Source organism: Lactuca saligna, chromosome 8 (genome assembly GCF_052625555.1).
Source record: "Lactuca saligna cultivar CGN05327 chromosome 8, ASM5262555v1, whole genome shotgun sequence".
NCBI classification, from domain to species: domain Eukaryota; kingdom Viridiplantae; phylum Streptophyta; class Magnoliopsida; order Asterales; family Asteraceae; genus Lactuca; species Lactuca saligna.
This window is the reverse complement of record NC_136424.1, coordinates 33788290-33860378: the sequence shown is the minus strand read 5'-3', so window position 1 is coordinate 33860378 and position 72089 is coordinate 33788290. Positions and strand designations below refer to the sequence as shown.

At 36.2% G+C, this 72089-nt stretch overlaps 4 protein-coding genes, 5 long non-coding RNA genes and 1 pseudogene across 11 annotated transcripts; 6 read left to right on the top strand and 4 right to left on the bottom strand.

Annotated features, from left to right (window-relative positions):
- The first annotated feature begins 19892 nt into the window (after positions 1 to 19892).
- Positions 19893 to 20795, top strand: LOC145012005 (uncharacterized). Its single transcript, XR_013664354.1, has 2 exons — positions 19893 to 20084; positions 20442 to 20795. It is a non-coding gene; the product is annotated as an uncharacterized LOC145012005 (long non-coding RNA).
- Positions 20796 to 21558: 763 nt separating this feature from the next.
- On the bottom strand, positions 21559 to 29773 carry LOC145009023 (cytochrome P450 CYP72A219-like; annotated as a pseudogene). The gene is made up of 7 exons (XR_013663720.1): positions 29512 to 29773; positions 29177 to 29397; positions 28870 to 29114; positions 28670 to 28779; positions 23853 to 24132; positions 23722 to 23771; positions 21559 to 21925 (listed from the first exon to the last, which is right to left on the bottom strand). The product of XR_013663720.1 is annotated as a cytochrome P450 CYP72A219-like (transcript).
- Positions 25827 to 26726, top strand: LOC145009024 (uncharacterized). Its single transcript, XR_013663721.1, has 2 exons — positions 25827 to 26128; positions 26439 to 26726. It is a non-coding gene; the product is annotated as an uncharacterized LOC145009024 (long non-coding RNA).
- A 17026-nt stretch (positions 29774 to 46799) lies between the features above and the next one.
- LOC145008600 (uncharacterized) lies at positions 46800 to 47705 on the top strand. Its single transcript, XR_013663562.1, has 2 exons — positions 46800 to 47074; positions 47439 to 47705. It is a non-coding gene; the product is annotated as an uncharacterized LOC145008600 (long non-coding RNA).
- Positions 47706 to 47978: 273 nt separating this feature from the next.
- Positions 47979 to 49938, top strand: LOC145008601 (uncharacterized). Its single transcript, XR_013663563.1, has 4 exons — positions 47979 to 48462; positions 48559 to 48624; positions 48802 to 48973; positions 49064 to 49938. It is a non-coding gene; the product is annotated as an uncharacterized LOC145008601 (long non-coding RNA).
- A 429-nt stretch (positions 49939 to 50367) lies between these two features.
- On the bottom strand, positions 50368 to 51252 carry LOC145009543 (uncharacterized). The gene has a single exon (XM_078968222.1). The coding sequence runs from the start codon at positions 51250 to 51252 to the stop codon at positions 50368 to 50370; it is 885 nt and encodes a 294-aa protein (XP_078824348.1).
- Positions 51253 to 51276: 24 nt separating this feature from the next.
- Positions 51277 to 54693, bottom strand: LOC145009542 (uncharacterized). The gene is made up of 4 exons (XM_078968221.1): positions 54512 to 54693; positions 54026 to 54423; positions 52162 to 53379; positions 51277 to 52031 (listed from the first exon to the last, which is right to left on the bottom strand). The coding sequence occupies exons 1-4, from the start codon at positions 54691 to 54693 to the stop codon at positions 51277 to 51279; spliced, it is 2553 nt and encodes an 850-aa protein (XP_078824347.1).
- Positions 54694 to 57585: 2892 nt separating this feature from the next.
- Positions 57586 to 59995, top strand: LOC145009541 (zinc finger BED domain-containing protein RICESLEEPER 2-like). The gene is made up of 6 exons (XM_078968220.1): positions 57586 to 58132; positions 58220 to 58354; positions 58463 to 59262; positions 59364 to 59673; positions 59750 to 59787; positions 59945 to 59995. The coding sequence occupies exons 1-6, from the start codon at positions 57586 to 57588 to the stop codon at positions 59993 to 59995; spliced, it is 1881 nt and encodes a 626-aa protein (XP_078824346.1).
- A 922-nt stretch (positions 59996 to 60917) lies between these two features.
- On the top strand, positions 60918 to 66921 carry LOC145011641 (uncharacterized). Of its 2 annotated transcripts, none has more exons than XR_013664200.1 (4): positions 60918 to 61220; positions 61306 to 61388; positions 66411 to 66478; positions 66700 to 66921. It is a non-coding gene; the product is annotated as an uncharacterized LOC145011641 (long non-coding RNA). The 2 variants fall into 2 exon arrangements; XR_013664199.1 differs by having other exon boundaries at positions 60921 to 61220; positions 66411 to 66469.
- On the bottom strand, positions 63627 to 64240 carry LOC145008296 (uncharacterized). Its single transcript, XM_078966914.1, has 3 exons — positions 64103 to 64240; positions 63891 to 64011; positions 63627 to 63804 (listed from the first exon to the last, which is right to left on the bottom strand). Exons 1-3 carry the CDS (start codon positions 64171 to 64173, stop codon positions 63679 to 63681), a joined length of 318 nt encoding a protein of 105 aa, XP_078823040.1. The 5' UTR covers positions 64174 to 64240; the 3' UTR covers positions 63627 to 63678.
- Positions 66922 to 72089: the final 5168 nt, after the last annotated feature.

Here is a 72089-nt window from a genome sequence, read left to right as displayed (position 1 = left end):
GTCGCTATAATCATACTATGACTATGTGAACCTGCCACAACGTTTCTCAGGCGTCGCGAAAATGAAATGACATTTGTCACACGTAGACCTGCAGGTCCTACTGTAGCTAGCAGCAAGGTGTGGGGTGTCAAACCCAATATAGATCTATATACAAGTATCACGTTCTCCCTCCAGGAGACTCTGATTATAACTACCAGGAATTATATTCCGCACTCGGACGTACGGAAAGAGAGAATGTCTCACAATTTAGGGTAACAAGTTTACGTATAATGTGTATGTGTGTAAACCTTTTTCTGTATGAATGTACTCTTTTAGTACGAGTGTGTTATGCAATATATCATAAACTATACCTATTATAGTTTATCTAAAACATTTGTAATATGTAAAAACTCTTTTATGGAAATGTATTAGTGTTATGAATTTATTAAACTATACTTTTTATAGTTTAATATACGTGTTCTAAAATGAATGAATAATATTTATTATGAATGACTTAATTTCAGTTCATGATGATAAACTAACAAAGAAACACATTCAATAATTAGAACTTATGATTATACACTTTGCTCAACATAATACAAAGTGTTACGATATTTACATGCTGTTGGCTAACTTTAGCCATTCTGCACTGTTTTGGAAAAATCATAGAAAAATCATACGAAGTAAAAAACTAGATCCGTAAATTCTGAGAGTTCAGAAAGTGTGTCTAGTTTACTCATAATTTTTAGCACGATTTTTAATGACCTCCAACTTGGGTGAATAAGTCCATAATCACAGACTGGTCCGGATTGTTGTTTGAAATGATAGGCAGTTTTGTAAAAATCACCATAAATTGTAAAAAACTCGTATGGAGATGTGCAAGTAGTCATTTTAAAGCTAAGAACTTGAACTATTTGCACCTTGTACAATTTTGAAAACAAAAATGTTTAAATTTCCCAAAACAGTCCGTGAATGGAGTTGAACGTTTCTGATGAAGGCTGTTAGAAAATTTTAGATATGTTCTTGGTGTTTTAACTTGTATTCCCCCCCCCCCCCCCCCCTAAAAACTTGAGAAAACATGAAAATTTAGGGGTATGAACTCACCTTAAGTGATTTCAGTAGATGATGGTTGAAGAAGAGAAGTGTTCAACCCAAGAACACTTGAAGAATCACTTGAAGATTCGAAGCTCTAACACAAATATGATGGAGTTTGTGTAAGATATCCATGATTTGAGTGGAAATAAGTGAGATAATCATAAGGAGAATGGATTATGCTTACCAAATGTGGAAGAACACTTGATAATCAGCCTTGAATCTCGAGTTTGGCGGAGAAAAAGTTTGAGAGAAAAGTGGTGTTTGATACTTAGTGAAATGAGAGCAAATGAGAGAAATGAGGAGAGATGGTGTTTTGTTCCAGCTCTAAAATCGTGGGAATGAGTGTAAATTGAGTGTAAGGAACATTGAAGTGACCTAGGTAAGGTGGGGAGGTATGGCTGGTCATAGAGTGGGTGTAGGGTGGTTGCTTGTGACATAAGTTAAGGCAAGGTCAACACTCCATCTTAAATAAATCCCCCATTGAATCTTTATTATTTAGATAATGATTTTCATCAAAATATGTTTAAATTATGAATATTTAGGGTTTATTATGTTAAAATATAATTTATGGAGAAAATCCCGCTTTAAAATCACGAAAAACGGGCTTAAAATGTTAAAAATATCAAAAAGGGGCTAAAAGTGACAATATTCCGAATTCTGGCCGAGGTTCGGCCTTCTGATGCTAGAACCGAGAGGAGAGAGGGCAGAAACCGAGAGGGGAGAAGAGAGAGAGCAGAAACCGAGAGGGGAAGAAGAGAGAGAGCAGAAACCGAGAGGGGAAGAGAGAGAGAGCAGAAACCGAGAGGGGAAGAGAGATCGAGAGAAGAGAAGAGAGGGAGCAGAGACCGAGAGGAGGCAGAGAGGCGGGAGGCGAACAGAAGCAGAGAGGCGACAGAGAGCGAGAAGCGATAGAGAGCGAGAAGCGACAGAGACCGAGACTCGGTCTCAGCTACAGGGGTTCGGTCCTCCGGGTTCAGCCAACAGAGGCTCGGTTCGGTCCTTGCTACTTTCGGTTCCTAGGTCTCGGCCTTAAGGAGCTTCGGCTCCTTGAGAAGGGTTTCGGTTCCTAAGGTACATTTTTCTTGTTTTTACCCCGTTTTAAGCCGTTTTTGACCTGGTTAAGGGTCGGAATGAACCGAATGATTCTAAAAAGCTACGGGAAACTTTGGAGAGAGATTTGGGAGAGATTTCACATACTTGGAGAGATTTCTCATACAAAGAGATATTTGAGAGAGGTTTCATATACTTGGAGAGATTTGGGAGAGATTTGACATTCTTGGAGAGATTTTTCATACAGAGAGATATTTGAGAGAGGTTTCACATACTTGGAGAGATTTGGGAGAGATTTGACATTCTTGGAGAGATTTCTCATACAAAGAGATATTTGAGAGAGATTTGACATACTTGGAGAGATTTGGGAGAGATTTGACATTCTTGGAGAGATTTCTCATACAAAGAGATATTTGAGAGAGATTTCACATACTTGGAGAGATTTGGGAGAGATTTGACATAGAGAGAGATAGAGTGAAGACGATTGAGAGAGGTTCCATGTGTGACAATTGTGAGTGTTTGGCTCCGCAATGCAAGGTTCTTGAGCCCCGTTAAGTGATGATTAAGGATCCTACACACTCCCGATGAGTATGCAACATGGTTTTTATCAGTTTAGTTCATTGATTAGCACTAAGGCTCAGGAAATTTTAACACAAGACTTTTCCCAAGTGATGTTTTCCCACTAATATAGCAAGTTATACAGTATCTACATAACACAAACCCTGATACACAAGGTTTAATCGAGTTGACCGGTTTGACTTGATGACTTGACTTGACTCTAGATTGACGATTGTCACATCATCCCCCCGTTAGAGGGAATTTCATCCCGAAATTTAAATTCGGCTGGGACTTCAAGGGTTTGGGAAAAGATGCGGATACTTTTGCTTCATTTGATCTTCGCGTTCCCAGGTAAACTCAGGCCCTTGTTTCGCGTTCCAACGAACCTTCACTATGGGAATGCGACTATGTTTCGTTCTCTTGATCTCTCGATCCATGATTTCGACGGGTTCCTCCACAAAGTGGAGATTTTCATTAACTTCGATTTCGTCGAGCGGTATTACGAGTGTTTCGTCAGACAGACACTTCTTTAAGTTGGATACGTGGAAGGTAGGGTGTACGTTACTAAGTTCTTTCGGTAGTCGGAGTTTGTACGCCACAGGACCAATCCTAGCAAGGATTTCGAACGGTCCGATGTACCTTGGGTTTAGTTTCCCACGTTTACCGAAACGTATCATCCCTTTCCAGGGGGAAACTTTTAGTAGTACTCGGTCTCCGACCTGGAATTCTAAGGGTTTGCGTCGTTTGTCAGCGTAACTCTTCTGTCGATCACGAGACACCTTCAGTCTTTCCTGAATTTGAATGATCTTTTCTGTGGTTTCCCTTATGATTTCAGGCCCAGTAAGGGTGCTATCAGGGATTTACCCTCTGGCTAGCTGAGTATCCCCGACTTCGGCCCAACACAGAGGTGATCTACACTTGCGACCATAGAGAGCTTCGAATGGAGTGACTCCAATGCTAGTGTGATAGCTGTTATTATAAGAGAATTCGATAAGCGGCAGATGGGTATCCCATGCCTTACCAAAATCTATCACACAGGCTCTCAGCATGTCTTCCAATGTCTGGATGGTTCTCTCGCTTTGCCCGTCGGTTTGTGCCGTACTCATGTCAAGCCTAGTTCCTAGAGACTTCTGTAGGGACTGCCAGAACTGCGAGGTGAATCTATTATCTCGGTCGGAGATACTGGATATAGGTACACCATGCAGTCGCACGATCTCTTTAATGTACGTCCTGGTTAACTTCTCCATCTTGTCTGTTTCCTTCATTGGTAGAAAGTGCGCGGACTTGGTCAATCTGTCTACAATAACCCATATGGTATCCAGCCCACTTGATGTATTAGGCAGTTTGGTTATGAAGTCCATGGTTATTCGTTCCCACTTCCACTCAGGTATATCCAGTTGTTAAAGTAGTCTTGATGGCTTCTGATATTCTACCTTGACCTTGGTGCAAGTAAGACACTTGCTCACATAAGCAACAATTTCATCCTTCATGTTTGGCCACCAATATAACCTTTTGAGGTGTAGATACATCTTATCTGACCCTGGATGAATGGAGTATCGAGTCTTGTGGGCCTCGTTCATTACAACGTCTCGGTACCCACCTAACTTCGGTGTCCATATTCGATTCATGAGATAACGAGTTCCATCCTCTTTGACTTCCAAGTTCTTGTCCATCCCTCTTAGTGCTTCGTTTGCTACGTTTTCGGGTTTCAAGGCTTCTAATTGGGCATCCTTAATCTGCGTGGCCAGTTGGGAGTGGATGGCCATGGCTAGGGATTTTACTCGGCGACCCGAGTATTCTTTCCTGCTTAAGGCATCGGCCACTACATTGGCCTTGCCCGGGTGGTAGCGAATTTCACATTCGTAGTCATTCAGCAATTCCACCCATCTTCTTTGGCGCATGTTAAGTTCTTTCTGATTGAGAATGTGCTGAAGACTTTTGTGATCAGTGAAGATGGTGCACTTGGTGCCGTAGAGATAGTGCCTCCAGATCTTCCGGGCGAACACCACTGCTCCCAGTTCAAGGTCGTGGGTGGTGTAACTAACTTCGTGTGTCTTAAGTTGCCTTGATGCGTAAGCGATGACTTTTCCCCTTTACATGAGCACACAGCCGAGGCCTTGATTCGAAGCATCGCAGTACACCACAAAATTATCGGTTCCTTCTGGAAGAGACAAGACTGGTGCGCTGCATAGGGCTTGCTTTAGTGTCTGGAAGGCGACTTCTTGTTTATCTTCCCATTTGAACACCACGCATTTCTGAGTCAAGGTGGTGAGGGGCTTAGCGATCTTGGAGAAGTTTTGTATGAATCTTCGATAATAGCCTGTGAGTCCCAAAAGTTGTCGGATTTTTGTTGGCGTTGAAGGTGCTGACCAATCTTCGATTGCTTTGGTCTTTGAGGGATCCACATGTATTCCTTCCTTGCTTACCATGTGGCCAAGAAATCCTACTTCACGGAGCCAAAATTCACACTTTGAGAACTTGGCGTAAAGCTTCTCAGTTCTTAAAATCTCCAAAACTAGTCGTAGGTGTTGTCTGTTCTCTTCTTCGCTTCTCGAATAGACCAAGATATCGTCGATGAATACGATGACAAATTTATCCAAGAAGGGTCGACACACTCGGTTCATCAAATCCATGAACACCGCAGGCACGTTTGTTAATCCGAATGGCATCACTACAAATTCATAGTGTCCATAGCGAGTTCTGAATGCCGTCTTGGGGATATCCTCTTCTTGAACTCGTAGTTGGTGATAACCCGACCTCAGGTCGATTTTTGAAAAGTAGCTGGCTCCTTGGAGCTAGTCGAAGAGGTCATCGATTCGGGGTAGGGGATAACGGTTCTTGATAATGAGTTTGTTTAGTTCTCGGTAGTCTATGCACATGCAAAAGGATCCATCCTTCTTCTTTACGAACAGGAGCGGTGCTCCCCAGGGTGAGAAGCTTGGCCTGATGAATCCTTTGCTCAACAGTTCATTCAACTGGCTGGACAGTTCTTGCATTTCTGCTGGTGCTAAGCGGTATGGAGCCCTGGCGACGGGGGTAGCTCCTGGGATTAAGTCGATCCGAAATTCGACTTGTCGTGCAAGTGGTACACCTGGCAGATCGTCTGGGAATACATCAAGGAAGTTGCATACTTCTGGAATTTCTTTGATGTCCTTCACCTCTTGTTTCTTGTCTACGACGTGGGCTAAGAATGCATGGTATTGCTTTCGGAGGTACTTTTAGGTTTTAACATAAGAGATGATTTGTAGGTTCGCACTAGGTTTATTGCCATAAACGGTGAGGATGCTGCCATTCGGCAGATTGAGGCAAACGGCCCTTTCGTAACATAGAATGTCGGCACGATGAAGGCTTAACCAATCCATACCAATGATTATGTCGAAACTGTTTATGGTGACCGGCATAAGGTCAATTTTGAACAAATGATTGTCTAGAGTGAGAGTACACCCTATGTAAATATCATTAGCGCGTTCAACCTTTCCATTTGCCATTTCTACGACGTAAGAATCTTCTAGTGGCTGGGAATTTTGCTTAAGTATATGTTTGAATTGGTGACTTACGAAACTTCTTTCTGCCCCACTATCGAAAAGTACGCATGCATAAGAGTTATTGAGGAGGAACGTACCAGTAACCACAGAGGGATCCTTGACTGCTTCTCCATGCCCTAAAGTTAGGACTCTTCCTACACCCCCAGCATTAGGGGCTCGTGCCTTGGGGCAGTTCCTCCCGAAGTGTCCCGTTTCACCGCATCTATAGTAGGTTTGGCTTGCTCCGGTGTTGGCGGTCGTAGTGGCTTGAGCGGCGGGTTGGGTAGTCGTTCTACAGAATCGTGCAGTCTGTCCCTTCTTGTTGCAGTTATTGCAGTGTAACTCTCGACAAGCACCGTTATGGTGGTAGTTACACTTGTTGCACTTGGGAAGAGTTCCCGTGTACTGTTTCGGCGGCGCTGGAGTGACAGCAGTAGTGGTGGCACGGACAGCAACAATTTGTTTCTTTTTGGCGGGGTCCTACATCGATTGTGTCTTTCTATTGCCCCAGAACTTCCTCTTGTTGTTCCCTCCTTTTTTTCGGTCGGTGGTGGTTATCACGGTACCGCAGCTAGCCCTGTGATCTATGAGTTGTTGTGCTAAATCCTTGGCACTTTCAAAAGTAGTGAGCTTCGAGGCCAATACGCTATCTTGAATCTGAGATGACATCCCCCAGAGGTATCGTTCCACCTTTTTCTCCTCTGGAGTGACCATTGTAGGACAGAGGAGTGCTAGGTCATTGAAACGGGCAGTGTAAGTTTCAAGATCAGTGCCTGACATTCTGAGGTTCCAAAGTTCCTCTTCAAGTTTTTGTATTTCGCCCCTCGGGCAATATTCCTTTACCATTAAAGCTTTCAAATCCTCCCAGCTTATAGCGTTAGCTACTGCAGGAGTAAGTGATTTAACTCGGCCATTCCACTAAGTAAGTGCTTTTCTAGTGAAAGTGAATGTTGCATACTTGACCTTGCTCTCTTCGGGACAAGCGCAGATTTCGAAAACTGCCTCGGTCCTTTCGAACCATTGCACCAGCGTAATGATGCCCCCGCTTCCATTGAAAGGGTCGGGCTTGCCATTCATGAAGTCTTTGTAAGAGCACTCCCTCGTACGTCCTGTGTTGTCCCCATGAATGGAATTGGTAGCTCCGGATCCAGAACCGCCAGAACCATTGGTACCCATTTGCGACATTGTTGCCGTTACTGCAGCCTGAAACATTGCAGGATCAAACTGCGGAGGTGGTGGTGGAGGCGGCACTGCGTTGCCGGAAGGTCTTAATCTTCTCCTTGGTGGCATGGTTCTGTCATAATAAAAAAAATGACAAGTCGGTAAGACTTCAATAGTGATAACGAGTCGAGTGTTACTGGTTTCATTTCTCTTGTATTTTATCAAAACTTTATTATCCGTAAACTGTTTGTGTGATCAGGTTATGATGTCTAGTGACAAACATTCAATAAATAAAACGCATGCCAAATTTCATTGATAACTTTTAGTACATAACGTTTAGAGGGAAAAGTTTGACCACATAAGGGTCTACATTACATTGTTACAAAAGATAGCTTTGACATTACAAAAGCCCTTTGAATAGTGTAATCACTTAGTCGCAGGGTCGACCTACATACAAAGAGTACCACCAACGCGTACTCATAAAATTTTACCACTAAGACGTGAGAATAGTAACGAGTTCTAATCACTACGACCCTTCTTTGACGGAGTCTGTGATGATGTCGATGCGCCTTGTAGTTCTGCCAATCTCTGTTCGGCTGCAACCATTCTCTCTTTGAGTGCCATGTATCTGTTCCGATACTCTCTTGTTTCTGCTAGAGCAGCGAGAAGGTCTTGAATGAGTTGGTTTCTGTGGTGGGAGTCTCGTTCCAGGTCTCTGGTACGATCAGTGGTAGACTGTACGATGGCGCTTAGTTCCCTGACCTGATCGGTCGTCGTCCTACCATGATCATCCATTCTTGCCATTCAATGTATCGTGACGGGGAGAGCTCTGTCAGCCGGTCCACCATGAGTGAGATCATAATAATCTCGTTGGTAACCATATGGTGACCGCTGGCGTTGTTGTCGGCTCCACCTTTCGATCGTCGTTACCCAAGGGGGTTCAGGTCTGTTGTATCCAAAACGGTGTGCGGGTACCCTCGCGATGTAAGGAGGGTTGAATACTTCCGGTTGTTCCTCCATTTCATTCCCAAACATGACTATATCATCATCTTCATCTTCTTCTTCTTCGTCTTCCCCCTCCTCTTCTTGTTCGTCTTCCTCTTCTTCTTCTTGTTCGTCTTCCTCTTCGGGTTCCTCTTCAGGATCCTCTTCGGGATCCTCTTCGATTTTTTGATCTGGCTCATCATCGATCCACCCCGCGTTTCCCTGATTAGGAAAGTACGGGTCCCCGGGTACATGGAATCCTGCCATGTCGTCTGTACGAGAAACGGGGGGGGGGGGGGGGGGGGGGGGTTAAGAAGCACATATCGGAAAATAATAACATGGCACTATAGAAACGTACAAATACTCCCATAGTATTTTTAAATTTTTATATTTGGTTCTTAGCGTGTTCTTTGTAGAGTGTAGTTAGGTTATCAGATTTGTCGCCCATTACGACTATTCCTTAGTCTGCGTAAGTTACTTCTCGGACGGATATAGTTGATCAGGCTATATCCTTCCCAGAACTGATTACACATGATAACGTGTACTAATAATGTTCGACTCCTCCTCTTTCAATTTATGTTCTCCTTAGTTATGACACCACTCGAGTATATAATACATGCAAGTATACTTTAAAACAAGAAACTATTTGTTTTCTAAAAGTACAAATCGTTAAAATGTTTTGAGAATCAGAGACTTTTAGTCCCAAATGTGTTTATAGTTTGTATATCTTATGTGGTTTGACATACTTAATTCACTATAAACTGTGCTCTGATACCAATCTGTCACACCCCTAAACCAAGGATGGCGGAAACGTCCGGCGGTGGAGGACTTCATGTATAGTATCATAACCACAATTTCAATAGTAATTTAAGCAAACACAACCAACATATATATAATTGAAAAAGTTACATCACTTGTATGAATTACATTTTTCAAAATCAATTACAATATGTTGACAAAAATGTGAAAAGTTGACGCCTTAACGTCCCATCCTCAAAAAGCACTTGATTACCTGTTTAGTGATTTCCTGAGAATACAAGTTGTTTGAAAAGTGTCAACACAAAGGTTGGTGAGTTCATAAGTTTTTGCTATAAAACCTAATAGAAGTCTTTCTCGTGTAAATGTCGCGTTTGTTTCAAAAAAATCTGATATTTTCCTTAAAATCCATATAATGTAGCCTTATGACCAAAGACCAAAAAGTATAAGAAATCATTCTTACTTAGTAGAAATGCTATGAGTTTGAACTGATATAAAAAGTGAATTTAAATCAACATAAAACCTACTTAGGTTTTGTAAAATCCCGTAAACTTTATGATTTGTTATCTCCCTATGTGAGTCGCTATAATCATACTATGACTATGTGAACCTGCCACAACGTTTCTCAGGCGTCGCGAAAATGAAATGACATTTGTCACACGTAGACCTGCAGGTCCTACTGTAGCTAGCAGCAAGGTGTGGGGTGTCAAACCCAATATAGATCTATATACAAGTATCACGTTCTCCCTCCAGGAGACTCTGATTATAACTACCAGGAATTATATTCCGCACTCGGACGTACGGAAAGAGAGAATGTCTCACAATTTAGGGTAACAAGTTTACGTATAATGTGTATGTGTGTAAACCTTTTTCTGTATGAATGTACTCTTTTAGTACGAGTGTGTTATGCAATATATCATAAACTATACCTATTATAGTTTATCTAAAACATTTGTAATATGTAAAAACTCTTTTATGGAAATGTATTAGTGTTATGAATTTATTAAACTATACTTTTTATAGTTTAATATACGTGTTCTAAAATGAATGAATAATATTTATTATGAATGACTTAATTTCAGTTCATGATGATAAACTAACAAAGAAACACATTCAATAATTAGAACTTATGATTATACACTTTGCTTAACATAATACAAAGTGTTACGATATTTACATGCTGTTGGCTAACTTTAGCCATTCTGCACTGTTTTGGAAAAATCATCGAAAAATCATACGAAGTCAAAAACTAGATCCGTAAATTCTGAGAGTTTAGAAAATGTGTCTAGTTTACTCATAATTTTTAGCACGATTTTTAATGACCTCCAACTTGGGTGAATAAGTCCATAATCACAGACTGGTCCGGATTGTTGTTTGAAATGATAGACAGTTTTGTAAAAATCACCATAAATTGTAAAAAAACTCGTATGGAGATGTGCAAGTAGTCATTTTAAAGCTAAGAACTTGAACTATTTGCACCTTGTACAGTTTTGAAAACAAAAATGTTTAAATTTCCCAAAACAATCCGTGAATGGAGTTGAACGTTTCTGATGAAGGCTGTTAGAAAATTTTAGATATGTTCTTGGTGTTTTAACTTGTATTCCCCCCCCCCCCCCCTAAAAACTTGAGAAAACATGAAAATTTAGGGGTATGAACTCACCTTAAGTGATTTCAGTAGATGATGGTTGAAGAAGAGAAGTGTTCAACCCAAGAACACTTGAAGAATCACTTGAAGATTCGAAGCTCTAACACAAATATGATGGAGTTTGTGTAAGATATCCATGATTTGAGTGGAAATAAGTGAGATAATCATAAGGAGAATGGATTATGCTTACCAAATGTGGAAGAACACTTGATAATCAGCCTTGAATCTCGAGTTTGGCGGAGAAAAAGTTTGAGAGAAAAGTGGTGTTTGATACTTAGTGAAATGAGAGCAAATGAGAGAAATGAGGAGAGATGGTGTTTTGTTCCAGCTCTAAAATTGTGGGAATGAGTGTAAATTGAGTGTAAGGAACATTGAAGTGACCTAGGTAAGGTGGGGAGGTATGGCTGGTCATAGAGTGGGTGTAGGGTGGTTGCTTGTGACATAAGTTAAGGCAAGGTCAACACTCCATCTTAAATAAATCTCCCATTGAATCTTTATTATTTAGATAATGATTTTCATCAAAATATGTTTAAATTATGAATATTTAGGGTTTATTATGTTAAAATATAATTTATGGAGAAAATCCCGCTTTAAAATCACGAAAAACGGGCTTAAAATGTTAAAAATATCAAAAAGGGGCTAAAAGTGACAATATTCCGAATTCTGGCCGAGGTTCGGCCTTCTGATGCTAGAACCGAGAGGAGAGAGGGCAGAAACCGAGAGGGGGGAAGAGAGAGAGCAGAAACCGAGAGGGGAAGAAGAGAGAGAGCAGAAACCGAGAGGGGAAGAGAGAGAGAGCAGAAACCGAGAGGGGAAGAGAGATCGAGAGAAGAGAAGAGAGGGAGCAGAGACCGAGAGGAGGCAGAGAGGCGGGAGGCGAACAGAAGCAGAGAGGCGACAGAGAGCGAGAAGCGATAGAGAGCGAGAAGCGACAGAGACCGAGACTCGGTCTCAGCTACAGGGGTTTGGTCCTCCGGGTTCAGCCAACAGAGGCTCGGGTCGGTCCTTGCTACTTTCGGTTCCTAGGTCTCGGCCTTAAGGAGCTTCGGCTCCTTGAGAAGGGTTTCGGTTCCTAAGGTCCATTTTTCTTGTTTTTACCCCGTTTTAAGCCGTTTTTGACCCGGTTAAGGGTCGGAATGAACCGAATGATTCTAAAAAGATACGGGAAAGTTTGGAGAGAGATTTGGGAGAGATTTCACATACTTGGAGAGATTTCTCATACAAAGAGATATTTGAGAGAGGTTTCACATACTTGGAGAGATTTGACATTCTTGGAGAGATTTTTCATACAGAGAGATATTTGAGAGAGGTTTCACATACTTGGAGAGATTTGGGAGAGATTTGACATTCTTGGAGAGATTTCTCATACAAAGAGATATTTGAGAGAGATTTCACATACTTGGAGAGATTTGGGAGAGATTTGACATTCTTGGAGAGATTTCTCATACAAAGAGATATTTAAGAGAGATTTCACATACTTGGAGATATTTGGGAGAGATTTGACATAGAGAGAGATAGAGTGAAGACGATTGAGAGAGGTTCCATGTGTGAAAATTGTGAGTGTTTGGCTCCGCAATGCAAGGTTCTTGAGCCCCATTAAGTCATGATTAAGGATCCTACACACTCCCGATGAGTATGCAACATGGTTTTTATCAGTTTAGTTCATTGATTAGCACTAAGGCTTAGGAAATTTTAACACAAGACTTTTCCCAAGTGATGTTTTCCCATTAATATAGCAAGTTATACAGTATGTACATAACACAAACCCTGATACACAAGGTTTAATCGAGTTGACCGGTTTGACTTAATGATTTGACTTGACTCTAGATTGACGATTGTCACAATGACAAAGGGAATTTACGTCATTTTATCATGAAAAGCTTTCAAATTGGTTGCAGTTTTTAGGGTGTTGCCGAAGTATATTATCTCTGAATGGTCATTTGCTCGGTTTCATTTACCAGAATGCATGCATTACATGAAAGCATTTAGATCACAAAACATAGTCATTATTGCATGCATGGATGGAAGGAATTGGCTTTATTTAAAAATGGTTTAGTGCAAGAAACAACAATGTCCTTTCAAAAATCAGCTCAATTTACCTTCAGTTTAACTTATTTTTTCCTTTTTAGTCCTGATTTGAGGGTTTTTTAGACAATTATGGTTATTATATTAAAGAATCCTAATAATTTTGGTCTATGTTCCAAGTAAATTTACCTTGTGCATATTCAAATTGTTCCTACTCCATTAATATCAGGTTTAATATTCTTACTTGCTACAAGTGAAGTTTTTATACAAATTCTTATAAATGTTAAGTTTTTTATACAAAATGCTACCATTTTTTAATAATAATTGTTTTTTTTCATGTCATAGTGCTAGAAAACGTTTTGTTGTAAAAATCTTGATGTTACCTCAAGTACTGTTAACAAGAAAAATGACTTTTTTTTTTGTTCTTTCTTTTGTCAATTTTTGCATAGAAGTTCCAATATTTGCACATCTTATTTGTTGAGAGTTGTATGTGTTTACATTCGAGAACTTCATTATGTTTATGTGTTTGTTTCAGGACCACTCATAATAAAGCAAGGTTGATTGGAACAACAATGATACATGGAAATTAGGAGACAATTTCATAACAAGTGAGATTCACCACACTAATAATGAGAATGAAGAATATTTCAAGAATAACATTGTATTTTTATGGAAGGAAGATTCTTTGAAGAATGACTTACTATAAAATATTCTATTCTTATTGAATGAAGATTCTTTCAAAATGACTTCCTATAAAACATTGTATGCTTGTAGAATGCGACAAATATTCCAAGAATGTCATTCTATTTTTATAGAATGTAACAATAAATTTGTTTTATTTGTTTATTTTTGGACATTAGTTTCTTGAATAGTGTTAATAATAGATGATTATTCTTTAAGAATGTTCTTATTCTTCAAACTCATGGTTTAAAACTTTGATATTCTTCGTTATGTTCATTCAACCAGATATGTATTCTATCAGAATATCAATTCTGTTATAATTTGTATTTTATCAGAATATGCATTCTAACAAAATTAAAATTGAATTAATTAAAAAAACATAATTCAAAATTAAAATAATAAAAAATCCCTTAAAATCCAAAAATTCATTTTTCAAAGTTTATACTTCTTATTTGAAAGTAATGGGAATGTACAATTTCACTTTTTTTTTAATTAAATGTTATTATTCATTTTTTTAATTTAATAATATGGATAAATGACTTCCTTAAAATAACAAATGATTGGCCCACAATCATTTCTAAATCCACACAATAATTAGTTAGAATACAATAACGGAAAGCCTATATATATATATATACACACACACACACACAACACACATACACGTAACATGTTAGTACTTAAAATTAGATGTTAAAGATTCGCTATATGGATTTGAACATGTGGCTTTTCAAAAACCTAACAAGAGTCTCCATCATCTCACTTACAACCAGTATTTTAAAATTTATTTTTTTTGTTGATCGTCTGGTGATCAGTTTTTGGTTCAACCGGTTTTACCATCGATCCAATCATATTTTTGCCGTATATGGCGATGGTGTGCATCAACTTCCAAATTGTGTAGACCATGAGGTACACATAAAAACTGGATCCTCAAAATGAAATCGATCCAATCTGAAAGCAGGTTTTGATAAAAACCGATTTTGACCAAACCAGATCAGATTAAACTGGTGATCGGATTCAAACCAGTTTAACTTTTCAGACACAAATCGGATTTACCCCTTGATTACAAACCAGATTCTCTAAAATTGGTTCCTAAACTGTCGAAAAATCTTGTAAAAGCTAGCAAAATCCGGATCAAAATCGATTTCAAATCAGATTTGGATTGTTGATGAGATTTGGATCGGGTTTTCACTAGATCTGGATCGGATTGTTGACTGGATCAGATCGGATCGGATCTTGGGTTTGTACATCTGTATATACTCTTTGAAAATGTTCAGTTTTCGTTGGAAATATGTAGATTTTTTAAAATGACTAAGTGTAATCGAACTAGAAATGTCCAATAAATTGGTTCTATAACACCATTTCAACTAAGTTATTAAAGATACTGTCCAGTTTGATCTGGTCTAGAAATTGGCATAAAGCGGATTGTTATTGGTATAAAGTTGTTCTGGTCTTGAAATTGGCATGAAGTTTCCACTTATCCCATTAATTATCATTCCATGAGACAATTGCTTATAAAGTTCTTTTTCTACGTGGGAGTAATATAGAACTTTAATAGCTAAAGAACCATTAGCTAAATACACCATAGTTTGGAACTTGCAAGTTTTTCCACTATTGTTGAATCTGCTCAATAGTTGATCAGAAACTAATAAAACACATACAGATGCATTCATGTATGATAATCAAGTATGGGCTTGATTAATATTCCTCGATATATTATGAATATAAAGATAAGTGAGTTTTCAAATAAGAAAATCTATGTGAATGAAAATCCTTCCAGATTTAAGCTAACATCTCGAAGTAAGAATCTTCTTTCTTATAAGATAATCACATAGTGTAATTTAATTATAATTCAATATAAATCTTGTGTTTTCTACAAAGCTAGTGGAAGCATAATAACATTCTCGGTCCTATATGTAGCCGACACACTAATACCTAGAATAAAGATCTATATAGATAGACCATGGAGACATAAAGGATTAAGTAAAATTGCATTAATTCCAAGGATCTTAAAGAGCTTAAAATAAAAGACGTTGAGAGAGTTATCTTGTCACATACAACATGACATGATTTTTGAGCAAAATCCTAGTGAAAATGTTTTGAACTAGATAACATCATTGTATTCCATATGCTGCTGCAATTGGAGTAATCATATATCTCATAATTATGCATGAAATCCAAATAAATTGTATGCTTAGAGCATGCCGAATGATACCAGTATAATCCGAGAACAAGCATCGTGTGGCCTATAGGAACACTCTAAAGTACATGCGAGTACTATAGAAATATTCATAATCTGCAGAGTATTCTAAAGAAATATATGCTTAAGGTTTATACACATATGCTAAACTTCCAAATAGATTGAGATGATTCTTAATGACAATCGGGCGTGTACTCATTTTGAATGAAGAGAAAGTTACATGGATAGTGTTTCCATGTAGATTTTAATTATAGTTACACAGCAAAGTTCAGGTACATTGGTATCTAAGTCATATTTAAGCATCTAATACATTCTCCCTAGTTTTCATATTATATATATATATATATATATATATATATATATATATATATAAAACCGAAAGTGTTTGTGTTCGCAAAGTTTATACAAATCAAGTTTGTCAAATCTACTTAAAAAAGATCCTTCATTAGCTAAAACATGAAAGTTAAGTTGGTGCTATAAGGCCTTGTTGATATAAGTAGATGTATTTGATTGAAATTTAGTATTTGGATATTGTAACAGTACAAACAACATATATTGTAATGAATTGATATATTGGAGATGAGTCTTTCATTGGATGATTGTTGTATTATATATTAGCATGTTTAAATCCTTGAATAACAGGTTATCCTAAATGTCCATAGTAGTTCATAGTTATGGAAACATCTATGAGGTAAGATTAATATGAGTGGATTGGTTGATTTTAATGGAGATGAAAATAGCAAGAGCTACTACCAACTTCGTAGGTACATGATTAAGAGAATAAATCCCAAACTTGACCCACATCAAAATCACTTTATAGATCGTAGTCAAGAGTGATATTTTGATCAAGGTTGCATCTTTGTATTCTTAGATCTACGATTCATATTTGCGACTTGAAGTGTAGGAATTATTGTGCATTGACATGGTTTAATGATGTTCCATAAAAGGAAGTCATAAGGGCCATCATTGGTTATAACATTAACTACACTAATGGGCATATGTAGTCAAGATGAGATTTATTCCTCTTATTTATTGAGAGTTAGACATCTAAGGCTTTACTCAAATTTGAACACTAAATGAGATTGATCGCGATCCATATCTCATATTCAACATGATGTATGAGAAAAAGGAATAATTGATACCACACATTTAGTGACAATTATAGCTTAGAGCTCCTAGAATTGGTTGTTGATAAGATGACACCCTTCATATGTTGTTAAGGGCATTACCCTGTTGCTAGATGTCAACTACTGTCTATGTCATTCTGTAATGAATCATGTGCAAGTGGTAGATTGTTGAATCTATATGCCCAGGAATCATTATTGAGTGACATTGCTAATAATATATGATCATATAGGGTCACATCTTTATCAAGTTGGCACATTTTGTATATTTATTATTAATATGATTATTAATAAATAATATCAATTCTTGTGTTTAATCAGTAAATAATTATCGTTTTGTGAAAATAATAATTATAAGATAGTATAACTAGTTATTCTTTCATATGGTATGAATTAATAAGTCATGCACAATATTTTGGACTAGTTGGATTCTTTTGTCTTTTACCAAAAGACAAAGTTTATATTTTATAAACCTAGGGTTTATAAAAATTAAAGAATCCTCCTCTTTTCAGAGGTATGGCCGAATTTATTATTAAATGTCTCTCATGCTTTTTATGCTAGCCATTACATTAATGTATTTTAAAGGTGATCCTTACCTGACACAGACTATATAAGAAATGCATGAGGCTTGCATTTTTTGCTAGTGAAACACTCTATTCTTCCTCTTTATTCTTCACTAAATTCGTAGCTTGCTTCTTCCATCCTCTCTCCATGACTTTTGAAGTCAAGTGAATAATTAAAGCTTTCTTGAGTTGTCTCCTTTAATGCTTATTTGAGTTAAGCGCTTAAAGGCTTGAGACACTCAAGAATACAAGAATGAACTAGCATTCCAAGTGTCTTACTCTTGAGTTGTCTCCTTTAATGCTTATTTGGGTCGGTTGGAGGTATTTTCATTTGAGTGGTGACCGTTGGTGATGGATATAAGAAATCTTTGTAGCTGAAGGTCAACAAAGACCGGTGATTGTGGTCGGAGAGAAGACAAGGTGAAGGGGTATAAAGGAAGAGATAGAGAGAAAGAAGACGGAGGGGTCGGTAAAAGAAAAGAGGATGATGCATGGGAGTGGGATTGAGTTACTTTAGACGTGTATTAATTTAAAATTAATATATATTTAAAGTATAAATAGTCATTTCAAGTTTAATCCTATGGTATCAGATGTTGTCTTCCTTTTTTGAGGTCGAGGGCTCAAGATCGGTCGTGAATATAAGTAGATTTAAGTGATAGGTTAAAAGTAGATTATATTTGTGGTTCAAAAACATCCAAAAATATTAAAAATTAACCTCTTAAAGGTACTAATGCTTGAACTAAAATCAAACAAAAATAATAGACACAATAACCATTTTTGCAATTTTACCATAATAAAGTGCAAAAATAATGTTAAAATTAAATGAATAAGAAGAAAATTAAAAAATATAAATCGAATGGGAGTCACAATATAGTCTTATCACTTTTGGGCATAGTTTTCCACACTTTCAAATTGTTTATTAACATTACATAAACAAATCTCTTTAACAAAAAAAATATAATAACAATAATAATAATAATAATAATTGTTAGCAATACCCATATCTGACACATGCGCGAAGATGAGTAGATGACAACGCCAATATATTAGATCAAACATTTATTGGAAGTCAAGACAGGGCCGGGCCAAGATAATTGGAGGCACGGGGTAAAATAAAAAATGGAACCCTTTCGAAAATTTTATGTATTCGTATATTACATTACTTTATACATACATAACAATACATTTAAATTTGTATACAATATAATGGGAAAAACTAAAAATACAATGATATTAGAAGTATAAAAATACTAAAGTCTCATCCCCTTTATTTCTTCATTAACTTGTTCAGTTCTGTTCCTATACATAAGTTGTTGACCTCCAACTGAAGTAGATTTATCATCGACAAAAAGTTGTTAACTGAATTGCTTAAATCCAGAATACTTGTTGTTGTTAATAACCTGGAAGTAGTTGAAGAAACTATTCAACAACAGAAAATTATATACATATAAAAAACATAGAAATAGAAATAAAAAGGAGTACCATTCATCAATAAAAAATAAGAATATTAACATTACAAATCGAAATTAAGCAATAAAGTTCAAGAACTGTATCTAATTAAAAAAATATTAACATTTGATTATGTCTCTAACTTGAACAGCCTCATAAAAATCGAATATAAAAAAAGAATAAGAAATTTCAAGAGCGATAGAACATACAGAGATTCACAATCATATTATCAGAAATCAATTTCACCTCTAACAGTCGATTCTGAAAACTGAACCTTCAAATTTCTAGAAATTGAGAAAGAAATTTAATTTGAGGCAGTGACTGGAACTCTCGATTAAAACCACTAGGCCAGATTCCTAAAATAAATCAAATAACCTGATTAACTTTCCATTGGTGCTATATCAGAAAAAGGAAATCGACAACAAGAAGGGAAACAATAGAGTTTTTCGTTTTTTTGAAATCGTGAAAAGAATGAGACACAATCAGTCTCTCAATTCTAAAATAACATTCGATTCACTAACGGTTGTTGTGGACGAATTCAGAAAATCAGAAAAGAATGAAAGAAAACAATTAACTTGAAATCTTGAATAAGAAATAGAAGAATGATCGTTAACTCTTGCTTTTGGAGAGGACGTCGTTTGGATTTTCCATGGAAATGTTTGGATTTTCTATAGAAATCTGACTGTTGAAGAGCTACGACACCTTGGAATTAGGACGCATGTCAGGTAAGTCGTTCTCTCCCGCACTCCATCTTTTGGATTAATTCTTGATCAGAGTATTGGGGTTTGAAATAGTCCAATAGGTTAAAAAGTAATGGATTGTTAATATATAACCAAAATAACAAATTAAAAATTAGGGCCCTATAACATTTGGGGGCCTGGGGCGGTCGCCCAGCTTGCCCATGCCCACGGGCCGACCCTGAGTCAAGACAAAACTGCATAGACAAAGTTCAGGAAACGAGCAAGAAGGTAGGATTTAGGCGGCTATAGCTAACAACTGCGCGCCACGCTCTTTTCTTACCAATTTCCTTTATGCTGACTATATCGTTGACCAAAATAATTGGACACTGTTTGAACAAACCAGTGGGGAATGATCGTGTATAAATAGATCCTTCGTAAATGGTTACTCACACATTCATATTCATTCAATCATTGAAAAAAATGGCCTTAATCTTAAAAGGAGGAAGACTCACCTTGGCTCTTATCATCCTCATCGTCATTAGTTCATCATCTCACATCATTACAACCACCGCCACTGCTCGGACTCCAGACAACCATGTCCGCCAACTAGGTTCGGTTTTCTCTAAACATCTCACAGTTAATAATAAAAAAACGCTAATAGAAGCTGCTCCAGTATTTCTTATAAATTAACTAAGGTTGCATTGTAAATACGTGTAGTTAAACTTTTTTTTAGGAAAGCAGTTTCATTTTACCATCCTTTTGGAGTTGTAGGGTTATAGTCTTCTGATTTTGTTTACTATAATTATTTCATTCGTGTATTTACTGTGAATGTCTATCGCTAATTTGTAATCCATTCATCACCAATTTCCAGATTTTCTGATCAAACTACATTAATTATAATACATAGAGTGCATACGACCTGTACCCTTCCCTAACGATTAAGAATATTTGAAACTGATGTATGCAGCTACAAATTGCGATTATGACCCTATACAACAAGCAGATGGACCCGGTGGGTGTGGTAGTGGAAGTGGAAGTGGAAGTGGATCACCAAAACCAAAACGAATACCATGCGGTTCAACACCGGGTGGGAGCCTTTGTAGGAAGGGTTGCTGTGGAAAGACTAAAATGGGAAGGGCCGAATGTTGCTAGCTAGTAGTACCGGAGGTTGTACTACATCAAATAATGTATCTTATTAATCCCTTGTTTAGATCAGAAAATAATATTTCAAATCATTTCCACCCTTTTTGACTGCTTTTACCTAAAGTCGTATATGTATGAGTATGTCCACAATAATTTTATATACAGATGTTGTTCGAAATGCTGTTTTAATCTCGAGGAAAAGATTCTATCATTATATTTGTCAAGATGGTTCTCAAGTTTAGTAGAAGAAAAAAAAATCAAACATGGCTGGCTATCGTCAACTTTCAAAAGCGGCATGAGCTTCATCCACATAACTTTGTACCACATGGAATGTGTACCATATCGATGGTCACTTCTTTGTGTTGTGTTTTAGATCCCATAATGTTGGTTAATTTTAATTTTGATTCAAAATGGAAATAGGATGTGTGTATAGAAAGGCCAATATTCTAAGACTCTGACTAAGCCTTAAAGGTCTCAGGTCTGCACCACCGATGGGCCTCTCTCTCTCTCTCTCTCTCTCATGTGTAGAGTACACAGGATTTAATGTGACGGTGGTTTTGGTTGAGGTGGAAGAAACCCACGCCCTTTTCGCCTGGGAAGTATCCAAAGTGCTACGTCAACATTTAATGCAACTATGGTTAACCGGTTAAATGGTCAGAATTACAATAAATCAGTAAAATAAGTGTCCAATTTGAAAAAAGATCTTTCTCAAAATCAGATTTTATGAAAACTTAATTATGATAATTTGCAATTTTTAAAATTTTAAGAACCTAAACATAAATATCAAAGGTTGCGTAGAAACCATATTTATGATGTAAACCAAAAATTTGACTTAATTTCGATTTTACTTGACTTAATGTCTATTTGACCAAGTAATTAAAGTTGCATTGCAACATAAACCAAGCACACTAATAGAAACATGTGCTCAAAATACACATCATTTAAAGTTTACGCAAAATCAAATGAGCCCCAAACTGAGGTTGAAGAGTGGCAATGGTATGTGGAGCATGCAAATAGGATGGAGAGAGATCAAAGCAAAAGTGTTGTGGAATCATGACAAGTGCCATTTTGGCTTCTAACAAGGCAAAATTCAGTCCAACAAATATACGTGGACCACCACCAAAAGGGAGATATGATGTTTGTCCCTTGGTCACCTTCGAGACACCTTTAGAAAATCTTTCAGGCTTGAACTCGCTCACATCATCACTCCATATATCACGATCATGGTGCATAAGCATAATTTGCAATCGGTGGAAAGTTCCATCTGGTAATTTTATATCCCCTAATTTGGTTTCCTCATGTAACACCGTAAAATTTAAAACTATTTTTTGCTTTTTAAAACCATACAAATTCATTCATAATTACTTTCAAGAAAACATTGTATCAACATTATCTCATTACAAATCCCAAGACCAAATCATAATAAACTTCGTGAGTGTGTGTACAGATCATGTCAGCGCCTTCCCGCGATCATCGATGGTACCTGAGACACGTAACACAAAACACTGTAAGCACGAAGCTTAGTGAGTTCCCCAAAATACCTCTCTAACACATATTAGCCACTCAAGGCTATAAGTCTGCTGACTCTCTGGTCAGTGTGTCTCGTGGAACCCTCCAGTCCCACTCTCTGTGGGCCCTCTAGCCCTAACTCTATGGACCCACTAGTCCTATCTCTGGAAACTCTAAATCATGCATATAACATATCACAATAACACATAAATAGCATACAGATACACTGGCACATAACTCAATAGTACACTAGCACATAACTCTGTTACCACTCTAGGTAAAGTATAGTGATAAGACTCACCTCAGATGTCTCGGTAAATCTCTGACTCGGTAGAAGTATGATCTAGGCTCCGCCTAGTAACATAAAGTAAATACTCTCATAAATATAACTCTTAAGACTAGACTCAACCCTCTCTTGGCACCCTCAGAAGGGTAAAAGACCATTTTACCCCTCACTTGACACAAAGACCCCATTGTTGACCAAACCCTCAAAGTCAACAAAGTCAACGACCAAAATTTGACCTAACTCGCCGAGTGCACTTGGGCGACTCGGCTAGTCTACGCGTGTCCACTATCCCTCTAGTCTCGCATGACACGTCGAGTCTTTCCCCTGCTCGACGGGTTACACCTAGCATGAATCGCGGGGGCCACCCCGACTCAACTCGCCGAGTCCTATTATGAACTCGGCGAGTTCCGCCTTGAACTCCGCTCCTCTATTTCTCTCTGACTCACCGAGTCATTCCCCCAACTCGGCAAGTTACTCACTGAGTGAACTATAGGAAAACCCTAGCCCTACTCGTCGAGTCTGCTCTTGGGACTCGGCGAGTTCATGTCATGCTCAAGCTCAAATGACCTCCTGAGGTCAGATTCGTTCCTCTAATCCATAGATTTGGCCTCCTTAAGCAATATAAACACGTAAAGTTAGGATCTTGATGCCCATGCGAAGACCCAATAGCTCTATTTGAAGAAATGGCCTCAATATGTCCCCCTAAGCTCATATTACCCAATGTCACCCCATAAAGATCAGGGAGATAAGGTCTCTGGACCTCTTTGGATCCTGATCCGAAGCCTCAACACAAGAAGGGACCAATTGCACCATCAATCACACTCAAAATGGTCTAGAAACCCTAACTCTCAAGGATTAACACCCAAAACTTAAGAAGGATCGAATATAAACCTCAATATGAAGTTCTTAGGCTCTGAAATCCATAGAATAGCACCCTCATCAGCTCCCTCTTGCCTTAGCCACCTTCTTCTTGCAGAAACACTCACACAAGGATAAAAAAATGGCCTCTCCTTCCTTACAAACGCTTTAGATCGCTTAGGGTTTCACTCAGGGGTCTGGTGGTCGCAAATGGTGGCTATAAGCCCCTTTAAATAGGTCTCAAACCCCGGGGATTAGGGTTTCATTAAACAGCGCGGACTCGCCGAATCCACTAGTCGACTCACCGAGTCCAGTCATTAATCCGGATAGAAATTGCGATCCTACTTGGCGAGTCTAAGCATCAACTCACCGAGTCCTTCCATAATCTCCAAAATAAATGAATAAATAATGTACCTGGAAATCTAGATGTTACACCTCATGTTTCATTCATCTTATTGTTGGTGAGTATAGTCTAAGAACCTCATGCAGAATCATGTTAACCTGGAAAACATAATTGGAGAGAAACGAATATATGGCATCATAGGAGGATGTATGGTTTTATAAACGTATTAAAAGGCTCACAATTTTTAAACGATTCAACCCATCGCTTTCTGGTTTTTCATGCCCAAATACTTGTGAAACTTCTTCTCTGGCACGTTCTTGCCAATTGTGTGCTACGCCAAGAAAACCAAAGTCCAAACTAGTAAGATTCCAGTAGTCTCTTGTCCAGCAAAGTAGAAAAGCTTACACTCATCGATTACTTCATCAATGGTTAATCCAGAATTCTTATATCCATTTTTAATTTCTCTGTAATTTGATTCCAAGAGTATGCCCAACAAGTCATCTTTACTCCTTTCTCCAGCTTTCATTGCGATTATTCGTTTGTCAATGATACTCCTTTTGGTAGCCCTCACTTCTCGGTCAATTTTCTTTATCATGTTATTGTTTTTTTTCGCAAAAACCTGGTATTTGTGTGTGATTTATATTTGATCGTCTCTTGATCAAGAGAAAAACGATGTAATAAAATATTTTTCGGAAAGATAAACACCTCGATCCAGGAATGTAAAGTGATTGTATAGCGTCTATAACTAACACTGCTAGTTCCCGTTGTAGTTCAAATATTTTCTTCCCTTCTTCAATGTTACTACCAAATGTTGTACCTGAAATAACATCACCGAATAACATTTCAGTACAAGGATCGAGCACTATGCAGACGAATGATAATAATAACAATAATAAAAGGTTCCTACCTTTCATATAGTATATACAAGTTTTCAGCATTAGAGACATCAAATAAAGTTAGTGTAATGGTAAAGGTGTTGCCCTTGTCACCCAAAGGTCGCACCTACGAATATAGTGTGTTTTTCAAACAAGCTTAAAAAGTTGGCTTGTCTAGACGTGGTTTGCCATGTATGTAAGCAACTTGTTTTTTTTTTTTTTTTTGAACGACCATGTTAGTATTTGTCTGGGATTGAACTCAAGACCTCCTACTTAGAAACCCTAGTTAGACACCTTGTATATAAGTAACTTGTAACCGACAAAACCTGCTAAAAAGCTATAAACGAAAAAATTAAACAAAACTTCTGTAAGCAACTTGTAATCGAGAAAACCTGCTAAAAAGCTATAAATGAAAAAATTAAACAAAAATTTCGATATTACTGAACCTGAAATAGGTCAAAGGGTAAAACCAAAGATTTTATAAAAACTTAATGACTTTTATTTCATTAGCCCAATTAGCCAAAAGCTTGTTCTTTAAACAAGCTTAAAAAGCTACCATGTCCGGCTCAACGCCGTGTCCGCTGATTGAGCCTAGTCCGCGTCGACGTGGTTTGCCACGTCTTTAAGCAACTTGTTGTAATCGGAAAAACTTGCATGCTAAAACGGTATAAACAAAAAAAATTAAACGAAACTTGCAATTTCACTAGACTGAAAATACATCAAAAGGTAAGACCAAACATTTCCTGAAAACTTGAAAACTTTAAAGCGTATTTATTAACATATAACCCAAATATAAAAGCAAGAACCAAAAGGTTGTATGTGCCCATTATTATGCCAATCTATGAATATGAGGAAAAAAAATAATATTAAACCTAAAACAAAATCGGAGTTAATAAAATAATAATGTAAAAGATTTGAACCGTTTACTAAAAAAATTAAAACAAAATATTTAAATATTAAATATATATATATATATATATATATATATATATATATATATATATATATATATATATATATATATATATATAAATTGCAACTAATAATATAATGATTAATAAATAATAATCATTGAAGTAATAATTAAAATAAAATATGTATATATAATGTTAATCTATTAAGAAAAGTAAAATTAACTATTAATTATTAATAATTACTTTTACAAACTACAATTAATTAATTATTAGTATTTAATTTTGCAATCTGCTAATAAAATAATTATTAAAAAGATATGATAAGTAAAAATGCCATCGGATATATTGGAAGCCAAGACAAAACTGCATAGACAAAGTTCAGGAAATGAGCAAGAAGGTAGGATTTCTTAGGCGGCTATAGCTAACAACTGCGCGCCACTCTCTTTTCTTACCAGTTTCCTTTATGCTGACTATATCGTTGACCAAAATAATTGGACACTGATTGAACAAACCATTGGGGAATGAATGATCGTGTATAAATAGATCCTTCATAAATGGTTACTCACACATTCATATTCATTCAATCATTGAAAAAAATGGCCTTAATCTTAAAAGGACGAAGACTTACCTTGGCTCTTATCATCCTCATCGTCATTAGTTCATCATCTCACATCATTACAACCACCGCCACTGCTCGGACTCCAGACAACCATGTCCGCCACCTAGGTTCGGTTTTCTCTAAACCTCTCACAGTTAATAATAAAAAAACGCTAATAGAAGCTGCTACAGTATTAATTTCTTATAAAGTAACTAAAGTTGCATTGTAAATACGTGTAGTTAATTTTTTTTTTTTAAGGAAACAGTTTGATTTTATCTTACTTTTGGAGTTGTAGCGTTATATTCGTCTGATTTTGTTTTCTATATTTATTTCATTCGTGTATTTAGTATCAATAGTCTATAGCTAGCTAATCTGTTTTCCATTCATCACGGATTTCCAGATTTTGTGATTAAAAGTATTTGAAACTGATGTATGCAGCTACAAATTGCGATTATGACCCTATAGAACAAGGAGATGGACCCGACGGGTGTGGTAGTGGAAGTGGAAGCGGAAGTGGAAGTGGATCACCAAAACCAAAACGAATACCATGCGGTTCAATGCCAGGTAGGAGCCTTTGTAGGAAGGGTTGCTGTGGAAAGACTAAAATGGGAAGGGCCGAATGTTGCTAGCTAGTGGTACCGGAGGTTCTACTACATCAAATAATGTATCTGATTAATCCCTTGTTTAGATCAGAAAATAATATTTCAAATCATTAATTTCCACCCACTGCTTTTCTTTAAACGTTCTATATGTCTGTCCACAAAAATTTTATATCCAGATAATGTTATTCGAATTAATCTCGAAGAAAAGATTCTATCATTATATTTGGCAATGAGCTATAGGAAGGAATGACTATGCACACATCTTGAAGGTTGATCGGTTATTTGGTCAGAAGTTTAACAAACTGAGTGTCTAATTTAAGATAAAAAATTCAGTCTCAAAATTGGATTTTTATGAAAACTTAATTACCATAACTTGCAATATTCAAAATTTGGAGAACATAAATATCGAGTGTTGGGTTGAAAGTTGAAACTATATTTAATTATGATATAAACGATAAATATGACTTAATTAATGTCTATTTGAATGAGTAATTAAAGTTGCAATATGCAACATAAACAGAGGACAATAGTAGAAACATGTGCTCAAATACACATCATTTACAGTTTACGCAAAATCAAATGAGCCCCAAACTGAGGTTGAAGAGTGACAATGGTATGCGGAGCATGCGAATAGGATGGAGAGAGATGAAAGCAAAAACGTTGCAGAATCATGACAAGTGCCATTTTTGCTTCTAACAAAGCAAAATTCAGTCCAACACATATTCGTGGACCCCCACCAAATGGGAGATATGATGTTTGTCCTTTGGTCACCTTCGAGACACCTTCAGAAAATCTTTCAGGCTTGAACTCGCTTACATCATCACCCCATACATCACGATCATGGTGCATAAGCATAATCTGCAACTGGAGGAAAGTTCCAGCTGGTAATGTCATATCCCCTAATTTCGTTTCCTCATGTGTCATTCGTCCTAGTCCTACTGCTGGTGGGTATAGTCTAAGAACCTCATGCAGAACCATGTTAACCTGAAAAACATAATTGGAGAGAATCGAATGTATAGCATCATAAGACTATATGGAGTGGTCACTACAAACTCACCGGAAAAGTGGTGCCACATATGCGCCACGTCACCTTCACCACCAACCCACTCCACTATGGAAATGGTCACCACTAACAACATTTACTTTTATTATTATTATTATTATTTTAACGTTTTGGTAAGTAAATAACATAATTTTTAAAATAGGTAAATTTTTATATTTTTTGTAACACTATATGAAATAAAAAAACATAATTTATAAGATAAATAAATTTTTTGAAAATACAAAAAAAAAAAAAAAAAAAAAAAAAAAACAAAACAAAAAAAAACTTTTCATTAATTAAAAACATAGAAATTTAAAACCTAAAATTAGTAAAACACACATAAAACCTAACAAATCAACTAAACTGTAGAACAGTACTACTCGTTGTCATCATCATCATCCGCCTCGTCGTCACTGTCTGCATTCTCGTCGTAATCATCGCCCTCATCCTCTTCGTCTTCATCGTCATTTCCCCCTTGGTGTTATCTCCCCCATATGTGCTCGGTCAAATCGTGTCGTAGATTGTGATGCGTTTCACGATTTTGTATTTCCAAAACCCTAGAGAAGTATGTCGGGCTGCCAACTTGTATTACTGCAGGTGGGTTAAGTGCATCGTTGTCGGTATATGAACAAATAGCTTTGCCCTCTTCTTCTATTATCATGTTATGTAAAATCACACAGGCAGTCAACACTGTCGTTAGTTTTGCCCTATCCCATGTTCTTGCTGGATGCTTGATTATGTGCCATCTTTGTTTTAGGACTCCAAATGCTCTTTCAACGTCCTTTTGTGCAGATTCCTGAGCTAACTTGAACAATTTTCGTTTCTCATCGGCTGGAAAAGAAAAAGACTTAACAAATGTAGCATACTCTGGGTATATCCCATCACCTAGGTAATATCCATACTTGTATTCATTTCCATTCACAACGTATGACATATCTGGTGCTTTACCCTGCAAAATATCGTTGCGATTATTCATTGCGATTAATTTGAATCCAAGAGTATGCCCAACAAGTCATCTTTACTACTTTCTCCAGCTTTCATTGCGATTATTCTTTTGTCAATGATACTCCTTATCGTAGCCCTCACTTCTCGGTCAATTTTCTTTATCCTGTTATTCTTTTTTGTTGGCAAAAACCTAATATTTGTGTTCGAATTATATTAGATCGTCTCTTGATCAATAGAAAAACGATGTAATAAAATATTTTTCGCAAAGATAATTAAGCACCTCGATCCAGGAATGTAGAGTGATTGTATAGCGTCTATAACTAACACTGCTAGTTCACGTTGTAGTTCAAAGATTCTCTTCCCTTCTTCAATGTTACTACCAAATGCTGTACGTGAAATAACATCACTGGATAACGTTTGAAGATAAGGCCAAACATCCACTTCACATGACCTTTCCTTTTTTAACCTTTCCTCCCATTTGTTGATCATCTCAGCACAACTTACATAGATTGCAGGCACCATATGCTATAAAAAATTCTGTTATTCATGGTGCAATGGGAAAAAGACATAAGTAAAGGAAAACCAACCTTGAGCTTTTCGACATGAAAAGCAGGATTGACTATTTTTCTGTGTTTGCTCCATCGATCACCATCTGCATCTGTCAAACCTGCTCCTAGCGTCCTTATTAATGGGTTTCCTCCTCTTGGCTTTTGAAACTGATAGTTATTTGCCAAGACCTCCCTTACCATAGACGGATCAGTTATTTGCACCTTAGGTGTCGTCCCCATCCATGTGAAACAAATCTTGCCTGATTATACGATTAACCCAATAATCGGTTTCTATCACTTGGAAGAATCAAAATTCACAACTATGATATGTAAACAGTTAGATAGAGGAAAGAAAAGGGAAAACACTTAATTACCATAAGCAGTGTACGATTTGTGGTCAAAGGGCAAGACTCGGGGGACAATTTCATTATTTAGATTTATGGGTGTAGATTTCGCTTCTCTTAACATGTTAACCACCTCTTTCAAGTCTCCGAACAAGAATTTATAGGAGCTTCCGTTCAGGCCTTGGTCTCTTAGACATTTTTCGTTCTTCTTTGGTTTCAGCCATACCCAATTCAGAAATCTCCAAGCATACCACACCATACTGCACTTACTTCCATGATGAGGGAGAGTAGTTTGAATCTTGTGACATTGAGATGGAGGAGGTAAAGGATAATTATTAATGGAAGAATTTCACTTTAACTCCCCTATACTTTTCAGTAACGTATGGTTATGCCTATATGTTTGGTATTTTTTTCGTTTGACCCCCAATATATTTAAAGACTAATGAGATACTCTTCACACCTCACCATTATATGGGAGACTGTATGATATTGGAAGGTGGTGTCAATTGCATGAACACACTAGTCACTATATATCCCAAATATGGACCAGGAAACTAATGAACGCATGCGACTCGAAGCTATCATTAGTACAAAAATGCGTTTCGCCGATGCAAAAAAATTATTGTCACTATGACGGTTCTTTTTTTTTTATTCAATACTTAAGGAAACTTTACATCATTGATGATTAGTTATGGTGACTTGTAATTGTGGTGACTATAACCCATTAAAACTCATTATTGTATGTCAAACTTGTCACGATATGATAGAGAGCTTTTGAAGTTGTACCTATTTTATTTTGGTAACCATCACATAATACACTTAATATATATATATATATATATATATATATATATATATATATATATATATATATATATATATATATATATATATATATATATATATATATATATATCAAAATATATTTTTCAAAACACATATTACATATTACTAACTTAATATATATTCATCTTAAATAAATAACCAGAGGGACCAAAATCTATTTTTTATATTAAGTTTGTCGTCTTTTGACATGCCTTATATTCAAGATTATTTCAAAATTCAAAAGCGTTCCACAATTAGTTACATGATATGGGAAGACGAACTTTTGGTATTCTCCACAGAGGGTGTTTTGTAATGAATCGCCTTGGTCACCTTCCCATATTATAATATTATAACTATTTTTTACTTTGTTACAAGTTTTTTCATGTGGCAAATTTCAATATAAGAATTAATCACTTAAAATTAAACTTTGTCACCTTATATATCTTTACATCTTACTTAACAAATGTCACAAGGCAAAGATACATATCAAATAAAAAAATCCGTTATTAAAGATGATATTTTGCTACCGTTTTTTTACTGTGATACAATTTTTCACTATTCTTATGTAAACTGATGTTACTATGTGAAGTCTTATTTGCAATTGTAACAACGTGAATTCCTAAAACAATTTTTCATTTTTTAAAACATACTTTTATTCATAAAATAATATCAAAACATAATGTATCCAATCTTATCATAACAAAACATATTCCAGAATCATGTTGGCGCCTTCCCGCGATCCTCGCTAGTACCTGAAACACATAATACAACAACTGTAAACATAAATGCTTAGTGGGTTCCCAAAATACCACATACAACACATACGCCACTCAAGGCCATAACTCTGTGGGACCTTCCGGTCCAAGTGTCTCAGGGGACTTCCATCCCGAAATCCTGATAGACCTTCCGGTCCTACCCGTATCGACCTTCTGGTCCATATCATCTTGACCTTCTGGTCCTTATCATTCATAGCATACATAACACATACATATCATATACAGCATACAACACATACATCTCATAGCATATAATACCTTCCGGTCACACATAGTTACCACTCTAGGTACAATATAGTGATAAGACTTATCTCGTACGAAGTCGGATAAACTCTCGTGCTTGACGTCCCAACCTAGCCTCCTCCTATCATTCGAATAACATTCCTGATAAATACCCTCTCATAGTCCCATCTCTAAAGATTGGGTAGAAGGCTATTCTACCCCTCCCTGAACCCTCTTGAATCAGCTTGACCAAAACCCTAAGTTCAACTGAAGTCAACAGTCAAACTTTGACCCGACTCGTCGAGTGCACATGGGCGACTCGGCGAGTCCATGCGGGTCCTCTGAATCCTTCTAAACTCACTTGGCATGTCGATTCATCACTTCACTCGACGGGTTACTCCTGTCACGAATCACGGGGCAACCCGACTCGACTCGTCGAGTCCACTTATGAACTCGACGAGTTGCTTCTATGGCAACACTCAAATGACCTTCTGAGATCAGATCTACTTCTCTAACCTATAGATCTGCCCTTCCTATACACAATAATCATGTAAAGGTCCGACTTTTACATTCATGCAACACCCATAGGGCTCTCTTTGGTGAAATCATCTCTAAAAGGGCAACCTAAGGTCATTTCTTCCATGGAACAACATAAAGCAGGTTGGATAAGGCTCTTTGGACCTCTAAAGGTCCAGATCTAGAGTTTAACACTCAAAGGGACAATATACTCATCATTTCAAGCCATAAAAAAGGTATAGAAAACCCTAGATTCAAGGATCTCATACTAAACAGAAGAAGGGATCGATTTACTACCTCAAAGTTGCAGATCCAAGCTGGAAACCCACATAATAGCAATCCCCTTGACCTCCTCTTGCTGGAAACACCTTCTCCTTTGCAAAATCACACTAACAAGGATCAAAAAGGATCTCTCTCTCACACACAACTCGTTCAAGCTCTCTATGGTTTCTCTCTCTGGACTGGTAGCCGCAATTGAGGTCTATAAGGACCCTTAAATAGGGCACATGCCCAAAGATTTAGGGTTTCTGCCGCCAGCACGGACTCGTCGAGTCACCCTGCCGACTCGTCGAGTCCATTCATTAATTCAGTCAGCAAATCGTGATCCTACTCGACGAGTCTAGGTGTCGACACGCCGAGTCCTTCTCTCTAACTCAAAATAATGAATAACATAGAATACCCGGGAATCCGGATGTTACAGCAATGTTGACGTGTTTTGAGTAAAATGTTATGGAAACAATCCTGTAAATTAATTTATTGCCTTTAGTAATGAGAAATATGAAAATCGACACATCCTTGTTTTTAGAAACTGTTGCTAAAAGACAGTTTGTATTAGTGTGTGAGAAAACTGTATACATCTAACGAGGGAATGCCAATGAAAACTTAAATTTATTTTTGAACCATATTGTTTAATTGTGGTAGTGTGATGAATGAAATAGAGATAAAATAAGCACATGCAGAATATAATGTATGTGTGGAAGCCCTTTCATGAAAAAAAAAAAACTAATATTGAATCTAAATAGCTTTATTTAGGTTAGTGGGTATCCATACCAAATTTTCGCCACATCATCCTCCACGTCACATCATTTTTTGATGAAAATACCCACCACATTACTAAACCACTATACACATAAAAGCATTATTTTTTGTTTTTTTAAATCTAAGGTCAAAGGACCGTTTCTTCTTCTCTTTTATCGTTGATTTGCGCTGATCAAGCAACGAGAATTAACACAATGGCTAGGTATTGCGGTGTTTCTTCAGCCTCAAAGTTGTGAAGGCATTCCATCTCAGCCTCTCAATAAAGTTGAGAGACCCATACCTAACAACCTTATAGACTTACAAATATAGTTATAACATTATTGCCGAATAACTCCTAACAATAAGGAAGCATTTGTAAGTGTCACTTGATAATCAACTAATCAACTCATATTTTAGGTAGGAATCAGCTCACACGCTAAAACCCATGCATCATTAAAACAAATGGTTCATTCAAATTGGAATATGCATTGTTGCATAATGCAACATTTTAGAAAATAGAGGTTTCGATACATCTTCAAGAACTCCATCTTGAGATGAATCCAATCTTTAGAAAATTTAACGCCCGTATTTTGGTGTTAAGCATTTTATAGAAGAATCTTAAGTTACGTTAGTTAATAAAGTAAATTTCTTATAAATAAATAAATAAGAATTTCCATACATGATATGTATTTGTATAAATATTATTTTTATATAAATAATATACGAGTTAGTTTTATAATAGAATAAACTAATCTATATGAATGTGTAGTAATCATAAATACAACCCCATGAGTATAAACATCGTGAAAATCTGACACTTTATAAAGAAGTTATGATTTGTCAAGATACAACGCACCAATCTTGTTTATAAAATATAAAATGAAAATAGATTGTGAAGTAGTTGTTAAGATATAAAAGAAAATTTTAGTAGACGTAAATACGAAACCGTAGATATAAAGTATTTTGAAAACGGAGCGAGTATGCGAAAGTTATGATTTCCGAAGATATCGAGAAAATAAGAGTTTCCAACGCAGCAAACAGGCCACCAGCTACCAACTTGCCTCTATTGGACGTACCAGATGTTGTGAAACGACCCAAAAATAATACCCAAAAATTTCGACTTTTATTATATCAAAAACCACGAAACTGAGTATCACATAATAAAAACCATAATAAAATATTGTGAGAATAACTGTATCACAACTATATCCAAACATATCAAGAAACTGAATCAACTCCCAGGATAAAGCTAAAGCTGTGGTGTGTGCGATGCCATCAACCCGAGCTCTTCCCTTTACTTGCGGAAGTACCTGAAACCAAAACTGAAATTGTAAGCACGAAGCTTAGTGAGCTCCCCCAAACTACCACATACCATATAAACATATAAAGCATATACTGGGGCCTTGCCCCCTCCATCGAACCGAAGTCCAAAGCTGACTGACAGGGACCTTGTCCCCTACATCGGACCGAAGTCCGAAGCTGACTGGCCGGGACCTTGTCCCCTACATCGAACCGAAGTCCGAAGCTGACTGACTGGGACCTTGTCCCCTACATCGGACCGAGTCCGAAGCTGACTGTCTGGGACCTTGTCCCCTACATCGAACTGAAGTCCGAAGCTGACTGACTGAACACAGCATATCATAACACATCAACTAGCATAAGCACACAAATCCTGTCTGAGCCACGGAGGCGTCAAACATACTAACTACTGCATTGGACCGAAGTCCAGAAACTACGGCTAACTGAACGGGCCAACATTGTGGCCTTAGACCCGTTCCTACTGAAAGGAAACTCACCTCGTGAACTGGTTGTTGTATGCATGGCTCCGGAAACTAACTGCTGCGGCTCCGGTATCTCCCCGGCTACAATTCCATAACACACACAATCAGATACTAAACACTACATTGGGTAAAATGACTCTTATACCCCTGGTCAAAGTCAACTCTCCTGGACAAGTCAACCTATAGTTGACCCGACTCGCCGAGTTGGGCCGCCAACTCGTCGAGTCCCTAATCTTACTTCTCAACCCTACTCGTGACTACTCGTCGAGCATGGCATCGACTCGACGAGTACCCTCTCGATTCGAAAACTCAGAAAATCTGCATCCGACTCGCCGAGCCATATGAACAACTCGACGAGTTGTTCTTCAATCTATGAAGATTGCCTTGGACTCGCCGAGTTGTATGAACAATTCGTCGAGTCCCACCATAACTGAATCTACCCTTCGACTCACTGAGTCCACCCTACCACTCACTGGCCTCCACTCGGAATCACTCAAAGGGTAAAGATTCGGGACTTGCGACCGGACTCGCCGAGTCCGAAGAACGACTCGCCGAGTCACATGCATGCAGATCCTAAAAACTCGATTCTGATCCAAACCACCGCATACACTTTATAGATCTGAGCTTCCTTAGTCCGATTATCACGTAAAGATTCTATCTTTACGTGTCCAAAAGCATCAATGAAGATTATAAGGCTCAAAAAGCATGATAAAGGCTAGATCTAAGGTTCTTATGCAAAGCAACTTCAAAAAGGGAATAGATCCGGGTTCTACAACTCCTAAATGAACAGATCTATGGATATCTCGACCTATTAAGGCATCCATACAACTATAAGGTTGCAAAAAGCATCAAACTAGCCTTAGAAATGATCTAATGGAAGTTTTAAGCATAAAACAGAGGGATTCCGAGAAATACCTCAATGAACTCTGATTTTGACCTTGGATCTTTGCTCTACACCACTTCTCCTTGTTCCTTTCTTCTTCTTCTTCTTCAAACCTTTAAGAATCCACACAAAAAAACTTAAATCAATCAAGGAATGGATTAGGGTTTCTCACAGCTCTCTGAGGGGTGAAGGATGCGAGTTTAGGGCACATATCATTGCTTAAATAGCGAGCAACCCGGGGATTTAGGGTTTCATCCTGGCAGGCAGATTCGGCGAGTCCCGAATATGGACTCGTCGAGTCGCCGACTAACACGTGCTCGAAACCTCGACCCTACTCGACGAGTCAGACCATAGACTCGTCGAGTCCCTCTATAAAACTTCTAAATAAATGCCACGGTAACAACATACCAGAGATGGGGCGTTACAATTCTCCCCCACTTGTCTCAGACTTCGTCCTCGAAGTCTGCTACGGTTGAGTCTGCAAATAACTCCGGGTAGTGCTCTCTCATTTCCTCCTCAGCCTCCCACGTCCACTCAGACCCCTTCCGGTGCTGCCACTGCACCTTCACTAACTGAATTGCCTTGTTCCTCAAGGTCTTTGTCTTCCGGTCCAGAATCGCGACCGGCCTCTCAATATAATTCAGGCTGCTATCAACCTGAATATCCTCTAGGGGAACAACTGCTGACTCATCCACCAAACACGTCCTTAATTGAGACACATGGAAAGTGTTGTGAATCTGACTAAGCTCTACCGGAAGATCCAACCGATAAGCAACCCGACCGACCCGGGCCAAAACCCTGAAAGGACCAATGAACCTGGGACCCAGCTTTCCCCTTTTCCGAAACCTGATGACACCCTTCTAGGGTGAGACCTTCAGAAGGACCATATCACCCACCTGGAACTCTAAGTTAGAACGCCTCCTGTCGGCGTATCTCTTCTGCCGACTCTGCGCAGTCTGCAGTCTACTACGGACCTGCTGAATCATCTCAGTCGTCTTAAGCACCACCTCCGTGCTCCCAACGACTCGCTGACCAACCTCGCCCCAACAAATCGGGGTCCTACACTTCCTCCCATAAAGCATCTCAAAGGGAGGTCGATCAATGCTAGCATGATAACTGTTGTTATACGAAAATTACGCTAACGGAAGATACGTATCCCAACTGCCACCAAAGTCTAAAACACATGCCCGGAGCATGTCCTCGAGAGTCTGAATCGTCCTCTCACTCTGCCCGTCCGTCTGAGGGTGGAAAGCGGTGCTGAAATGAAGACGAGTACCCATCTCGTTGTGAAACCGCTTCCAGAATCTGGATGTAAAGCGGACATCTCGGTCTGACACCACTGAAACCGGCACTCCATGACATGCAATGATCTCACGCACATAGATATCAGCTAACTTTTCTGCCGATATACTCTCCTGGATCGGGATAAAACGAGCACTCTTCGTCAACCGATCCACTACTACCCATATCGAATCTACTCCTCGTGCGGTCCTGGGAAGCTTGGTGATAAAATCCATGGTGATGTCCTCCCATTTCCACACGGGAATGTCTAATGGCTGCATCTTGCCGTGGGGCCTCTGGTGCTCCGCCTTGACCTTCCTGCAGGTCAGGCATCTCACAACATACTAAGCAACATCCCGCTTCATGCAGGGCCACCAATAATCGGGTCGAAGATCTCTGTACATCTTCGTTGCCCCGGGGTGGATAGAAAATCGAGACTTATGAGCCTCATCCATCAACACCTGCCGTACCCCACCCCAGTACGGTACCCACACTCTCCCCTAAAGCGTCAGCAATCCCCGACTGTCATAATCAAACGAAGATACTCGGCCTACTATCCTTTCACACTTTTGCCTCTCCTCCTTGAGGCCCTCAACCTGAGCCTCCTTGATCCGCTCCAACAATGGAGTAATCACTGTCATCCTCAAACACAAATCCCTGATAGGGGCTGCCGACACTTTGCGGCTTAGGGCGTCGGCCACCATGTTGTCCTTCCCTGGGTGGTAAAGGATCTCACAATCATAATCCTTCAGCACATCCAACCATCTCCTCTGCCTCATGTTCAGACTCGGCTGATCCATAAGGTACCTCAAACTCTTGTGATCCGTGTAGATAATACAACGGACCCCATAAAGATAATGTCTCCAAATCTTGAGGGCAAACACGACCGCCCCCAGCTCTAAATCATGGGTAGGATAGTTAGCCTCGTGAGGCTTCAACTGCCTCGAGGCGTAAGCTATCACATGGAATTATTGCATCAACACTGCTCCCATACCTGTGATTGAGTCATCATAGTAGACTACGAAGTCCTCTACTCCCTCTGGCAAGGTAAGGATCGGAGCCTCGCACAATCTCTGCCTGAGGGTCTCAAACGCTGCCTGCTGCTCGGGCCCCTAACGAAATACCACCGACTTCTTGGTCAGTTGGGTGAGCGGCACTGCTATCTTGGAGAAATCCTGAATGAACCTCCGATAATACCTTGCCAACCTTAGGAAGCTCCGAATCTCAGATGGAGACTTCGGGACCTCCCACTGCATCACGGCCTCTATCTTGGCTGGATCCACCAAAATACCCTTCTGGTTGACGAGGTGACCAAGAAACTGCACCTCGCGCAACCAGAACTCACACTTGGAGAACTTTGCGAAAAGTCTCTCCCTCCTCAAAACTTCCAGCACCTCCCTTAGGTGCTCCTCGTGCTGCTCCTGTGTCTTGGAATACACCAAGATATCATCTATGAATACTATCACCGACCGATCCAGCATCAGCCTGCACACGCGATTCATGAGATCCATGAACGCGGCTGGAGCATTGGTGAGCCCAAATGGCATCACCACCAACTCATAATGACCATACCTGGTCCTGAAGGCAGTCTTCTGCACATCCTCACCTCTAACCCGCATCTGATGATACCCGGAGCGTAGATCAATCTTGGAGAACCAAGATGCTCCCTGAAGCTGGTCAAACAAATCATCTATCCTCGGAAGTGGGTAACGGTTCTTCACCTTTACCTTATTCAACTCCCGGTAATCTATACACATACGATGCGACCCATCCTTCTTCCTCACAAACAGGATCGGCGCTCCCCAAGGTGAACTGCTCGGCCGAATAAAACCCTTGTCTAGCAGCTCCTGCAGCTGCGTAGACAACTCCTGCATCTCAGGGGGAGCTAGACGATACGGTGCCTTGGCTATCGGAGCCGCACCAGGAATCAGGTCGATCCTAAACTCAACCTGCCTCTCAGGAGGTATTCCTGGCAATTCCTCGGGAAAAACATCCGGAAAATCTCGCACTATCGGAACATCATCAACTGCCGTCTTGCCCTTCTCCCAGGCATCCAAGACATAAGCTACATAACCCGCACAACCCTGCTGGAAATAACGTCTCGCTCTCGCAACGGAACAAAAGGTTGGTCCGCATTGTGGCCTCTCGCCCTTAATCACTAATTCTCCCCCACTGGGAGTCCGAACCCTCACTAACTGCTGTTCACAATGAATCACCGCCCCATTGGGGCTCAGCCAATCCATGCCTACTATAACCTTATTCCCTCGCAAGGGAATAGGAACCAGGTCCACTGAAAACTGCTCGTCGAATAACTGAAGAGAACACCCTCGATGCACCCTGGCGACCCTCACGGTCCTGTCATCCACTATCTCAACCTCTAGAGGACAATCAAGCTCCCCTGGAGCTCCACTAAATCTCTTGCTAAGCGCAAGCGATACAAATGATCGGGTAGCCCCCGAATCGAATAATATCATAGCGGAAATGTCGTTCACAGAGAACGACCCTATATAAAACATATAATCATAAGCAATAATCAAACAATAATAATATGAGGATGAAGGGAAGCTACATACCCGTCACCACATCAGGAGTCGCTCGCGCCTCCTCTGCTGTCATCTGAAACGCCCTACTCTTCGCCACTGGCGCCTCGGCCCGGCCCTGCCGGCCATCTGTAATCCTCAAGGTAGTAGGGGCAGGTGCAACCACCTTCCCTACTGCGGCTAAACTCGGACACTGGGACTTTTTATGTCCGCTCTGATTGCACTGAAAGCAAATCAGATCTGATGCTGCAACGGCAGTAGTAGGAGCCGTACAATCCCTGCTCAAATGACCAGTTCGACCGCACTTGAAACAGCCGGAACTCCCTACCTTACACACCCCATCGTGCATCTTCCCACACCTGCCACAACGACCGTGGTTCGGCTGAGACCTGGATCTGTGATCTGAAACCTTGGGCTTTTTGGCCAAACCTCCTGAACCCGAAACCGTCTCCGGTTTCCTCTTCTTCTCCATCTCTAGATCAATCTCCCTCTCTCGAGCTCTAGAAATCATGTCATCCAGCGTTTTACAGCTGGACCGGCTTACAAACTGGAGGATATCGCTCCGCAACATCTCATGATAACGGGCCTTCTTCATCTCCTCATCGGCTGCATACTGAGGAACAAGAAGAGCCCTCTCCCTGAACTTGGCGGTGATGTCCGCACGGTCTCTGTAGTCTGGGTGAGGTCCTGGAACTCTCGAGCTAACTGCTGTACCTCAATAACCGGTGCAAACTCCGCCCTGAACCTGGTAGAGAAATCAGCCCAGGTCATGGCATCTAACGCTGCATCATCTCCAATTGTATGTCCGACCTCCTCCCACCAATCCCGTGCCCTGTCCTTCAGAAGATAGGACGCCAATCTAACCTTGTCCCCCTCGGGACACCTGCTCGAGCGGAACGCGTTGGCCACATCCGCCAACCATCTAGTACTCGCTATGGGGTCCCGCGCCCCATGATAGTCTGGAGCTCCACATGCCCTGAACTCCCTGAACGTAAGTGTGTGCGACCCCATCATGGCCGTCACCTCGGCACGGAAGGTACCAACCTCTCATCCATCAGCTCTAGGATACCCTCCTTGATCGAACCGAAGATCACAGGAGTCTGCTCTAAAATGATACGAGTAATCTCTGAAGAAAGAAACTCTCTGGTCTGCTCATCCATGTGCTCATCTCCCGAGCCTGATCCTGATCCCTCCCCGGCGCCTCCACTACCGGCTGCTGGCCTCGTACGCAAAACCACCATTCTGAAACACATCATAGCAACATCAGAAAACTGGAATATCTCAATGGATCATTGATACTACTAATAGCTTCCTGGTCTTATCTCGACCTTCCTTGATTCGAGTACGGATCCTCTGCTTTCAATAGTACGAGCCCATACTACCTTCCACATCTATCCGTACTCTCCTCAAGAATTGCCTTGACTCCACCAAGTCACTTCTACTACTACTGATCTCTGCTACTTTCATCCTAGGCTTGCCCTAGGGAAATCTTGACTCCACTCAAAACAGTCCTCAGCTGCTGAAGGCCTCCTTGTAATGCTAATTAGCCATCACCTGAATACCATCACATGTGATGAGGCTCGGATAATCCTTCGAGTAAAAGGCTCGTCCCTACAACGGTTAGACTCAAACGAGAGCTGCGCAATAGGGCCAAATCCAATACTCTGAGATTATTCAACCCTGATCACATGTGACGTGACGTATTCACCTAACGGATAACTCTCATCACCAAGAGTTCTACAAAGCACGAAGCAAGCAGCATTCGGACACCGGAAGCTACCCAAGCAATTCTACTCTCATAACGAGAAACTGAACTAGCATACAATGCTAAGCTCGCGCTACCAGGCATGACCTAAACAGGCTATCCTACTGCTGTCTACTCGATACTAGAATGCAATTCTCATAGAGCTGAAACACATATAACAGGCACATAAGGCATCCTCCTAGATCCTTAGTCCTATACTAGCATGTTGTTCTACTGGAACTGGAACGATTAATCATAATAATAAAACTTGTATGGGTAATTTGGGAGTACTTACTTGAGCTCGGCTGATCGCATGCACCACACCCTTATCTTGTTTTAAAAATTCTTTTCTCTCTAAGTGCTTTTCAAAATTCATTCAAAAACATTTTTTTTAAAATCTTTTTGTCTTTCCCTTAGTTTGAGTTCAGATACACCCGGAGGCATATCCGAATCCCTCAAACCAAGGCTCTGATACCAACTTGAAAAGACCCAAAAATTTCGACTTTTATTATATCAAAAACCACGAAACTGAGTATCACATAATAAAAACCATAATAAAATACTGTGAGAATAATTGTATCACAACTGTATCCAAACATATCAAGAAACTGAATCAACTCCCAGGATAAAGCTAAAGTTGTGGTGTGTGCAATGCCATCAACCCGAGCTCTTCCCTTTGCTTGCGGAAGTACCTGAAACCAAAACTGAAACTGTAAGCACGAAGCTTAGTGAGCTACCCCAAACTACCACATACCATATAAACATATAAAGCATATACTGGGGCCTTGCCCCCTCCATCGAACCGAAGTCCAAAGCTGACTGACTGGGACCTTGTCCCCTACATCGGACCGAAGTCCGAAGCTGACTGGCCGGGACCTTGTCCCCTACATCGAACCAAAGTCCAAAGCTGACTGACTGGGACCTTGTCCCCTACATCGGACCGAGTCCGAAGCTGACTGTCTGGGACCTTGTCCCCTACATCGAACCGAAGTCCGAAGCTAACTGACTGAACACAACATATCATAACACATTAACTAGCATAAGCACACAAATCCTGTCCGAGCCACGGAGGCGTCAAACATACTAACTACTGCATTGGACCGAAGTCCAGAAACTACGACTAACTGAACGGGCCGACATTGTGGCCTTAGACCCGTTCCTACTGAAAGGAAACTCACCTCGTGAACTGGCTGCTGTGTGCACGGCTCCGGAAACTAACTGTTGCGGCTCCGGTATATCCCCGGCTACAATTCCATAACACACACAATCAGATACTAAACACTGCATTGGGTAAATTGACTCTTATACCCCTGGTCAAAGTCAACTCTCCTGGACAAGTCAACCTATAGTTGACCTGACTCGCCGAGTTGGGCCGCCAACTCGTCGAGTCCGTAATCTCACTTCTCAACCCTACTCATGACTACTCGTCGAGCATGGTATCGACTCGATGAGTACCCTCTCGATTCGAAAACTCAGAAAATCTGCATCCGACTCGCCGAGCCATATGAACAACTCAACGAGTTGTTCTTCGATCTATGAAGATTGCCTTGGACTCGCCAAGTTGTATGAACAACTCGTAGAGTCCCACCATAACTGAATCTACCCTTCGAATCACTGAGTCCACCCTACCGCTCACTGGCCTCCACTCGGAATCACTCAAAGGGTAAAGATTCGGGACTTGCGACCGGACTCGCCGAGTCCGAAGAACGACTCGCCGAGTCACATGCATGCAGATCCTAAAAACTCGATTCTGATCCAAACCACCGCATACACTTTATAAACCTGAGCTTCCTTAGTCCGATTATCACGTAAAGATTCTATCTTTACGTGTACAAAAGCATCAATGAAGATTATAAGGCTCAAAAAGCATGATAAAGGCTAGATCTAAGGTTTTTATGCAAAGCAACTTCAAAAAGGCAATAGATCCGGGTTCTACAACTCCTAAATGAACAGATCTATGGATATCTCGACCTATTAAGGCATCCATACAACTATAAGGTTGGAAAAAGCATCAAACTAGCCTTAGAAATGATCTAATGGAAGTTTTAAGCATAAAACAGAGGGATTCCGAGAAATACCTCAATGAACTCTGATTTTGACCTTGGATCTTTGCTCTACACCACTTCTCCTTGTTCCTTTCTCCTTCTTCTTCTTCAAACCTTCAAGAATCCACACAAAAACACTTAAATCAATCAAGGAATGGATTAGGGTTTCTCACAGCTCTCTGAGGGGTGAAGGATGCGAGTTTAGGGCACATATCATTGCTTAAATAGCGAGCAACCCGGGGATTTAGGGTTTCATCCTGGCAGGCAGATTCGGCGAGTCCCGAATATGGACTCGCCGAGTTGCCGACTAACACGTGCTCAAAACCTCGACCCTACTCAACGAGTCAGACCATAGACTCGTCGAGTCCCTCTATAAAACTTCTAAATAAATGCCACGGGAACAACATACCAAATATGGGGCGTTACATGTTGCCACATGGCAGTTGTAGAAGTCTCAACGCCAACAACCACCTGATAACGTGGTAGAAGTAGAAGACACCATGTAGGGCGCTACACGCTTTTCGAAAATTTTTCCTATAAAAAGATTTCGACCTCGTCCTTCATTCCTAACTAATTCCGATCGGATTCTCTTTCAACCCTCGAGATCTTAGTCACTCATGATTTGATTTCTTCGTTCTTTTACTGAAGCGTTGTAGAATCTTTTCAGAAGATGGATTTAACGTCGAAGTCACGCTCACATAATTCCTAATGTTATCCCAATAACTTTTAATAATAATGAAACATTCATAAATAACTGTGTAACTTGAGAAACAAGTAATCAACTTGTATTCTAGATAGGAATTGGTTCAAACGATAAAACCCATGCAACATAGTGCATAAAAGTAGGGATCGGTTATGCAGATGCAACACTGCATACTGCAACACTTTACGAACGTTTGTATTGCACGAAAAAAATATTTATTGTCCAATGTAGAATTTCTTGATATCTTCAATCACTATATAGGTTGATGTATCTTGCAATGTATTATATATGTATCATGTTGTGTATTATTTACATCGATGGTTAATGTTTTATACCATTAATTTGTCAATCGGAATTGGTTATAATCATGGCCAGACTTGAGCAGGTTCGAGGTGTACGACAGCATAGGATTGTGTCTTTAATGGGGGCCAAAAAAAATTAAGTAAACGGAACTTTTTGTTGGAAATTTGTCACTAATTGTCGTTAATGCATCACAAATCCATTGCCAACCCGTTGGATTCAAGTGGTTTCTTTTGTTGTTGTTGTTTATTTGTAAATAAACAGTTTATTGTATTTTATTCCTAGGCATTAACATAATTAACAACAATCTATTACGTATTGAATCTTATCGTAATATTAATATATTTTGTTTATATTTGAAAAATATTATTAGAGGTCGGTTTTTACTTTCCCCCGGTCCTTCAAAATTCACCCCTAGGGACAAATGAGAAAAAGTCCATGACATTTAAGGGGACAAATTAGAAAAATGAGAAAGAAGTCCATGACATTTTCCAGTTGTAACATTTTCCAAGTCGAGTGAGCTTTCTATTTTAGTGAATGTAGGACCTTATGTTAAAGGCCATGACATTTAAGGGGACAAATGAGAAAAAAGTCAATATTTGGGTATGCAATTGGAATGATTCCAAAGTTCAGGGATGCAAACGTACAATAAATTTGTGTCCCAATAATTTATAGTGAGAGAGGATGGGAGGGACGATAAACATTCAGCGAAGACGTGGAGAGAGATGAAGCATCATATATAAGCCTGCTGCTGTTCTTGGAACCTGAGATCAAGATCATAATTGAACCCTTCATATGCCACATCTTATAAATTACTTGTTTTCACGCATATAGCTAGGGAGAAAATCCAAATGTGTTAATCTCTCTACTTCTCGCCTCTTATCTTTTTATTCGGATTGAATAATTATTTGATTTTACAACAAAGATTACTGTTTAAATTATTTTATTAAATAAAAGCGACGTATTTTATAAGATCAAATTAATATTATGAATACTACTTTTTAGGGCGTTTTTAACATATTTTACGTCATAAAAGAATATTTAAATTAAGAATAATAACACAATTGACCATTGTAATTTTACCTTTTTATGACTACTTTTGAGTCATTTGCTAAAATAACCACCATTGAAATGCGTCCATTAAGACTTGTTTCCGACTAACTTTAAGTTACATATGTTTTCTTTCAAAAAAAAATATATTTTGGATTTGGCAATAAGTATTTCGAATAGAAAAACTTATTTTGTAACCCCAAGAACAAGTATCACACATTACCGAATTTCGCGTTCGCATTCACATATATGTTCTACTGAGAAGCAAAATCGAAATATCTTTGTGAGGATTAAATATTACCATCCGATGCAACTCTAATTAATGTCATTTCATAATCTTGTTCTCTCAGGTCCTAAACATCCTCGTATATTTTTTGGGAAGTGATTCATACACAACAATTTATGAATTATAGAGTTGTACAATATAATACTTTAAAACTCAAATTTTTGTGTACGAAAAAAAAATATTGTGTATGAATCAGTTCCAATATTTCTTTCTACATATATCTTCTATTTATTTTAAATAGTGAGATGTAAGGATACATTAAAACATTATTATTTTCATTAAATATGACACAAGTGGTCATTTAACATGGGGGCTTAGAGGGGACAAAGTGTGCAGTTGCACTGAACCCAATTTTTTTCATTATATATTTCTATTTAAAAATAAAAAAATTATAATAAAGATAAAGGTCTTTTTTTCTTGTTCGTCTTGAAACTTTAAAAATATTTCATTTTTTAGGACCGACCCTGTCAATTAACATATATAGGTAGGATGATATATATACAAAGAAAATGTACAAGGATATTTAATTTTTCACATTCTATTCTATCCCCTAGGGTCCATTTTCATCCGGTTTTGTCCTTATACCAACTAAGAACCAATGTTTTAAAAACCGGTTTGAACCTGCCGGTCGAACCGATTGGATCAGGAATCGGGAGAGGGAGCGATTCAACTATCACCAGTTTTAAACTGATTTCTTAAACGGATTGAACCGGCTGGTTTTTAGAAAAAACTGGTTGAACTGGTCTAACCGAATAAAAACACATGAAAAATAACTATTTACATAATAAACTTTGGTAATTTTTTTCAAATCTATTTAGTTTCTCTAAATAAAAACATACGGTAACTGTTATAAATTCTTTTGATGTTTTTGTATTCATCAAAAACTATATTTTGTTTCGGTATCATACTTTATTTTCTTTTTGACCTATATAGATTGATGTAAAACATTAAAATTTATGGTTATGTATTATTTTAATGTATTTGGATTCATCTACAACTTATTTTTATATGTATTTTTAATGTTTGAACTTGTAAACATCAAATTCATAATTTTTATATGTATTTATGTGTAGGAAAATAGGGAAAAAAAAATATGAAAAATATAGAATAAACCGATTCACTCGGCGGTTGAACCGGTTAAACCGGAAACCGATCACCATACCAATTCAACTAAAAAACCGGTTTTTAAAACATTGCTAAGAACTAATTAATTCGCTATTATTTAATTAGTGCGCGTAGAGCCGTAGATCACGGCAGGACATGAGATATAGGTCCAAACAAATTGCAAGCAAAAGACGAAATTAAACTCCGAATAAAAAGTACGAGAAAATGAATGAGAACATATGATTTGATTTTGGGGGCGGCTAACCACTCCCATACTCCTTTCCTCCTGTTTTCGTCAACTTTTGAACAAACGCGTTTAGATTATGGACATATGTTGAGTATAAATAGATAACTATAAACCGATATATAAATATATACCTTCATTCGTCATTTCTAAATATGGCCTCGATCATAAAAGGGGGAGGACTTGTCTTGGTTCTTATCATCCTTATCTTCATTAGCTCATCCTCTCACACCATAGCAACCGCCAGAAGCCCATACAACCGTGCTCGTCAACTAGGTATGTTTTCCTCTAAACATGCGACATCTTGTAATAGGATGAACCCAAATTTTTAATAACTTCATAAGCATACAAATTGTGTTTGCGGAAACTCTACTTTTTTGGTATGATTTTTAGATATTGTTTCCTATAATTATTTCTTTGGTGTATTTTCCATCTATAATTTATCACGAGCTTTCCCAACTTGCTATTATATATTATAATTTATAAAGGAGCATACACTGTATCTGCCATGAAGTTGCTTCGTTTCATAGAACTCGTCAAAACGACAGTCTTTTGTTAACTAAACACACACAGTGTTTTGCTTGATGGATTGAGAGTAATGAAAGTTTACGTAGTAACTAATTGGAATTGGTATGTGCAGCTACAGATTGCAATTCGCCGAGGCAAGGAGATATAGTCGGGTGTGGTGGTGGAAGTAGTGGATCAGCAAAGCCAAAACGAAAACCATGTGGTTCAGCACCAGGTTCGAGCCGTTGTAAGAACGGTTGCTGTGGAAAGACAAAATTTGGAGATACCATCTGCTGCTAGTAGCGTTGGAGGGTGTGCCTCATTAATTAAATGCTCTTTCGGAATCCGATGTTTAGATTGGCAAATAAAATAAATTGATATAATTTCCAATTCTTTTTTACTAGTTGTGCAAGTTCCATATGTGTGATCGCAAAAGCTTTTATACGTCAGGCATGTTGATTATCGATATTCTCACTAAATTAAAACTGAGTCATGTAATATGCATAAATACAAATCACTTATGTCCCATCAGAGTGCGAGACATACACCGTGGGCATAGAACAACCAAATAAATATAATTTCACTACAAGAAATACCACCTATGCCGACGACATTTATATTGTCGTCGTTAAAACTCAAACTATTCCGACTACGTGTCGCCGGTCCGAGTGGACCAAAATTCTTTGACCTTGAAAACCATGCCGAATCTGAAAAGGGTAGGCGGGAACGAAATATATTTTTCGTGGTTTTCTGAAATGTATGCCGATGACAAGTCGTCGGTACAAGTAACGGAAATTTTAATTTTCAATTTTCTTATAATTCATTTTCCGGTAACTGAAAACGATATCGTTTTTCTGTAACTTTTCCCGATGATAGGTCGTCGGTAGAACAAATAGCGATCCGTGTGAACTCTATGTTGACGACATGCATGTCGTCGGTATAGGGTTCGTATTTTTTATTATTTTTTTTACTTATGAGAAAACGATACAACGTTGTAATATTTAGTCCGTATGCCGACGACTTGTGGTCTGTATAGGGTTTTAACCCTAATATGGCTGGTTCGTCTCCCTCATTTGCAGCCATCGTAATCTTACACTTCTCTCTCGAAATCCTATTTGCAGACCAGACGCCTCCTTGACCTTCGAGAGCCAGTATAGGTAAAATCTTGACCATAATTTCAATTTTCTCCTCTTATTGAGGTTTAATTTTGATTTGGATATTTAATATTCCACCTTTTTTTGTTTTCCGATTAGGGTCTCATCAGAGGACCACCGTCGACCTCACTCTCTTTCCAACCTCTCTCAGACCATCGACATCAGGTAAGATGTTTGATTTTTGATTTTTGACTTTTTTTCTACTTATTTCTCTTTTCCGATGACCACAAGCCACCACCGGAGGACCACCGTTGAACACCCCCAAAATCTGGTGGCCACTGCCCACATAACAGATAAGGATGCTTTGATTTATTTATTTATCGAAGTTTGTTGTAATGGTAGATCACCATCATCTGTTGTAAGAGGAAAAAGAACCCCAAGGCAGAATTTGAACCAAGGGCAAAAGGGGTATCACAAAGAAGTGAATATTTGAAAATTCGCAGAAGCAAAGATCCTGATGCATCAATGCCTGAGGCCATATCCTCTAAAATCAACAATTTGGGTGCAATTGAAGGTATAACATGAATCCTCCATGTTTTTTTAGTGTATATGGAATCGAGGATATTTTGGTCTTTTTGTAATATATGTTGATTTACTTGTTCAGAAAAGTTAGAAAAGTCAAGATCCAAGGAGAACCAAACAACAGGAGATGCAGAGAGCAGCTTAAATGATTCCATGTCTAAAAAACAGGTTTGGTAAATATAAAAAATATGTGGAAAACAACACATATATCAACGACATGTCGTCGGTATATGTATAAGCCATTCAAACCGTTAGGACCCTTTACAGACAACTTATCGTCTGAACCTTTCCAAACGACGTGTCGTCAGTAAAGGTATCATTTTTTCCAACGATTAGTCATCGGTATTGATTTGTATTAAAACCTTTTTTCCCTTGAAAATCAATCCGACGACCCATTTCTAGACTACAAGTCGTTTGCATTGATGAATTTGTATAGACGACACCTATCCCGACGACTTTTTTGACTTTTACCAACGGAGCTATTCCGACGACTTTGTACGGACGACAAGTCTTCAGTATAGCATGTGCCGGCGACATATTATTGGTATAAGGATATAAAAAGCTGTTGGTATAGGCATCGTTCCTTGTAGTGATACAAGTAATAGGGTAATACAATACATCGGCTAATAATATAAAGTACTTGCTATATGCTACATATTAAATTCATGCATTCAGTGTAATTCAAGATGATGCTTTCTCACATTCAAACTGGTTCGAAAGTCAAGAAAAAGAGAGGATACCAACCCTTTTTTGCAGTAACGATGTCGGCATATTGTGATGAAGAGTTGATGTGAAACACTCAAATAAGTTCCAATGTAACATGATCTTGAAGAAAATGAATGTTAATTTATATGTGTTTGGTGTGATGGTGTTGAACAAGATTAGGGCATGTAGATTGCACTAAGCCACTAATATTATCAAACTAGATGAATGTCCGCGCGTTGCGCAAACACACCTATATAGTTGAAGTCTTTAAAAATATATGTTTTTTAAATATAACAATAACGTTGTTGTTAAATTTGATATAATAATTTGTATATACTAAATTGATATAATGTATTGGTTATTTTGAATTATATGATAACTAGGTTATAATCCGTGGACACCACGGATGAGAGAATTAAAAATAATTATATTTATAATAATACTTAATAATTGAAGAATTATAATATATTTTTTAATAATTAATAAATATAGATGTTTTATTAGTTATGTGATAGTGAAATGATGATTCGTTAAAATAATGAAAGCATAGTGGTTTGATTATCCAATCGACAATCTGCATTTGTAGATATGTTAGAAAAATATTATTTTTGTAGAATTGAATTAAAATTGAAACAAAACAAAAACAAAAATTTATTTAAACAATAAAATTATACAAAGTTTTTATAAATTTCTAAAAACTTCTTTATACACAACATTGGATGTTTTATTTGATAATTTACCATCCTTATCTAAAATTAACAATTTTAATCCCTCTCTACTTTGAACTCTAGATAAAGCAACATATAATTGGCCACGTATGAAAACAGGATCCTTGAGAAACAAACCAACATTTGATAAAGATTGTCCTTTGCTCTTATTAATTGTCATTGCAAAACATACAACCAATGGAAATTGTCTTCTTTGGAATTTGAACGGGATTTTGTTTTCAGTAGGAGTTAAAGACATTCTTGGAATAAAAGTTCGGTTTCCAATATTACTTCCAGATATGATAACTGCCTCAATAACACGTTTGCCCAAAGATTTGATCTGTAGTCTAGTGTCATTGCATAAGCCATTTTTCTGATCAATGTTTCTCAACAACATAACTGGAACACCGACTTTTAAAATGAGTTTATGATTTGGCAGACCTGAGACTCTAAGACCATTTAAAACATCAGGTGAGTATAAGTTTACATCAAACTGATCATGAACAAACTCAGATTGACAGAGGCTATCTGAACTTAAATATTCTTTTTGCTCTCCAGGAATCAATTTTAGCAACCGATCATTTATTTCTTGGACAACTTCATTCTTGGGAGCAAGTATTTCTCTTTCTTGAAAATAACCCGCAATGTTGAAGTTTACAAGAATCGAAGGATATACAAAATTGATTAATGAACCAATAGGATCACATGGAACATTAATGAGAATATCTTCTGGAATATCAACAATTGTTTCACCATCATTTGGACCACCAAGATTACCTTCTCCTATGTCCAAAAGCCAGTTTGAAAACCCCCTTATTTGATCAACAGCAGATGGATCCCTTCCAACAGTTAACCTCATATTTTTTGTTAATTTATGAACTTTTCATTGTTGCCATAGATACGAAGAACTCAATGAAGCGTTAACAATATTTTGTCTACTACCACCCGGAACAACAGGTAGAATTTGTCTGAAATCACCTCCAAAAACAACCGCTTTCCCTCCAAATGGAATATTTGAGTTTATTGGATCAACAAATCGTAATATATCCTTCAAAGTTCGATCTAAAGCTTCAAATGCATGCTTGTGTACCATGGGTGCTTCATCCCAAATGATCAATGAGGCTTTTCTTACTAAACTCGCAAGATCACTCTTTGGGTTTATTATAGAAAAACTATCCTCGGTAAGATTTATGGGAAGTATAAATCGAGGGTGTGCTGTCCTACCTCTAGTCAACAATAATGAAGCAATCCCACTTGAAGCAACATTTAAAACAATCTCACCTTGAGATCTAATTGTTGCAGAAATTGTCTTCCAAAGAAATGTCTTACCCGTTCCACCATAACCATAAATAAAGAATACACCTCCCTTATTATTTTTAACCATAGCCATGATATCAAGAAAAATGTTGCGTTGCTCGTCGGTTAATGAAACGAAGAGCCGATCAAACTCATTCTTCAAGTTTGTTATGTCATAATCTAGTTCCTCAGCTATCAAACGATTGTTTGAAGATGAAACTAAATCAGCATCTGGGTAAGGCATCCTTCTATAGTCCTTCAGACTGGAATTGTTTAGGAGTAAAATTTGTTCTATCTCAAACAAAGTCAAGTTTTTAATTTGATCTTCGTTTAGTGACAAACCTGTACGAACAATACTATATTACTTATAACATATTAAAAAAGATATTAAGTGGGATGTAAAATGTAATTGACTGTATATTGGAAATTTATATGATATAGTTTTAATAATAATGTAATAAACATATAATACCTGGAGACTTTAATTTCTTTTGTTGAGTATAAAGAATTCCATCTGATAGGTATTCCCATGTGTTTTCCCACACAATCTCTGGTTTACACAAACTACTGGACAATACCATCGTAGCAAATAAAAAACGTAGATAAAAACCAGATCCATAAAGACTTGCTTCCTTAATTGCTTCGATGTATTCTTTGTCATCATCCAAAAGGCCTAGATTATAGCATGCATCCTTAAAAGAAGAACACATTTCACCATTTACCGTGCGAATTTCTTTGAATGATTTTGGACCTTTCACTTTATTTAAAAGAATTCTTAAAAAATATGCTTCACCAAGCTTAGGTGAAACCGAGTGAATTCTACCAATAGAATATCCAACTTCCCTTGGCTTCCAATTTTGAAGTTTAGGTTTCCAAACAAACTTTGTAGGAAATTCAACATATGTAAGTTTCCGTGCTTCTTTATTGGTTTCGTTACACTTCATCCAAGATATGAACATTGAAGAAGCAACTGAAGGTCGGTCAAGAACATCTACAATATCATCGTCTGCCTCATATATAACTTGTTGTTGTCCAGGCAGATGAAAAGGTAGTCTAGTCACAGCAGGATACCTATAATGAACATCATATTTAAAAATCTGCCATGATGCTTCACATGCAGATATATATCTACAATCATAGTATTCTTTGATTTCATCCACTGTATCATTGTTATCATAATCATCATTGCTTTGCACCATAGCAACAGTCGCTCTATCAGGACCCTTGTTTATATATTTAAATAAATACTTTATAGAGGATCCTTGATTGCACCATTCAACATTGATGTGTTCCTGATGTCTTTTCAACAGATATTTGTTGTATGGAACAACATTTCTGTTATCTAACTGAACACCAAATTTTTCAACAAAATTTCCATCATTTCTTCTCCTATATAAGGGAAAACCATCTGAATCAACTGAAGTATGATTACATAAATTCTTTGGAAAGTTTTTAGAGCACTTTCTGTCCACCATGCATGGGCAATTCAAATTTTCAGCTCCACATGGACCGTGAATCATGAACTCCTTGACAAGTGAATACAATTCTGGATCTTCATCGATATTTGGAATCTCAGCAGAAATAATCGGATCAATATATTCAACTATAGGAAGCTTGCAGTCAGAATGCATAAATAGACATATATGCCTATGAGGCAAACCTCTTTTTTGAAATTCAATCGTATAAACCACTGCATGTAAAAATATACAAATAGGATAGAAGTTAGCAGCTAAAGAAGGTGTGTGTGTGTGTGTGTGTGTATATATATATCAGTTAAAGTATAAGTTTAAATACCTGCTTGAACCTTGCCAAAAATTTGATTTTCCCTTAAATCTTTATAAAGGCATCCAACTTCATCTTAAATAACCTACATAATATATCCGGTCTATCTTCTGGATTAAGTGTAGTGTCCTTAAGAAACCTCTGAACTTTTGGCCATTTTGGATTACACGTAAAGGTTATGAAAAAATCAGGATATCCAAACCATTTACATAGCGACATGGCATCCAAATAGTTTTGCATCATATAACGTGCACCACCAGTAAATGAAGAAGGTAAGATCACACGTTACCCAACATTCGAAATATCTGTACTCCCACATGCTTGGTGATTATGCAGATTCTCATAAGACTCACATCTAAGAATTTTTTGTTGCTTATGTATGAAAAATAATCGCTCACTTTCAATCATTGTATAACCATCAACCAAAAATTGTTGGAACAACCTTTTTGCATTAAGAAGTAGTAAGAACGATTGATCTCTATCTTGAATTCTGTAAGCGAAAAATTATCTCATAGTACAGGTCGGGCGCTTGCTGTTACTTGAAGATGTAATACCTCTATGAAGGATGTCAACTCTGTAACCATCATCGCCATATGGAAATAGTAATGGATATTGAAGAGCAAGGTAAGAAGGATGTAATTCACTGATACGCTTTAGTAATCCTGATGAGGTTTCAACAATGATGTCTCTTTTTTCAATTGAATCACAGATGTCACCGACAATTAAAGCGGCTACCTCAGAAGAAGTTGGTAAGTTATACGTCCTTTCATCTTGTTCTCTTTTTCTGATTAATCTTAACTTCAAATTAGCACCAGGATAATCATGAAGACTGTCTCTTACCATCCTATAAGACTTGACCAACACATTGTTTGAATCTAACATATCCTTCAAAAATTCTATAATTTGGAGATCATAAGACCTTGAACTTGATGTAGAACCGCTCCTTGGTCCACTGAAAATATTATAGAGAATTCTTTAATGTTAGTTAAAAAGATAAATGAATTGAAATTATTTTTTAGATGAAGATTATAAAAATATACCCAATACTTGTCGATCTATTTGAAATCTCGTTCTCTGTATCATATATGTATAACTGACAGAATTTTGGTCGTGATCCACGTGTAGGTAAAAGACTTCCCATACTATGATAATTTTGACCGCTAAGTCTGAATATGTATGGTGCGTTGCCTGAGTTGATGGATGAATCAACTTTGCCTCCCATGGATGTAAATGAAAACATTGAATTGTAACGTCGAATGTTCTTCATGAAGTGTTTGCTTTTAGAATATACGGAACGGTAAAGATTTTTGTAAGACGACGGTGCTTCTTTTAAGGGTGGTAACTCAACTTTTCCGTAACCACAACATAAGGAATAAGACGTATTGCCTTTTTTTGTCCTCTAAGCGATTCATCTAGCCATAATTTTGCATGACAAATCTGACATATATGTATAACTGACAGAATTTTGGTCGTGATCCACGTGTAGGTAAAAGACTTCCCATACTATGATAATTTTGACCGCTAAGTCTGAATATGTATGGTGCGTTGCCTGAGTTGATGGATGAATCAACTTTGCCTCCCATGGATGTAAATGAAAACATTGAATTGTAACGTCGAATGTTCTTCATGAAGTGTTTGCTTTTAGAATATACGGAACGGTAAAGATTTTTGTAAGACGACGGTGCTTCTTTTAAGGGTGGTAACTCAACTTTTCCGTAACCACAACATAAGGAATAAGACGTATTGCCTTTTTTTGTCCTCTAAGCGATTCATCTAGCCATAATTTTGCATGACAAATCTGACATATAACAATCTCATCTCCATGATCCAAGTAATCTATTGAATGAAAAAAATATTAAAAAGTAAAAAATATATATAAATCAGATTATTAAATAAATTTAAATAATATTAAAAGTATTAGAATTATTATCACCTTTTGATATACCGCGGAATTTATCTTCGACAATATGATCATGATTACTTTCTTCATCTAATGTCAAGTCAAAAACAGGTATACAGGATATATCTGGAGTCTTCCTTTTTAATTGATGTTTTCCTCTTGGTAACTTGATTGATGAAGAATTCTGGATTATTGTCGAACGATTACCGGATGTCGTGGAATTCACGAACATTGAATTGTGTTTGTTAATAGATATTGGTGTTTGAAGGTTATTGTTGAATATACAATTGCCCGATAAAATAAAAATACAAATCAAAACATTAGCAATTGGTATGATTTATATAAATATAAAGCATATATTTCTAACTTTTGTGTATTTATAAATGCATACCGTTCGAAATGTTAGAAAAGGGAGTTCTGACATTTATATTTGTTGAAGGAGAATTATAAGTTATTGTGGAACGATTGGTGGATGTGGTGGATGTCGTGCCAATGCCAAACACTGAATTATGTAAATTAATAGATAGTGGTGTTTGAACTTTATTGTTGAAAATATAATTGCCTGATAAAATTAAAATACAAATTAGAATGTTAGAAATTGTTATAAGTTATATAAATGTGAAACGTATCTTTTTAAATTCGTATATATAGAAATTCGTACCATTCGAAGTATGATGAATACTTGTATATTGATATACACATGATTTGGCTGAGTTTATATTTTCCTTATCTAAGGTAACGTCTGTATAATTACCTGTAGATATTAATTTAACACGATGATTGTAGACATCTGTTACATAATTAGAAAAAATGGTTAGTAATAATAAAAAAATATTAATTATTATAAATACACTAAATTAAATAGTTATGCAAATTTAATATAATTTTTATATTTACAAATCAATTGTAAAATAAATGAATATAAATACCGTTATTTGACATGTAAGAAGTATGTGTAATAGATGAATTTTGATGGCTTGATATGCTTGGTAATTTTTTGGATTTTCTATTATCCAAATATAACTTTCTAATTTTTCTCCTCTCTTTAGCATTTGTAGATTATGTAGTACTATTTGAACCTGTAAAATCGTAGAAAACAACTTAAAGACATTTTTTTATATTAAGTTTAAATATATTATAATTTCTTTTAATTTTATTTTTTAAATAAAAATGAATAACATATTTAAAATCTATCAATAATTCATATTATAATTATCAATGCAAAATAAAGCAAGAAGATTACCGTATTGGCAAAATTTTATAGCATGTCTAGTAGGGGTGGCAATCCTCGACCCAACCCGTAACCCGAAAGTGACCCAACACGAAAATAAACGGGTTTGGGTTGAGATTTTTGACCCGCCAACCCGTTTATTTAATGGGTTGGGTTGAGTTACCTGTTTGGGTTCGCGGGTCAACCCGCCAACCCGATTATATATATATTAGGTTTAAAAAATACATTTAATTATTTATCACTTTTGATTTTTTAATTATTTATCAAATACTGTATCCGGTGCCCTAGCCCCCTAAACATCAAACAATTCTCCAAATTGGCAAAATCCAAAATCCAAACTCATCATCGGCACTGCTCACGAACAGACGAACTATCGCAAGTCTCATACTCTCATCTCCGTCGATCAGATCACGCGATTGGCACTAAGTCGCTTCGTCGCAGTCTCGCAGACTCGCAGTCGTCTTCCGCTACTACCGAGTACCGACGTTGTCCGACGCTAAGTCGCTAACCCACCTCCATCCTCGATTCTTCCGGTAAGTAACATTGTGACAACCTAAATCTCTAAGCCTCGAAGTCGAACACAGAAAATCCGATTGCTAGCAGCAAGTCTTGTTAGACAATAATCTCTAAGCCTCGAAGTTGAACACAGAAAATCTCTAAGCCTTGATTCGTCTTCCGCTGCTACCTTGTGTTCGTCTCTTCTTCTAATCAATAAATGATTGAATGATTGAGACAATAATCGGGATTTGTTTGATTATTGCATAAATCTCTAAGACTCGAACAAAGCAAGTCCGAGCCTTGACCTGTTGCTAGCAGAAATCATGTACCGATCACTGATCAGAACTTGTTACCCATTGTTTTTTTTTTTTTTTTTTTGTGATGCTTTCATATTGATCACTAATCAGAAGTTGTATTTTTTTTAATTGCTTTGCTTCTAACCTGTTAGATAATTGATGATTTCTTTTGGGGTTTTCTAGTAAGTTATGGATAATGAAGATATCACTGTTGACAATAATGTGGAGGGTAACAATGAAGAAAGTGAGAGTGATGATTCAGTTAAAGAAGTTGCAGCACCAAATGACTCTCAAGGAGTTGAAAGTACTTCTACAAAGAAAAGGAAAACAAGGACAACAAGTTCTGATGTTTGGAAAAGTTTTACTAAATTACCTAGAAAAACACCAGATGAAATCCTATATTGTGTTTGCAACAAATGTGGTAAAAAATATCAAGCAGGAAGTGCTTGCGGTACCGGTAATCTAATTCGCCATCGAACCAAATGTGAAAATAATAATACTAGAGAAATTGGTCAATATATGATTTCTTCTAGCAAAGGTGCAATGAATATGAGAACTCCAAAGTTTAGTCAGGAAAGACTTAGGGAATTGTTGATTGAAGCTGTTGTTAGACATGACTTGCCATTCTCCTTCGTTGAATATGAAGGAATTAGAAATATTTGCAAATACTTGGAACCAAATGCCAGTCATATTTGTAGGAACACAGCAAAGGCAGATGTCAAAAAGTTATATACAAGTCAGTGTGATAGACTTCGTGGCGAGTTGCTTAAATGTCCAAGTAGAATATATTTGACTTCTGATGCTTGGACATCTATTGTTACAGATGGTTATTTGAGTTTGACTGCCCATTATGTTGATAGCAATTGGGTCTTACAGAAGAGGATTTTAAATTTTTCTGAATTTCCTCCTCCACATACCGGTGTTGCTATTGCGGAAAAGATTAGTGGGTTAATAAAAAGTTAGGGAATTGAAAGGAAGCTGTTTTCTATCACTTTGGATAATGCTTCCTCCAATGATGTTTGCGTTGGATTGCTTAAGAATCAATTTCGTTTGATGAATGCTTTAGTATATGATGGTAAGTTATTTCATTTGAGATGTTGTGCCCATATTCTTAATTTGATTGTTCAAGATGGGTTGAAACAAATTGATGTTGCTGTGGAAAAAGTTAGAGAATGTGTGAAATATGTCAAAGGATCGTCAGCAAGAAAAACAAGGTTTTTTCAATGTTGCTCACAAAATCTTTTGGACACCAATAAAGCTTTGATGCAAGATGTTCCTACTAGGTGGAATTCCACTTATAGGATGCTTTCTTGTGCACTTTATTATCGACTAGCGTTTTCGCATCTTAGTTTGAGTGATTCTAACTTTCAAGATTGTCCATCCTCTGATGAATGGGAAAGAGTTGAGAAAATGTGTAGCTTTCTGAAAGTGTTTTATGATGCGACTCTTCAATTCTCAGGATCTCTTTATCCTACTTCAAATTTGTATTTCCCTCAGATCTTTGGAATACATTTGAAGTTGGTTGAAGAGAAGAAAAGTCCGGATGAGTATATGAATAAAATAGCTACTCAAATGTGGAATAAGTTCAACAAATATTGGGCTGATTTTAATCTTCTGTTAGCTATAGCCGTGGTGTTTGATCCTAGATATAAGTTAACATTTGTTGACTTTTGCTATAAAAAACTTTATGGAGAAGGTTCATCACAATTTAAGGCTATTGAGAGTGCCCTTTATGAACTTTATGATGAATATGTGCAAGCTTCAAAAAATGCAACCACATTCGAATCGACATCACATCAAGGGAGCAATGAAAACATTAGACAAAGTAATGTTGGGGGAGATTCTAGTCAAAACAACATTCTTGAGGTAAATCACAATTTTTAATTATCATTAAATTCACTTTTATAGTTTAGTTTTTAAATATACTAAATTACTAATTGGTTTATATATATTATTTTTAATTATAGGAGTTTGACGAATATGATAATGATGATTCGGGTTCCAATACCACAAGTCAATTGCATGTATACCTTCTTGAGCCAAGAGCTAAAAGAACTTCTTCTGTTAAAATGCTTGACTTTTGGAAAGCCCAACAATATAGATATCCAGAATTAGCTAAATTAGCTATGGATATACTTTGTGTTCCCGTTTCAACAGTAGCATCTGAATCGGCTTTTAGTCTTGGTGGAAGAATTCTGAATGAATATCGAAGTTCCATGAAGCCTGATGTGGTTGAAGCTTTGGTTTGTACTAGGGATTGGTTGTTTGGAGAAAAAGGTAATATTTCATAATTTATTCATATTAACTAAAATTTTGTATTAATTTTTCTTTTTTTTTTCTATTCATTGTGTAGTTGATTTGAATGTGGCTGTTGACAACCTAACCCAAAATGTAATGAATTTGAACATCAACGAAGACAATACGGAGGCTACAAATTCCAACATACTTTAGGTGGTCATTTGGTGAGTTTTTTTCTTTCTTTTTATAATTATTTATGTAGCTTTTAAAATATCATAAATTTAATTTTGCATATTGTTTCTATTTGAAGGTGATCTTGAAGAAGTCGATGTTGGAAGAAGAAATGGAAATTGTAGCATGAACAAATTATCGCATTTGATTTTTGGATATGTTTGAACTATTGCACTTTGCATTAATGTGTTTATTTACAATTTTATGACTTTATGTTTATGACTTTATGTTGAATGTTTAAGACTTTATAACTTCATTTTATTTGTATTTTTCAATTTCATTTTAAAATGTATTGCTTATTAAATTGCTTATACGGGTTGGGTTTGACCCACTGACCCACGAACCCATATATTTATACGAGTTATATGGGTTGGATTGGGTTGATGTTTTCAACTCGCTAACCCGTGACCCGCCAACCCATCAACCCATATATTATATGGGTTGGGTTGGGTCAATGTATTCTAACCCGCCAACCCACGAACCCGTGACCCGTCAACCCGAACCCAACCCAATTGCCAGGCCTAATGTCTAGTAGGTGTACGATGAGATGATGATGTAGTACAACGTTTTTTGGATTTTCTGTTATCCAAATATAATTTTCTGTTTCTTCTTCTCTCTCTAACGTCCACTGCATTCATGTTCTTGTTTGATATATAATAAAAATAAAAAAGTATAGTGAAAAATAAAATTAATAATTTGATAGTAAATGTTACATCGATTGGTAGCTTATATAATTTGTATAAACTTCACTTGACGAATTGAATACTAACCAAATAGGATATAAATGATATTTCTAAATCATAAAATTACATAATTATATATAAATCACATTTATTTATTAAATTGTGGAGCATGATATATAAAATGGCAATTTAAATAGATTATGTCAATTTAAATTAGAATTTAATAATTACGACATATCAATATAAATTCTTAGGTAATTATTTAAACTATAATTATTTCAATAATAAATGGGATACATACCAATCCAAATTATATAAATATTATTGATATAAAAAAATTAGAAAAATATTATTGAAGGATTCACACAAGTAATAACCCCTATTCTCCCACGTAGAGGATAATCATCTATTAGTAATAAACCCCATTTTTCCCTTTTGTTGTAATAGAAACAGAGACCTAGAACAATCAAATATCGAAATTTATATCTCCGCAATGAAGATTAACATTTCGAAGACATTCATTTAAGAAAGATATGGAAGTTTGTCCATTGCTATCGTGAAGGAAGATAGGAATATACAATCATCGAATCAAATTTGAAGGTAGTAGAAGCTTATACCGATTTTACAATTAAATGTACGAATGAATATGGTATGAAGATGCGACAATTGAAGGTAAGATGTAAATTTTTGTTAACGATTGTTTTCTTAATAGAACATAGATTAGTTGAAAGAAATTGTACCTGATTGTTTTTGGCAGAAATTTGATTCTTATGAAGAAGTTATCGAAAACTGAAATGGTATGAGTAACTCGAAATACGTCAAGAGCGAAGACACAATCAGGTAACTTTCAATTTTCTGAAAGTATGATTTTCATACTTTGTGCGTAATAGTTTGAAATTTTGAAATTTGAATTTCCAAGATTTTAGGGTTAAATTTGTGCATCCGATTAATGTTAGCAAATAATTTATTAATTGAATTATAATTTTATATACCTTCCGAAATTGGAATGCGATTTTTATATTGATTAGCTAGATATTAGGGTTAAATATATGTGCAAAATGGAGGAGAAACTCATATCAGTACCTAGTGAGTGGTTTGAAATTGAAAGTAATGGTTTAGAACAAAAAATGAATCTAGATTGCAATTTCTTTTATTTGACAGCAAGATTTGAAGACAAAAAATGGCATAAAATTGCCCAAAAAAGCAGAATTTTAAGAATATAACCAACTGATATGCCCCCTTTAGATTTAAACCGTATAACACACAGGTATGTAACTCAAAACAGATGGTTCAGGATCTGAAGTTTCACAGATGGTATAACACACTAATATGTAATTTAATTACATACATATTGACACACATAGAAAGCAACATGATCAAAGAAACACGTTCCTGTTTTAAAAATGTTTATATATCTAATGTGTACTTTATTAATAAAGGAACAAAAAATGTAAAAAAAAATAATAATGCCATATGGACCATTTTCTAAATTAATAATATATTTGTGATGGATCAAACATGACCAGGGGCTGTTTTAGAGGATTGAAGTGCACCTTCCATGGTTTCCATTATCAAAATTTTGACCTGCAAATAACACACATATATATTCAAGAAAAATATGAACCGGGTGCTACCAAACCCAAGTTTGAACATTTAAAAATTAAAAAAATAGCAGGTCCTACTATAATAAGTTACATACTTAGCCACTGTATAAAAAAGTTACACAAACATACACAGGTACATTAACACACCCACATGCAGAATTAATGATAATATAATCTTGTAAATCAACAGAAAGAGTACCCCTCCCCCTAATCAATTTTTCATCTATTATAGGAGGATCAAACTGTACAGAGAAATGAGTATTTGAAAGTAGGCTACAAATTGTTTTTAAGCATTCTATTTATTTTAATTTATTATTATTATATATATATATATATATATATATATATATATATATATATATATATTATGGGCTTAAGGCATTAAAGATAAAATAAAAATTGAATTATGGGTTTTAAATAACATTTTGAAAATTTCTGAACACGTTAAATAACTTTTCAATTGTAGTATAGGAATATTAAGACACACAAATTATAACAATGTGCTTTGAAAGTATATTGCTATAATTGGTATAAATCGATTTTTTTTACAAAAAAAAACATTTCATTTTTGTCTTTTTCTTATTAAGCCATTGTATTACAGAAGTATATTTACACAAACACACAAATTATAGCAATGCATTTTCAAAGTACATTAACACAAACACACAAATTATAGGCCTTGATCTATAAAAATAACAAAAGATATCCAAAAGTTAAGCAAATACCACTACTTTTTCATTTTGAATATTAAAACAATAAATATATTAGTATGTAGCATGACATTTTGTACCAATAATGGAAAAGCAATAATAAAATCACGTCTAAAATATGAAAAAATTAATTCATAACATGCTAGCATAATATAGCATAACAAACCATTTAAAAAGAAAATAATCCCAAAGTTTAAACCTTAATAACCAGAATGTCGCATTAAATCAAACCAAGATAGTTAAAAAAGCACCATGCAAATTAAAAACTGAAAATTGTTCATGAAAATCCAAAATGGACACTGTCTTCCGATTCACCACCAAATGAAATTCAGCCACTTTTTTCCAACTTTACCTCCAACAACTGTTTTCTTGGACCATCTAGGGATACTTTCTTTGTTTTTGACGATGATAAGTTTTCATTCAATTCCAAATCAAAGACTTCTTCCAGATTTCGTTTCAAAATTGGTGTTGTGTTCAAAAACTTCAAAGACTTCTTCCTGAAATTTGATCCTAAAGAAAATAGTTTTACAACATTGTTATTTACATCCAAGTATTATTTTATAACATATTTATCTAATTTAATATGAATGTAACCTTTAAAGGCCTGTTATCTTGAGATTCGAATTCTCCCGAACAAACATCCAAAGAGTGTGTTATACCAGTCTGCATAAGACATAAAATAAGAAAAAAATTGTTTTAAAAATATTATAAGAATATATAGTTAACAACCAAAAAACAATAATTAGTAATTTAATTACCTGTGATTCGGTAAACTTATTTTCGAGTTGTTCAATTAAATCAACATTGTCACTGACTCTATAAATACCATACTGATTCGTTTTTTTTCGACACATTGAAATCCGTAACAGAAATCTTGAATGCCAATTTCAAACCTTTCAATGCATTAATCTCCCCTGGATAGAAATCAGTATTGTCCCCAATCTGCATCAAATAATAATGTAAATACACGTTCCGGTTAAAGTGAACATATATAAAACTAAATAATGATTGCATAATATTCAAATGACCTCTGTTGCTTTTTTAAACAACTCTTTGGCTGATGTCTTCAATAGATACCTTCCTTCTTTTTCAAACATTGTTAAGGTAATAGTCCCGGTATTATCTTGCACACGTATGGAGATCATAAATCTACAAAAAATTATATATAAAATATCAAAAATATTATTAATATATATGGAGTAAGAAACGTTTTTGGATGAATATAGTTTATAGTAACAACCTCGGTACAACAGTAGTTGATTTTTTTTGTGCAATTTTGGTTACGACATTCATAAGAAATTGGTTTTGCATCAGTATCCGGAAAGGCCTGTGACTGCAGTTTGTACACGCGAGATAGAACCATTTCTCATTCTGCAAGATTCCCTTTATAGTGCCAACTATAATGAGATGGGTTTTTGCATGAATGATTGGTTAATTATAACATTTTTTATTTTAAAAATTACAAAAAAAAAGTATAAATATACAAGTTTAAAAAATTCAAATAAATACCAAATGTGGTTCAAAAATCTCAGCAATAGTCTTCAGCTTAGTTTTAACTATGAAATCATCTAATTCAGAAAGTTGTTTAGATTCAATGACTGAAATTGTATTTGAAGACGAATTAGGACGATCATCCCCATCTAAACTGTAAATTACACAAAGAAATAATTTTAAGTATTGTTGTAATGAACATTTGTATATTTAACACGTACATAGAAACGTGTTACCTTTTTTTGAAAAGACTAATTTCATCGATATCGGAGTTAATGAACAACTTTGAAGATGTAAAGTAGGTATTAACACTCGGACGATCTATAACACAAATAATAATAATCAGTTTAATAATCAAAGATGTAAAAATTGGTTAGTTAATAAAACAAATATACCTCTCCAAACACTAATCTTTGCAAACTGAAGTATAACAACGACACGTTCATTTGGTGGATTGTTATCTATGTAATCTTGCATCTTGTAAGCATAATCACCCCACAAATTTACACAGAGTTGCAAAGCACTGAATATTGAACAATTGTTTTTAAAAGTCATGTTTTAATATAAAATATAATACAAATATAAAGAAATGAACAACAAACTTTGCATCTTGGATGTGAATGGTTAGTCTGTGTTTAGACTTTTCAGGATCATCCATCATCATCTCAGTAATAGCAACTACCAATCCAATAACATCTGTAAAAAAAACATTTGAAGAGCCCTTTGAAATTTAAAGATATAATATATAATATATAACAGATAAACATAGGTAAAACCAATTAAATATTTAGTTTATAATTAAAATAATAAATATTAACTAATCAACAGATATGTCTTCAGGATGTAGCAACGACAGAACAGTCTGATAGTCAACAAATGAAAATCCAAATGTGGATCCAGAAAATTCTGCACATTCTTTGAGAACAGTATTTTGGACAAAGGTTAGTTTTTGATCTTGAGGAGTTATTTTGAAACAACCGGACTTTTGTGATGCAAAACTTGGACTCGTGATGTAAAAAGTCGACCCATCCTTTAATATATTTTTGAATCGATACGGAAACTTTTTCCAAACAGTAGCTTGGATCTTGCTCCCCTATAAAAAAGTAATATATGATCAACTATATAAGTAATTGTACTTAAATGTGTATTTGTAAGAAATAATTAATATGTAGAGTGTTTAATACCTATTCATCAAGTAATATTGATTCGATGGAACAAATTTCATCTTTGTTGTAGAATGACATATGTTTCCACAAGTTGATGACACGAACTTTTAGAGTCAAATCGTCCCTCAACACATCTACATCAGCAATCAAAGTGACATTGGGAGTAGCCATTTAACTGAAAAAACACAAAATTATATAAATTTGGTGAAAAATATATGTAAATTCAAAGCCCTGACTAAGTTAACAAAAATATTCCAATATGTTGGTATTATTATGATTCAAATTCAGATTGCATTTGAACCATTTAACTGAAAAAATACAAAATTATATAAATCTGATGAAAAATATATATAAATTCAAATTCCTGACTAACAAAACACACATATTCCTATATGTATTTATTATAAGGAGGACATGTGTATTGATTTCTTCATTTTGTGTGTACGTAGGAAAAAAAATTGAATAGCTTGTGTATAAGATAACATATATAGAAAATAACAGAAGGAGAAAAATATAGATGTAATCAAAATTACAATAAGAATACGAACGAATGATAAACAAAAAAATTCAGCATAGTTGTTTTGGGATGCTTTACCTTCTCTGCAGTGTTTTAGAGTTCAGATACGAAGCAAATGAGAAAATGCAAATGGTTGAAAAGAATTTAGGGGTTCTGTATTTATAGGCGGAATAAAACAACCGAAGTCAATATTGTGATTGAATATTGTAATTCGTTTAAATGATTTAATTAGTATAATCATGCAGATATTTTCGGAAACAGATAAACTTTATAAAAAACCATTCCTGATTTTATGCGATATGATGATGATAATGTATGATTTTTATGATATATGATATATTTAAATTTTAAAATTATAATGAAATTTAATGCAGGTATAATATGGAAAAATAATTGCTGATTAGTAGGAGAATATGTGGATTCTTCAAAGAAGGTACGAGAGGTAAAAGTTTTATAAGAAACATAGATTTTCGTTTTAGGGAAACATATTTAATTTTAAAAAACCATTGCCAATTTACATTGCCGATTTTCTAGGAAGGTGATTATATTTTAGTTTGAATTTTTCGTTTAATATGGAAACAAATTTTTCGTTTAATATGGATACAGATTTTTTTTGAAACAAATATTAACTTTTGACTTTCTGATTTTTTGTTTAATTTATAGGGATGATTTGGGCGGGAACAAATTTCTGAGAAAAATGTAGAAAACGACACGTGGACTTTGGTTGTTTAGAAGAATGTCATGTGGCACCTTAGGGAGGCTTTTATTATACGAGAGATATATGCATTTATTATAACTTCATAATCTCAATCGTTTGAATGACTTCTACCCGCGAGTTACACATGAATAAAATTAAATATTATATAATATTTGATGTTATTTATAGTTGTTTTATTGTTAAAAAAAATTTTAAAATTAATTTGCTTAATGTTTTAATTTCTATCAATATAATTATTTAAAACATCACACGTTATTTTTTGATTTTTAAGGTAATAATATAATCTTTTATATATAGTTGTTTTTAATTATTGTTATTGTAAGTTATTTTAAGCTACTTATTTGGAAACTTTTAACGATTATAAAAATATATTTAAGAAATATGTTAGTTAAACTGATATTACAATTTAGTTTGTGCATTTATCACTATAATTTATCACTTTTAAGTATTTTCAAAGTATTATTTGGTTTTTTTAGTGGAACTGAAATTTATATTTAAGTTGATACAGTAATGTTATATTTAAATTAACAATTTAAGTATTTTGTCCAAACTATTCAAAAGTTGTAGCTTTAAACTGATAATGGTTTACATGTAACAACATTTTAAATCTAATAAATTAAGTATAATATGTTAAGATTTAAAGACATAACTTTATAAATAAAAGTAAAGATATTATTTTAGAATTGAAATTTAGTCTATTTATGATTATACTTTAGGTTTGATATTTATTTAACCTTATTAACCAACTTACAATTATTATTAGAAAAACACTACAATTTATCACTTTTAACTATATATAAAATAATCTTTGGGTTGTTTAAGTTAAATAAAATTTATATTTAAGTTGAGCCTATAATGTTATATTTTAATTAGTAATTTAAGTATTTTATACAAATTGTTGAAAAATTATATCTTTAAAAAGATAATGGTTTACATCCAACAATATATTAAAACTAATAAATTAAGTATAATATGTTAAAAGTTAAAAAACATAATTTTATAAGTAAAATTAAAGAAATTATTAAAATTTAGTTTATATATGATTACACTTTCGAATATTTATTTAACTTAATTACCAAATTATAATTATTATTATAAAAAAATTGAAAAGTGATGGATTTTCAAATGAATGTGGTGAAAGGAAAAAAAATAGGGGTTTCAAATGTAAAGATATAACTTAATAAATAGAAGTACAGATATTATTTTAAGATTGAAATTTAGTCTGTTTATGATTACACTTTATGTTTGATATTTATTTAACCTTATTAACCAACTCACAATCATTATTAGAAAGACAATACAATTTATCACTTTTAACTATTTATAAAATAATCTTTGGGTTGTTTAAGTTAAATAAAATTTATATTTAAGTTGAGCCTATAATGTTATATTTTAATTAATAATTTAAGTATTTTATACAAATTGTTCAAAAATTATAACTTTAAAATGATAATGGTTTATATCCAACAATATATTAAAAGTAATAAATTAAGTATAATATCTTAAAAGTTAAAAAAAATAATTTTATAAGTAGAATTAAAGATATTATTTTAATATTGAAATTTAGTTAAATTACCAAATTATACTTATTATTATAAAGAAATTGAAAAATCATGGAAGTTTCAAATGAATGTGGTGAAAGAAAAAAGAATGAGGGTTTCAAATGAATGAGATTCAAGAAAAAATGTTAGCTTTATAAATATGTATGACAATACACAATTGTTGCTTTGTCAGGCGACCACTAATATTATCAAACAATACATAATTGTTGCTTTATCAGGCGACCACTCACTAGCACAGAAAGATTTTTTTGATATGGTTAAAATGATTAATAGATGAGGTTATTGAACCGCCTCAAAAAATACTTATATTTACTAATGCGGTTATAAAACCGCCCCAAAAGATAGAACATCCGCACCAAAAAAAACAAATGCTTTTCCATTAAAAAGAGAGTACAACCGCACTATTAAAAGCTAGAACCGTTCCATTAAATAATAAAAATAAATATAAAAAAATAAATAAATAAATAAACTCAAGATGACCACCATTACAAAGATAATCAGCTTGATTTACAATACGAAAACAAAACAACAAAAAATCATAAAACATGTAAAGGCACAAACCATACAAGAGATTCAAATTATCTTAATAAAAATACCATTCTTTTCTAACCTTTTCATCCTTGTATCTGTTTACAATTTGATATAATAACTACAGATATGTAAGTTGTTTAGGAAGGTAACTACAGAAGCATATACAAGTTTTTTGATATATACGTGTTCAATTTCATCATCACCATCTTCATATGGCTCTTCTTCGGTATCATGCAGACTTTCAGAGATGATGCCCACCTTTGAATCCGTTACCTCGTTTCGATAGGAATTCAGAAGCTAAATTACAAAATAATTTTATCAAAATGTATACAATCCATCTAATCAAAAGTTAAATTACACAAGTTATAAAGATTATCAATATAAAGGAAAAAAACTTGCCTTAATTCAATTTTGGTAGATAAAACAACATAAGAGTGTTTCTTTTTTTAGGTTTTATCTACCTTTATATCTTCCCCTGCATACATATGTGCTCTCCTTTGAACGTCACAAGCTTCTTTGTCCAACCCTTCTTTTTTCCACAACCTAACTTAAGAAATCAGAGTATTAGACACATAGATTAAGTAATATTATGAATCAAAATTATAAATCATAATATCATAACCATACCTCACAGTCTTAACGATGTGTTGATTGCGATGGACAAAGATGATTATTGTGCAGGTCGACTCCTCAATGATTTTTCAGATTCATCATGCTGCTGACCTGAAGTTGTAAATCAACAGCGATAAGAATAGGGTCGACCAAAATCAAAGATGATGGAGGCTGTGGCAGCCGGAATCGACGATGATGCGGACTCGAGCGATAGGACTCAAGGATGTTGGTGAGTGCGAGAGTAGTCGATGATATTAGGGTTTGTGTGGCCAAATAAAATTAGATTAAGGAAATATATAAGGGAAGATAAAGGCATTGCGCGGGGAATGAACTTTTGGAAGGAGTTTCGGCCCGGGAACAAAATTTGAGGACAGAATTCAATCCAAAACCACATCAAAAAATGCATTTGTTATTATTGTAGTTTTGGAAAAGGGCATCAAAAAATACATTTGTTAGTGTTATTTTGAAAATTAGCATTAAAAAATGCATTTATTAGTACGTTTTAAGAAAACCGCTTCAAAAAATACATTTATTATTAATGTGGTTTTGGAAAACTGCATCAAAAAGTACATTTATTACTGTGATTTTGAAAAATAGCATAAAAAAATGCATTTATTAGTGTGTTTAAAGAAAACAGCATAAAAAATGCATTTATTAGTGCGGTTTCTTGACTTATTGACGCGAAAGTGTTTTAATGGTGCGGTTTTAGGCTACGACCACACCAACAGAAAAAAACCTCATCGCATTAAAAATACATTTTGTACTAGTGACTAGAACAGGATGAGTAGACGACATCCACCCCAATTAGCAGTATGCAACAAGACTACATTAGAATTTACATTTTGAAAACCGAGAAACAAAATTTCCTTCCAAATTTACATCACCTTGTGAACCACTCCTATTATTGACTGGATGTGATATTTTGACTCGATGTGTAATTTTTATTAACAAGTTTGGATGTAATAATTTTTATTATAGCAGTCTAAAAGCAACCCCTTTAATGTGGCTAAGATGCGAACCAAGAGCCCATGTCCACATTCTCATTAGCTTCTAGAGTAGCTTAGGGTACGTTTAGTTGCGGAAAAATGCACTGTTTTCCGCAAAAATTTTCCAAGAAAAATGAGAATTATGAAAACGTGTATAGTTCGTATATTTTTTTAAATTTTTCATGGAAAATGAAAAAAATTTAATTTTCTAAAATTACAAAGAAGTTGGAAATTTTTGGAAAACCGATAATCATTGTTTTCTACATTTTTCTAATTTCAAAAAAATTTTAAAATACAAACACTCACTCTCACCCTATCCACGTCTACCTACCCTCACCTTAACACCCCCAACCCACCACACCCTACCTACCTACACTTACTCCCAAGCTCACCCCTATAAACACACATACACACACAAACACACCAACCCCCACAAACACAAACACACACCCACACACACCCACCCCCGCAAACACATACACCTGCACACATCCCCACCCCCACCCCCACAAACACACACTCACACCCACGCCCTGCCCCACCTCCACAAACACACATCCGCCCCCACAAACACACACACAAACATACACACACACCTACAAATTCACACCCACACCTACCCCACCCTACCCCCCCACACACACCTAACAAAGACCACTACCACAATCACCGACCTACAATCACAATCACCATCACCACCACCACTAACCCATCACCAACACCACCACCGCCGCCAGCACCGTCTATCATCACCACCACAACCGCCACCTCGCTACCACCGCCACCTCCACCACCACCATCGCCATCATCGACACCACCACTGCCCCCCGCAGCTGCCCCCCACCACCATCACCGTCCCCACGCCCACCCTACCAGCGCTACCGTTTTGTAAAAATGAAAACCGATAAACAAAAAATACACATCTAAAGATGTTTTCTAATTTTCTAAAACTGAAAATGAAAAATGAATAAGTTTTAACTAAACGTCTAAAGGCATTTTCTAAATTTTCTAATGAAAATCAGAAACAGAAAACGAAATACAAAAAAGAACAACAAAATACAGAAAATGAAAACTGATTTTCCATAAGTAAATGCAACCTTAATATTTTGGAATCCATCCACGTTATTAGAATAAGTTGGGAATCGGACTTCAAACTAGAGCTAGGGCTGTCAAATCGGGCAGTCGTGTCGTGTTTTTGTCTGACACGACACGACATAACAAGGTTTTGGATGACACGAACACGACACGACACGATGTCGTGTTTTTTTTCATTAACACGAAAACGAACCAATTAAAACACGACAACACGACACGACACGACAAAGATAATATTACATAACTATTAGTGTATTTCATTCATACTTAAAGATATATAACACGACAAAAACGACAAACACGAAAAACACGACAACCATATGCTTAGTCGTGTCAATTTCGTGTCGATTTATGAACACGAACACGACACGACACGACATCGTGTTTTTTAATTTTGACACGAACACGAATTCAAATTTTGATTTCGTCCCGATTTCGTTTCGTTTCGTGTATTTTTATCGTGTCGTGCCATAAATTGACACCCCTAACTAGAGCCCAGCATCTACATGTACTTCAACCAACATTTATAATTTTAAACATATGTATTCA

What these genes read in the sequence shown, in the direction of transcription:
- LOC145009541 (XM_078968220.1), top strand. Translation starts at nt 57,586, where the DNA reads ATGGATAATGAAGATATCACTGTTGACAATAATGTGGAGGGTAACAAT. An exon ending in TGTCAAAAAGTTATATACAA is followed by an intron (nt 58,133 to 58,219) that starts GTCAGTGTGATA and finishes CTATTGTTACAG; the next exon opens with ATGGTTATTTGAGTTTGACT. An exon ending in GTCAAAACAACATTCTTGAG is followed by an intron (nt 59,263 to 59,363) that starts GTAAATCACAAT and finishes TTTTAATTATAG; the next exon opens with GAGTTTGACGAATATGATAA.
- LOC145009542 (XM_078968221.1), bottom strand. Translation starts at nt 54,693, where the DNA reads ATGGGAGGCAAAGTTGATTCATCCATCAACTCAGGCAACGCACCATAC. An exon ending in AATAGATCGACAAGTATTGG is followed by an intron (nt 54,424 to 54,511) that starts GTATATTTTTAT and finishes TAATATTTTCAG; the next exon opens with TGGACCAAGGAGCGGTTCTA. An exon ending in AGTTGACATCCTTCATAGAG is followed by an intron (nt 53,380 to 54,025) that starts GTATTACATCTT and finishes TTTTACATGCAG; the next exon opens with TGGTTTATACGATTGAATTT.
- LOC145009543 (XM_078968222.1), bottom strand. Translation starts at nt 51,252, where the DNA reads ATGAGGTTAACTGTTGGAAGGGATCCATCTGCTGTTGATCAAATAAGG.
- LOC145008296 (XM_078966914.1), bottom strand. Translation starts at nt 64,173, where the DNA reads ATGCAAAACCAATTTCTTATGAATGTCGTAACCAAAATTGCACAAAAA. An exon ending in TCAACTACTGTTGTACCGAG is followed by an intron (nt 64,012 to 64,102) that starts GTTGTTACTATA and finishes AATTTTTTGTAG; the next exon opens with ATTTATGATCTCCATACGTG. An exon ending in TGTTTAAAAAAGCAACAGAG is followed by an intron (nt 63,805 to 63,890) that starts GTCATTTGAATA and finishes TATTTGATGCAG; the next exon opens with ATTGGGGACAATACTGATTT.